Source organism: Zingiber officinale, chromosome 1A (genome assembly GCF_018446385.1).
Source record: "Zingiber officinale cultivar Zhangliang chromosome 1A, Zo_v1.1, whole genome shotgun sequence".
In the NCBI taxonomy this organism is placed as follows: Eukaryota; Viridiplantae; Streptophyta; class Magnoliopsida; order Zingiberales; family Zingiberaceae; genus Zingiber; species Zingiber officinale.
The window spans coordinates 8,386,434-8,451,125 of NC_055987.1; the positions used below are offsets into that span (position 1 = coordinate 8,386,434).

Here is a 64,692-nt window from a genome sequence, read left to right on the forward strand (position 1 = left end):
TGAAGGTTATTAGATGTGGTATATAAAGGGGGGGTCATCTCCGATGACGAGGTACACTTTGGAACATATTTTTACTATGCACACGCTTTGCTACACATCTCTATTCAATTTTCCGCTTAGACATTATACTGACTTGAACATGAGAGGGTCTTCTTTAGGGACCCCTTCCCTAATTTTTGACACTAACGTTTGTTTGTTCTCTCGACTGCGCATAGGAAGGATTTTCGCTCTCGTTTGAAGCCCTTGCTCTAATCTCAAGTCTTCATTCAGTCAACCTCATAGCCACCTGCCCAGTATACCATCTCTCCAGCTTTCAAACTCTATATATATATATATATATATATATATATAGTTAAAAAACTACACATGTCAATTTTTTTCATCTAGATTGTTTTCACCATGTAATGTTTTGCACGAAGTGATAATAATAATAATAATAATATGGCACATAAGCAATTTCAAATTTAAATATATTTAATGTTGGTGCAACATTCCTCAGGTCAAGGTTGACCTGGTTGACCAAGCTTGAGTCTTGGTTTGAATTTCGATGTTTGACAATGCAAGGTTGATTGAAGAAGAGTCAAGTAGGTCAAGGATGACCGGATACTTGACTGGGAAGTCCTAACTGGGATGTTAGGCAGGAGGAAAATCCTGGTGAGTGAAGCCAGGTGAAAGACCTAGTGAGTGAAGCTAGGCAATTGGGAAGTCCTAGTGAGTGAAGCTAGGCAGGAGAAAAATCCTGGTGAGTGAAGCCAGGTGAAAGACCTAGTGAGTGAAGCTAGGCAATTGGGAAAATCCTGGTGAGTGAAGCCAGGCAAGAGAAATCCAGATGGGTCAAGGTTGACCAAACATCTGGTGAGAGTCTAAGTAGGTCAAAGGGATTGACCGGATACTTGGCACGAGGAAGAAAAGTCCAAGTAGGTCTTAAGGAGTGACCGGATACTTGGCAAGAAGAGAAAAGTCCAAGTGGGTCAAAGGGATTGACCAGACACTTGGTGAGAGAGTCCTAGCTGGTCAAGGGTGACCGGATGCTAGGTCTTATGTACCAACAAGTCATGGTTGACTAGATGTTGGTTTAAGGGGCTTTGGGCTTGGTTTTGGGCAAAAACCAAGATCTGGATTGATCAGCCGATTGATCCAGCAGGTTTGGATTGATCCGTGGATTGATCCAGCAGGTTTGGATTGATCCGTGGATCGATCCAGCAGATCTGGATCGATCAGTGGATCGATCCGGAAGATCTGGATCGATCGGCCGATCGATCCGATAAGTCCCCGCGAACAGAACCCCTCTGGATCGATCGGTGGATCGATCCAGAGGTCCCAATCGATCAGTGGATCGATTGGGACGCTGCTGCTTCACGCGATAAGCGCTGGATCGATCCGTGGATCGATCCAGAAGTTTTTCCAGAGCACAGAGGCGCTCTGGATCGATCCAAAGCCTCCCCGATCGATTGGGAGCATTCCAATCGATCGGGATTCGACCGTTAGCGTCGATTTAAGCCGCAGGCGTTCATTTCCTTCTGCAGTACTTCACCGATTCATTCTAGATTCATCACAGCTCCTCCCCAGCACTCTCTAAGCTCCTCACCGCTAGTTCTTGAAGGTTCTTGGAGGTTCATCCAAGTCAAGAGGCGAGTTGCAACGAGAAGAAGAAGAAGCTAGGGTTTTTACTGCATCTCTTGTAAGTTTTTGCTTATTCTTTACTACCCATTCTTCTACTTGTATTGAGGGTCTTGTAGGACTTCTCCGCCTTCGGTAGTTACCGAAAAGGAGTGTTTATTAGTGGAGGTGTGTGTGTGCGTGGATCCTTGGACTAGTCACCTCTTGTGAGGTGGATACCAAGTAAAATCCTATTGTTAGCATTGTTATAGTTTGTTTCTTTGTATTCCGCTGCGTATCACTTTGAAGAAACAAGCAACGAAACTCGACGAGCACACGCGAAGCTATTCACCCCCCCTCTAGCTACTTTTCGGTCCTAACATTTAATTGTTACCGGCTTAATTTGTCTTCCATTTTGTCATAATTTTCTGGCACCATTAATCTCAATATCTTCTCAATATGTAATATTAATCTACACCTAAAAGACTCCAGTGTTATTTATACTTAATCTTAATTTTAATCATATTGCAGATCTTCATTTTTCTGCAACCATATTTCATAGACAATTTCTTTTTCCCTCTAGGTCATTATCTTAATATGTTGCACCTAAAATATATATAATCTATCAAATATTTAATTCCAAATTTAGCTGCATTGTTGCTAACTTTGCACAAAAAATTATAGTGTAGTTTTCATTGATGAATCACACACACAATCCATTGTCACCAGATTGTAAGGCAAAGTTAATATTATTTTATTTCTTTCTGAAATGGATATTAAATACTAGATATTTTTACTAATGTGTGGTTCTGTCCCTTAGCAATAAATGATAAATAATTTATATTGTTTTTGTGGATGTGTATATTTATATTCTACCACTGTGGCAATTCATTGTGACGTGATAGAAAGACAAAATTTAATATGATTTTATTATAACTCAAACATATTTTAGAGTTTTTTTTTTCCGAAGCATCTGTACATATCTTTTCCCTTAACTATTTGTATTAATAATTATAATCATTCATGATTTATCTTTTCTGTATTGACCTAGGGATAGATTGACGAAGATACTAAGGATCAAGCAAATCACCTTTTATTATATAGATTAATTACACATGAAGATTCAGGGTTTAGTGAGGTGGTAAGAAATATGGTGCATTTCTCAAATAATCAGGATTTAATTCACATACAAAACACACTTATAGTGATTGAACTACTAATGAAATTGAGACGCCCCGCATCAAGAGCCACTGTACTTCCTAGATTTATATCACGGACGGAATGTAAAGTCGGATCGGTCTACCCTAGATTAATGGGATTATAAGGTCAGGATACCTTTATATATATATATATATATATATATATATATATATATATATATATATATACACGTCAAATCTTCTCATTGACACATGATGAAAGTGACGGATTCAGGAATTAGAGGTGGACTGAGCTTAGCTTAGGGTATAGAAGGGATGGGCTTTAGCGAGATAAGTAAAAAAATTATATATGTGATTATACTTTTTTTAATTGTACTATTAAAAAAATATAATTAAGTATCTGATAAACAGGATTGAGCTAGAGCACAATTAACCCTACTGGTCCCTGTGTTGAATGATTTTGCATCTAGAGTTGATACCTTGATCGAAGCTCCAATTTGCATTTTCAACAAAAGCTAGAGAAAATTGAGGAAGCAATGCAATTAATACAGAAGAAAAAAAAAATCAAAACTTCTGAAAAATACAAGAAGAAAAAACTTTCAGATGGTAATTGGTACCAAGAGCTGCAAGTGCAAATGTTAATTAGCTCACACAAATAACTTTGCAAACACACAAAATCACAAGTACACTGATTGTTACATACCACTCAATGCAATTGTAGCAAAACATAATTACACTTACTTCAGAACTCAACTTGTGTGGCTAAATGATGTGTATATTTATGCAACATCCATCAGTAGAGCAAGAGAAGAAGAGAGAGGGTACAGCCTTAAGTCAGACTCTCTACCTAAGTGAGGCTGTACTCTCTCTCTTCTCCCATTGCTCTTGATGTTTGATCTGTAGATCTATCTTGATCACCAGCTTGAGACAACCCTCAAGCACAACCCTTTTTATAGGGCTGATCAGCTATATTTATTTGTTTTGATGGATGGCTCTCCTCTTTCTGCAGACGTCATGCATGACCAATAATGGTGCAAGTTGACATGTGACTTTAAAGCTCCTTCCAGTATTGGCCATTTAGCAGGCCTACTGTGTGCTCCTTTGATTGTTCAATTCAGATATAATAGCTAGATAGGGAAACTTATAAGGCTGTCAGTGATAATGAAGGCTAGCTCCAACTGTAGCCAGCTAGCTAGCTGAATCCATGAGGCTGTGTCGGCCAATCTAACCTCACGATTCCTTCTGGTGTTCCAACCTTGACGTTTTATGCATGCAGGGAAATAAATTGTAGATCAGTGTGTGCCGCACAGAACGAGAAGAATCGCCAAAAGAAGAAATCGAAGAACAATTGAGAGAAGAGAGAAATGATAATGAATTATCGGCGATGTACCTATTCTACAAATCATAAGAACTATACATTAGAATTAGATTTAGAGTTATAATGATCCTATTTATACCGCCTAAGTCATATATATGGTATTTTGGACTAAAAATACCAAGTGAATCTAAAATATTGCAACTCACGATGCCTGTAGCATGGGGTACGGCCAAGTTGTGCCGTTTGGCATGCCCGTGTCATGGCGTGCCCTTTCTCTCAGACTCGGACACTGCTAGATTGTGTATGGTGCCCGTGCCCATATTGGCTGGCACCATCAAATATTTTGATAAGATCATGTCAAAATACCATCAAATATTTTGATAGCATCACCTATCATAATATAACTAGAATTCTGATAACATCATCCAATATTTTGATTATAATATTCTCTATTCTAATAACTCTGTATGATGCATCGTTATCTATTAGAATATGACCATAATTCACTAACCTGTAGGTGTCGAACCAATTCTTGTTATACGTCATATGATAAAAACATGCTGAATCCAAAATCCAAGAATTTGACAATTGCTCTGAACTAGATGAAACAGAAAGCATATTACCATCGTCGCTCTTTGAAATTTCTTCTTCTACTATATTTGCAGACTTCGATGAACTATCTTTAGTCTCTAACATTGACTTTCTTTTTCTCAGAACAAAAGTGACCCTTTACTCCGCACTTGTAACACATGATCTCCTTCGTCTCTCTCGATTTAGATCGGGCCTTATTATGGTTGCCCGAGACCCCTATCGAGCCTTGCTCCTAGCATGTTACTAGCTAGTTGCCTCTCACAATGAGCCATTCACCTTGAGATGTTTTATCACTAGCTTTCTTCCGAGCACTTGTGACTTCCTCTATAGTTTGAGGGTTTTCTTTTGCCACATCAGTCATAAACAAATTCTCGTATGTAGGAGATAATGATAGATAATTCAATAGCAGTAACGCCTTGTCTTCATTTTCGAACTTCACATCAACTTATTTCAGATCATCTACAATCTAATTGAAAACGTTGATATACTGACTCAGATTATACTCTCTGACATTTTAAATCTGAACAATTTATATTTAAGATAGAGTTTGTTCATCAACGATTTGAACATGTAATGATTTTCTAATTTCTGCCAAATTGTCACTCGTGATTCATCGTCCATAACATGATACATCACGTCATCCGTTAGACAAAGTCTGATCGTTGTCATCGCTTTCGCTTGTAGCTCCTCACAATCTAATCTTTCCATCGCTTTTGGTTTCTTTTTGCCTAGGGCCTTCACCTTGCTTGTTCGCCTAACATATCTTTAACCCTCCTCTATCACAACCTGAAATTTTCAGTTCCGTCGAACTTTTCACCATATCAAGTTTCGCATAAGGGAATAGAGATACTAGACATGATGCCTTGACTTTGATACCATATATTGAGATGGTGCCACAATAAATGAGAACAATCGTCAAAGAAGAAACAAAAGAGGAAGAAGAATTGAGAGAGGAGAGAAGACGACAACAAATTATTATGGTTCGACGATGTGTCTACTCCACAAATGGCTAAGAACTTTTTATTAGAATTCAATTTAGAGTTATAATAATCCTATTTACACAACTCAAGCCATATATGATATTTTAGACCAAAAATACCAAGTAAACCTAAAATCCTGTAACTCTCGATGCCTCCAGCATGGGGCACAGTTAAGCCATGCTTTGGGCACGTCCGTGTCACGGGCATGCCCTTATTCTCAGTCTCGGATACGGCTAAGACATGTGCAGTTGCATGTACATGCTCATACCCATAGCGGTTGACACAGCTGGGCCACACCCCGTGAGTCAAATACGTGCCTCTTGGCACGGCCATTTAGCAAGGCCTACCGTGTGCTCCCTTGATTGTTCAATTCATATATAATAGATAGGGAAACCTACAGGGGCTGTCAGCGATAATGAAGGCTCCAACTGTAGCTAACTAGCTGAATCCATGAGTCTGTGTCGGCAAATCTAACCTCACGACTCCTTTTAGGGTTCCAACACTGTAGATCAGTAAATATATTTAAGTCAATGAATCATCTATGCGTGCAACTGTACCCGCAGAGAGGATGAGAAACGGTAATTTTACATGAGTGCAGTCTCTGTAAATCGCCATATCTACGCGTGCCGAAATGAACGCCGCTAGATTTGAATGAATCCGATCGCAGTATACGACAAAAATATGAAAGATTGACGAGGCTGCACTACAGCGGCTGTCGTCCAACATGTGTTCATGCGTCCCCACACCACGTGGATCATTACATATGAACACGTGATCATTGTGGGAAAAGCCAAAAGGAGAAAGATTTGGTGACTTATTTTTAATGATGCACATGATCTGTATGCCACACATAGAGCACTGTTAAAGATGAAACAGCATGTGGCAGAAGAGTGGGTAGTTCCATCCACTAGATATTGTAGATTGATCCTCAATCAATGAAGGATGATTATTGTTTGTGAATATAATGTGTGCTTGCATTTATAAAAATATTAGCAAAAGAATTAGCAAACATATTAAACAATTACCACCATTCCCTTTCTAGTATACAGAGTAGATAATCATATACATCCATCACTGCTAACCCTTTTCTTATTGCACCAATAACCCTTGCAACTATCACTCCAGTGCAGACTCTGTTCATCAAGTCTTACCCGATAGATATAGAGAAAAAATAAAATAAAATTAAACAAAATCTACAAAACTATGGCCTAAGCCCTATAGGTGGCAATCTCCAGTTAAGAGATTCCCACCGAAAAAATTGCTAAAAGAACTGAAAATAGTTTAACGTCGAGGGGAGCGAATTTGTCGCAACTCCAAAGGACTGGTAATTTCTAACAATTCATTCTCCAGTCCTTTTGCCATTCCTTAAGGAGACTATCTCAAAGCCTCGATCTCTATTATGCTGATTTATTCAATAGCCGCCTCGTTCAACTTTTCTTTCTCAATCTCAGCTTTTCTCAGCTCAGCGTGTTGAGCAATGCTTGTTACCAGAGCTTGATAGTGGGAGTCGAGTGTCAGCATCAGGTTTTGGAACCTACCGGTATCAGAAGCTTGCATGGCTGCGCATAGTAGTTGCGTTAGTTACATCTCTAACATGGTGTAGATAGACAAGATGAAAAAAAAAGTATATTGATACCTTGAACAGTTTCCACGAAGAAAATGAAAGGATCAACTTCATCAATTGGTGATTGCGTGTCATCGTTATCGCTGTAATCATCATCAGTCTCATCATCCTCATCAGTTGATTGAAATCCTTTTGCCTGATTCTATCATATAGGACGATAAGGTATGATCTTGTGCACAATTGTAGGAAACTAGTGATGCAAAATTTCATTTTATTTTATTCCTATCCGATTAAATTTTGTTGTCTTCCACTTTTATTATTCTTAGCAAACCAATTTAATTTTGCATGTCTTGAAAAGACCCACAATAAGCAATGATACAAAGCTTTCTATTTTAGAGTTTCTCTTCTCTCATGAGATCTAGGCACACTGATATATCCTGGTGCTCAAGGATATGCTTGTAATTTATGTAGCAAGATGGAGCAATTTAGCGCATAAAGAAATGCATGTAGTGATATAATCTTACATAGAAGGTGAATTGAGGGGAAAAATTCTTGTCCTAATATGCTGTACACTATATCTTTAAAATCAGCAATAAGCTGTGCTAGCCCCAGCTATTCAGAGCTAACTACATGGAAACTTCGAGGTGATGTCACTAATAGTATCACTTCAAGTTCATCTCACTAATAATATCCAAATTTCTTAAATCATTCTCAATAACATTAGAGATTCTTCTGTCTCCCCATTATACCTTCAGATCTACTCGATTAAACTTGTCAATTTTGGAATCTACCAATAGTCTTTGGGCATAACTATTACCGCATTCTATTTGCTCTATTAATCTTCTTTGAAAGCTACATTATATTATTCATGGATAGTAGCATTTTTTATTTGATCTTAGTAATCCCAAACAATCTCTTAGCATTCATATAAAAGAATCATAAAAAATAAGGGCATCAAAGCACTAAGGTTCATATCTTCAAAGTCCACCCAAATTATAGATTTTATGGCTAGATTGTACATATGAATATGCAATAACCTAAAATCTATGCTTAAGAAAGACAATTTGGTCAACAAGCATATAAGCATGCAACCTCAAATGTTTTTGGTCATGAACATTCTACATGTACGAGAAAAACAAAAAAAAAAAGATTGCAAGTGATGTTAGGATCAGAATTGAGGATTTAGTATCAGATTCATACAAAAAAAATGATACAAGGGAGTGGGAAAATGTCAGTATGGATGATAGGTTGGTAAGAATCTGAGTGAAGAAAAACAAGACCCCTTAATTTTAACTATCTAATGCTACAAATTATTTTACAATCGAAGGATATAGCATAAGCATTTAACAATTTAATTCCATCTAGAAATCATGCTATCGATGGCATTTTTTTTCCCCAACTGTGTGCTTTTGTGAGTGTTTGATATCATTAACAATCTGTACAACTCGAGATCTGTTTCTTGCACATGGAGGTACTTGGTACATGATCAAACTAAGAACAATCAAATATTTATGCTTTTTTCTTTCCACAAAAAAAGAGATTTCACTGCTCCTAGTTTCATATGTAATATTGCCCTGGAGAAATATATTAAAATCAAGTCTTTAAAAGAACGAAAAAAACATATATAGAGAGACGTTACTTCGATATCTGATGTCTTGGAACCTATCCCATTTAAATTCTTGTATACTAAGACGATAAATCAATCAAGACTGCATTTTTACCTTTTGGAAAATAAGTCCCAATGGACACTAATGTCTAGCAAACTTGGAAATTATTACAGACTAAGTTGCTTTATCTTGATAAGATCATCATAGGAAACTTGATTTTAAAAACTTATGAGATTTAATTATAAACCAGACTAGATTTATGCCATCTCCAATTTAGCATATCAAAATAATGAGTCATTTAGTGAGCATGATAAGGGAATATGTACCATAAAGATATTACATTAACCTACTAACCTCCGCAACCAATTTCTTGAATTTTTCTTCACTGCAATACTCAGTGTCATCTCCCATTTCAGACTCTTCTTCCTCATCATCATCGTCAGCATCAAAGCCATCTATATTGTCATAGGTGTCATCTTCTTTCTCAGCTTCTGCCCAGTTAAAGAAGTTACTATGAAACTGAATACAATGGCAATGCAGAATAATCTTTTTGCATGACTAGAACTTATCAAACATATCATAAAGGGCAGTTTAGTACATGAAGCTCCTGCTAGTATTTGTCCCGGGAAGGGTCAGACCACATTAGATCTATTGTACGCAACCTTACCTTCATTTTGCAAGAGGATGTTTCCGCGACTCAAACCCATGACTTCAACATCATATGACAATAACTTTACCGTTGCACTCAGACTCTCCTTCACTTGTCAAGTATATCATAAGGGGAAAAAAGAACTTTTGACAGTATAAATAGAAGAAACAAGTCAATGAAAATGTCAGCTAAAAAATTTCAAATGTCATGAATTTACAACAGCAAATAAGGGTAAAGAACTAAGACTAGTAAGAATTGCAAAAAAAATGTTTATTAATTACAGTGTGTAAAAATTACTTTTACGCAGCACAGAAGAGCACAAAAAAAGAAAATCAAATGACTAGGGTAAATAGACTGTTTTATCTGCCGAAGAAGAAAAACGTACTATTACCTGCAAGTTGATCTTTGTAAGAAATTAGAAGCTCAACTATTGCCCTAAAGACACGTTCTAAAGCTTCAGCAGGCAACTGGTTGGCAGGAAGGCCAAGAAGCGAAGTTAATCCCAAGCAGCAAATCTTTTTATTATGCATCCTACATTTGTGATAGTGTTCAGCATCATACAGAACCAATGGAAAGTGACAACAAACAGAAAAAAGATAAACTTTACCCTTTAAAGTTTGCACGAACGCCACTCTTTTTAACTTCTTGCAGCATCTGAAACCAGACACTGAAAATATCTGAAGCAACCCCAAGTTTATGCAGTATCCCAAGCGTCAAAGAAGAGTTGTAGTAGAGAGCATCAGCAATCTGCAAACAAAGCAGCTATTAAACTGACAGAATATTAAAGATCCAATTACAAAAATTTTCCACCATAAATGCTAAAGAAAAAAGAAGTCCTAGAAATAAATGCTCTTCTGAGATACCAGAGAATCAAACCAGGCTAGCTACACAAATTTGAGGTGCACATATGGTTAAAAGACTGAATCTTAACACATTTGAGGTGCACATATGTTATGATCATATTGCTAAAAAATCATAGTAGACTGAATCTTACTTGTTCCTCAAAAGAAAGTCTGATAGAATGAAACCACTAGCAACAGAGCATCAGGAGCACACAAGAAATACAAGCATAACCTTGGATAATTCAGAGAGTGTTTTTTTTTAATCAAAGCTTCTCCAACAAACAAATTCACTCAGTCGTAGATGAAGATATTATGATGATTGTCATAAAATAAAAAATAAAAAAGCAGAATATGAACACCTATAATGTTAGACCATTGAGACATACACGTTTCGGCCCAAGTTAATGCAGAGAGGAATAAGCCTATATTCAATTGTAATAAAAGAATATCACAGCTACATATCTTTAATTCGATTCAGATCATAAGTTATGGAATAAAATATTGAGAGAGGTCTGTTCACTTAACAGAGTCATACATGTGAACTGGATGTTCCACTGTCAATATAGAGTTCCATTAGTTTATTCCAATTGCATAAATTACATTTTAAAGTCTACCTTGGATGAAAGTAACAAAAAACAGATACTGGCTTTAAAATGTTGTGAAGAAAAAAATACTTACAATTTGTATCATGAGACACTTAAAATGTGGCTTTTGTGCTCGGCTCAAACGATCAATGGTAATCTTCAGGTAAGGTTCAACCCAATGGTCCACTTGGCCTTTACAATTTTGGAATACCACTTCGATGAGCTTAGGAGCAGGTTCAATATCACTGTCATCCATTATTCTATCTGACATGATCTGTAAAATAGATAACCAAAAAAAATGTAATCAAAGCAATCGTATGATTAAAAGGTCTGCATTTATTATTTGAAGTTTCAATTAACCAAAAATAGATTCCCAAAAATGTTAGTGAAAGGGTCCCACAAATAGCTGAATGAAACGCATACATTTGAAAGTACTTTCCATAGGCTTTGCTGGTAATCTGGATCTTTACATGAAAGGAAATGTTGGTTACCCCTTGATATATAGTTGTCCAGAGGAACAAGCATACCTGAGAGGAGAAAACCACATAAGTAGACAGATGTGAATACAAAGAAGAAACAAAGATTGAGAAATTTATGAAAAAATTATCAGAATCTGAGATACCATTTAAAGAAGGTTCACATTCATTAAAAATATGGTTCACGTTCATCTAATTAGTTCAATTGAATAAAGCCTTACCCACCATGTCCTTCCTTGTCATGTTATTTTTCAATCTAATTCTGTTGTGCATTTTTCTTCATTGAAATGTGAAATATAAAGTGGTTTGTCGTGTGTTCTTATGATTGTAAAAGTGTTTTGATTTGATTAATATACTTTGTTAGTAATAATAAGGGCAATAAATTTGATCCTGTCTCACACAAACACAAATACGTACATGTTTCCTTCTTTCCATGTTATTTTAATATTATTTTAAAACCACTACCTAGGCGCCATTGAGGCGCTATGCAATGTATTGACTGCCTTTTGAAACTAAAAAAAATATAAACTTAGTTAGTCTCATTGACTAGCCCTGAGGTGACCGGCCCGGCCCGATGAAATTTTTCCACCGGTCACCAAGGTAAATCGGGAAGCGCTTGCGGTGGGCAGTTCAAAAGCCCAACATCCTTTGATTGCGCGCCTCATTTAGAGGAAAAATTCCTGCAAATATGTCATAGCTGGGGATAGAACTACGGGTGTCTTTTGAAACTAAGTAACATATGGAGGTGACAAAAAACCTAGACAGATCGATCATCAACATTTTTCCTTCAATGAAAATGATACTGAAATCTCCATTAGAGCAAGATAAAAGAAGCAAGAGGCACGGTTTAAAATCTCGACTCGTGCCAAGGTTTCGGTCCCAGATTGGAACGATATAGTTTGGATACAGTATCGTGCTGTGCCAATATGATTTCAATATTTTTTAAATATAAAATATATTAATTAAAAATAAAAAATTTAATCAAAATATTTAAAAATAAAAAGCATAAAAAATAAAACTATATATATATATATACAAGATTGATATGCTGCGCGCCTGCCCAGTGCGCGACTTGCCTTCCTGAACCTCCTGATCGGTCTCTGGACCGATCAGGAAACCTCCTGATCGGTCCAGAGACCGATCAGGGAACCGATCATTTTCTGATCGGTCTACAAACCGATCAGGAGGTTCCCTGATCGGTCCAGAGACCGATCAGGAGGTTCCCTGATCGGACTGGTGACCGATCAGGAAGGCAAGTCGCGCACAGTCGCGCACTTTGTAGGCGTGCAGCATATCAATCCTCTATATATATATATATATATATTAAATTAATGAGATAATTTTATTAGATTTTAATTAACCCTATCTAAATTATCCCAATTATAACTAGGAGTGATTAAATTTATTAGCCTAAGTTATTCATTAAACTCTAAACCTGCTCATGTTCTTCCATTTTCCGCGACACTCTCAGGATCATGCAATGCCTCCGGAGGCGATGCTAGGCTCACACGATGCTTCCGATGCATCACAGGGCTTGCACTACACTTCCGGACGCGTCGTCAGTCTCACACTATACATCCAGACACGTAGTCGGTCTCGCGCGACATGTCCGTGTTAGGACCAAAAGGGATTTAGATATTTCCACAATGGTATGATATAATCCACTTTGGGCATAAGCCATTATGGTTTTATTTTTGGGCTCTACCCAAAAGACCTCATACTGGAGATATCTTTCCCTTATAAACCTATGATATTTCTCATATATTTTTAATATGGGGCTTTGTTTGTAATCTTGCAACCCAACAATCCCCTCCTCAAACGAAGGACCACGGGCTTCCCACGTCCGATCCTCGATCCACCAGGTCTTCTTACCCCTCAGTCCACCGACCTACTAAGACTTCCTTACCTACCCACAACTAGGACTTGTCTGGTCCTCTTGATCCGGATACGGGAGCCCCCATTTCATTTTTTTCGAGGTTAATATTCTACTCACATGGCTCAATTAGACCATAACTCTTGCGCACAGTCAACGGTTAGACCTTCTGACAGTCCGGGCTCTAATACCAATTGTTAAGACCAAAACAGATTTAGATATTTCCACAATGGTATGATATTGTCCACTTTGGGTCTAAGGCCTTATGGTTTTGTTTTTGGGCTCTACCCAAAAGGCCTCATATCAATGGAGATATCATTCCCTTATAAACTCATGGTCTTTCCCATGTATTTTCAATGTGGGACTTTGTTTGCAACCTTACAACCCAACAGTCCAGACGCGTCGTCAATCTCGCGCGACGCATCCGGGAAGCGTCGTCGAGCTCGCAACGCTTCCGGATGCATCGCTGGGCTCGCATGGCGTGTCCGGACTCATCGCTGGGTTGTTCGGACTCGTCGTCAAACTTGCACAACATGCCCAGACTCGTCGCCGAACTCGAGCGACCTGTCCGAACTCGTCGTGCTCCTATTCCGACGTGTTCCTTAACGAGTGATGTGCCTGGAGGCTTCGCCGAGCTCGAGCAAAGTGTCACCGAGCTTGCGCGATGCATCAGGAATCATCACCGGGCTCACACGGCGTGTCCGGATGCATTGTCAGGTTCGCGCGACGCTTTAGGATGCATCACCGGGCTCCCGCGACGCGCACGCAGGACCTAGGGGTGTGTCGGCACCAAAGGAGTGCTTGTGATGGTGTCGATCCGTAGAATGTGCTGCATTGTTTGGTCCGTAGAATGAAAAGTTTCGCCCGTATTCTAATGAGAATCGATCAATAGAATGCGCTGCATTGTTTGGTCTGGATTTCAATAACCAGACATAAGCAATACAATGTGAACAGAAATGACAAGTGAAGTTAATTGATGGGAAAAGGGCCAAAGTTGGATAAACTCCTACCTCAAAAAATCCATGAGCTTACCCTCAAATGAGAAACAAAAAAAAAAATTGTACTTGAATCTGCTCTAATTGCAAGCTGAGAGGGGATTAAATAGTATTATTCTACCAGAAAAGAAAACAGTTTAACTACATACGATTCCAAAATAGTAAGTAGCGGATAAACAACCTATGACAAACTAAACTAATATATTCATATTATCATATAACTAGTAGCACTAGAAACATGTAACTGATTTGTGGCTATCATTCTAAGCATAAATTATAGTAACTAAAAATAATGGGATACAAGATTGGATACCCAGGAAGAAGCAGATTACCTCATTTTTAAACTAAATGTGAATGAAATAATAATCACAAACAAGAATAATTTCACTATCCATCTCTTTGGGAAAGTGAAGGACCAAATCTAGGTTATTGAAGCTCAATGAGATGGATCAAGTTAAGCTATTTCAAGTGGAATATAACATATACCACCAACCATTCTGCTTTTGACCATTCTTCTTGTAATCTTTTAAGTGAAAATTATGATCAAAACACAGAGAAATCACTTCTTGAAAATGAAGTATAAGAAGAAAATTGGATTAGAGTTGGCCAAAACAAGCATACAAATCTTTCTAGAAGTTAAAGTCTTAAGACAACATATAGCTTGGTACCATGAATGACATGGTGTGCTTCCTTCCACAAAAAAACCAAAAACGAGAACTAAAAGAATGCAAAAGCTGAGAATAAGAAAAAGTCGCATGTATTGACTTACTCTCAAAGAAATCTATAGCCCAATCTCCAAGTGCTTCTACAATTAAAGGCCAAAGAGACCACATGTCCAATGAGATTGTTGGGGAGAAAATTGTTATATATGAAACAATTTCCAAAACTTCTTCAAAAACATCTGTGAAACATGCAAAACCATCAGGATAAAAAAGTATTGATTCATAGGATCCAGCAATCTTGATCAGAATGTATTAAACAGGCAGCGTGAAATTGCAAACCTCAAGACATTGAATAGAATCACAATATTGATAGCATGGTTTACACTTGCAGAATTGTTATATTGATGTGTCAAACAGGCGACCAAATTGACACCTCAAGACATTGAATAGAGCCACAATATTGATACCATGGTTTACACTTGCAGAATTTTTATATTGTAACATATAACATACAATTATTAAAAATGGTAAAGCATGTACCAACAAACATAAAATCATGCATAAATAGAAGATTGAGAATCAAATACAAATAGATGAATTTTGTACACAAAAAAAGATCCTACTAAGAAAAGAAATAGAATCTTGATATCAGCAGAAATTTTAGCAACGAGGATAAAATTTAGAAGAAAAACTGATATTTAATGCACTGAGTTATTGCATTCCATCAAGCTATTATAATTTTGATAGAGAAGAGATAGCATAAACCTAATTACAATTAGTAGGTAATAAGTTAAGGAGTCATCCACTTCGGCCTGCCAAAAGGAGCATTGAAAATAATAAAAGACATCAACAAATATGTAATGTAATCTATGAAAACTGAGGCATCTAGGAATTTTTGGAAAGACATCACCAAGTGTGTCAGTTAAATAACCATTATCAGCTCTATAAATTGTAACAGTTCAGACATGAAATTCAGTGTGCATTGTAATTGCAAAGTTTGGAGTATATTCACAGCAGTGTCCTACTGATGCTAAACAAAACTGAGTCAGCAGATAATCTACATGTAGAACATGATTACCCCTATAAATGCTTTCTGAAGCCACGTGCTCCAATGTAGGTGATCCCAACCCAAAGTGCAAAACAATATTGAAGTGTTACAGGAAATGTCAAAATACATGCTCTTTTTGTTCCAACAAACAAGAGAACCTCAATTCAAACAAGACAACCTCCACAAGAGACCCTCCGACTAGTGAGATTTGCGACCAGTGGATATTCACAGAAGAGCAATATCTCCTGGCATATGGTGCATTAAGTGTGATAGGTCGCTTCATGTCAAAAATGCCCTAGCTAGATGAGGTGGAGTAGAAGTCCTGCGCATGCACTGCTATACGAGGCTAACCATACCAACCATTCATAAAGGGAGCACCAAGGCCATACCATCAGAACCTAAAATTAGCCAGGTAAAATGATGGCCAAAGGTAACATTTCTACCACCTGTGCCTAAGCTACCTACTTGTAGAAGTGCATCATCAAACCATGATACAGGTTTTGCAAGTCATAATGTATTTGGCGCATTAGCATATCCCAACAGGCTCCACCTTTCTGACAAGGGAACCAGAATATTAGCCTAGATTGTCTCATTTGATAACTGAGGCTGACAGAGTTGAACCACCTTCAAACCACGAACATTAACAATGTGCAATAATGTTTCTACAAAAATGCAAATACATAAAATTCACCAAGATCCCTATAATGACAACCATACAATTAGATACCTTGACCATCTGTAGTCAGCATCCTCCGCATTATAGGCAGTAAAATTGGCTCAATTTGAACAAAGAGATGAGGAAGACTGCTAACAGATTCAAGGATGGCACCTATGGCACGCAGACAACCAACAGCAGCTAAAGCACCTGTGTCATCAGCTTCATCATCTTCTTCAGATGTATTCAAGCACTTCCAAAATGCAGCAGCCTATTCAAAGAATTGAGTTTTTATCAGAGGGAATGCTGATATACTAAAAGCAACTGAATTAAAATACAATACCAGATTCTGGCACAAGCCAAACGCATACGGAGCCATTTCTTCACCAAACTTGCCAACAATGGTCTCGAGAGTGAAGGCAATATCTTCATTCTCAACCTCATTCATAAGTTTAAAAAACTCTACATGTAATGTTCTCAAAATCTCAGGAAAAAGTAAAAAAGAGTTAAATCAAAAACTACTTTGACACAAACCATCAAGCAATTGAGGAAGAATTGGCCGGATCTCGTCTAGATCTATATCAAGAACATAATTGTAAGTTAATTGCTGTGAAAATTAAAAAAATAATTACTAGTTTCAGGTCTAAAGAAATGTTAGCATAAACATGCCCTTGCAAGCTTCAATGAAAGAGCGCAAAGCAAAAACTGAATTGACCCGCACAGGAAGCTCTGGATCCCTCATTCCAGAAACAACAGAGTGGAAGGCTCTTCGGAAATTGTTTTGATCTGAAAAAATGATATTTGCATACTGCCCAGCAACCCATGCTGCCTGGTATTCCATCAAATAGATTCATAAATTATAACATAAACTTGTAAACAAAAAGGTTCTCATACTAAAGAAGCATAAAGTCAACTAACTAGAATTGGAAAGTCACAGTACAAAGTTGGTTTCCCAAAAAAAAGGAATATATATATATATATAGGGGATGGTACTTATATGATTCAGGTAATATGTTTGGGTTCTCAGAATGACTTCTTTAAAGAAGTAACAAGCATAAAATTGAGATTTATCCAAGAAATGAGTATCTTCGAAGCAGAAATACTGCAGAAGTTAAACTTATCTGAAAAAATTAAGTCAGACGACAAACTAATAGTCAATTGCATGTAGTGGGATGCAATAGCACCTAATTCATTATGTTGTTCCACGTTCATAATGCATAGATCTGTATGAATGAAAATGCAAGTGGCATACATGACAATATTGGAATAAAGTAGTCGCCATGAGGATCAACTGAGAACTGGCATTTTTTGGCAGAATGGAAACCACAGAAAAAAGATGTTTCAGAGTTCAGAAGCACAAGGAACGAAGGACAAAAAAAACAAAAACAGGAATTGTCCATGTAATTACACACTGCTCAGTTAGTTGCATGCAGTGATTTTTGCAGGTTAAAAGAGGAAGGCCATTGGCCTACCTTGAAGATTGGTAATAAAAAAGACAAAAATAGTAGTGTATACAACCTGCTAATTCCAACAAATCTAAGGCTTATCTATATGAAAAGGATCAAGTAATAATCCTATAAGATTGATGTTGGACAAAGGATCAGGCTTAAGTTTGCTGCAAATAATTCATCCAAACCAAAAAAAACTCAAACAGATCTAGCAACTACAGTCATAGAAAATATATGCACAAGCAATCATTAAATTAGAATACAAACAATAATCAACAAACCCCTCAATACATTTCATCAATAAGAGTAACTCGATTTTGAGTCCAAGGAGAAAAGCCCATAAGGATTTGATAAATACAGAATGAATGCCAAGCACAGAAATAACTAGACAGTAATAAATACAACCTTTGCTCGAAGATGACCAATGGGACTTGCAAATTCAGGAAGAACATGTTGGACTAACATACACTCTAGCTCTGACTTGTAAGGTTCTGTTTGTTTAAGTTTATCACACAATGATCCAATGGCCAGAAGAGCACCATCTTTCTGGCGATATGGTTTATGTTCAATAGGTGACTCATCATATCTGTTACAAAGTGATAGGCAAATAGATCAATATTTTTCGTTTATAAGGTTCATGAAGTGAATGAAAGAAGCCTAATAGACCAAATAATTAAAAAGACCTTTTAAAAATCTCCACAATGAAGTGAATAAACTTTTGTAGGTTCCCTTTGCCACGCTTTCTCACTAATTCACTCACAAAGTCTATGGCTGCTGTTCGAGGACTGTACAGATCTTCCAAAATATCTGGATAACACATATGAAGAATAGAAATACTATTCAGAGATTGTAGTTCATATAATCAAAACCCAGTGCAAAAAAGGAACCTGAGCTCACCATAGCCCTTTCTAACATACTCATGTGGATCTTCTGCCCATAGATTTTGATCATTGTCATTGAAACACATTAGAGGGAAGATAATCTCAAAAAGAACAATATCAAGTTGTGGCTGCAGTAATTGATACATGCTGTTCTTCGATATACTGCAGAGGATCAATGTCATTGAGATAATTCATGATATCAATTAAATTAGAAAAAATCCAAATTTAATTTGGGGTAACAAAGAAAATGATCAGTATAAGAAGGCCTAAGTTATGAGATAGAAATGTTCAAACACAGTCTACAAGACTGGGTTAACAAATAGCTACCTACAGTAGTGTGACACACATATCAACACTAGGAAGAAATGAAATTTCCATAATTCTGAGAAACTTCCATGCCTTTGAAGATAAAAAGATTGATAACTAGGTGTTTTAGATAAAATACGCAGCAACTAATATGTAGATAGCATGCCATGGAAAAAAAATCAAATAAGTTGACCAAACAACAACCAGTTTCAGTAAAGTGATACACACCTGCTGGTGACAAATTGAACTATAAGGTTAATAACCCTATCAGGTAGATAACCGCCTGTACGAACAACATTGAGCAATTGTAGGTCACATTGTAAAATTTTGCCAGCACAGCTATCATGAAACATTTGAGCAAAAGCTTTGTTCTCTGGCTTCTGAAGCTTCAGATCCCCAAACCTTTTATCAATTCTTCACAAATCAATATGAGCATAAGATGAACAATGTTCAACATTACATTCAATAACCATGCATCTGACCTTGTGTACAAACGATTTAAGATGTGAATTGTCCACTTCTTCACTTTCCACCATCCCCAAGCTTTCCTGAGTTCAGGATCAGTTGGTTGACCTTCCAAAGGAACAGGTCTCTCTAATAAATTCAAGAAGAGAGCCATCCATGCACTGAACACATTGGGCGCAAGTAACAATCGTGGGATCTCTAACTGAAATGGCATATTAAGTTGAAGAAGAAAAGAGTAAGGAAATAGTGAGAAATAATTCAGTCAAAATAATGAATTTTTTTTGTCAAACCTACGTATATGGATGACCAGAAAATTTTGCATACAAGCTTGATAAATTCTGCTACTTCAATTGAGGGATTAGTTATCTGAAGAAGTTTGTTGAATATGTCCAACAGAAGAGGAAATGTCTCCTTAACAATGAGATGGAATGGTGTTCGATCTTCATCAGATTTGTACCTGTATTTTTTTTAAAGAAAAAACAAAAATAGTCAGTCAACCATATACACTTCAAACGAGTACACAATTATATGCAACAAATTATCATTCTTTCACAGAAAAAATTGCACTTAATTATCTAAATTATCTCGAACCAGGTACATTAAAACCAATGATTAAGGTTGATAAATTTGTAGAAACAGATAGTAGAAAAAAACATATAAATATTATATCAAACAAATTAATGTGTCAACTAACTGCAACAGTGGCACTCAAACTCATAATTAAGGATGATGAAATTGTAAAAATAAATAACAAAAATACATAAATAAAAAACTGAATAAACAAAGAGAAATGTGATAATATTACTTTAAATGCACTATTTGTTTGTTAGAATATACTTACTCATATTTTCTGGAGAGAACTCTTAATACATATAAAGCTGCAAATACTTGCTGGTCTTGCAATTGGAGATTGCACTTCACCCAATGAAGAAGACCTGGCCACTGCTCTGGGTAATCATCTTGGACAATGGTTTTTATGCATTCTCCAAGTTGAGCTCTATGAAGCAAACATACATGTAAAAATATATCAAACAAATGTGAATCATGCACCCCAAGTGTAGCAGAAAACTGAAAAACATAAAGTTTGGTGCCAAGTAGCATCAACTCATTCTAAGATGTGTACATAATTTGGCAGCACAATGGAACCTTATGGCCACACACGGATACTCAGTACCCAAATGGCATTTTAAATCAGAAGTAGCTTATATTAAGATTTGACTTTTCCAACTTAAGATGAACTTGCAATAAAATTGTTGGAACAAAAAGAGAGATGTCAATAGCTCCAGTGTAGTTCAAACCACCAACAAAGTACGTCAGCTTGGAATCTAGAATTATGTCAAGATTATAGGATTTTGCCCTATGATCAGATTTCATTCTCAAGAGTTGTACTCGACCAGAGTTTAAAAAATTATTCCATGGCAATTCGTAGAGGTGAAATTTTCCATTGCACCTGCTAACTGGCACATCACAACACACAAAATCCTTATACATTTCCTCAATCCTATATGGCTCCCACAATTGATTATTTTGCGAATAACAAGGTGAGTGATGAAGGTGAGTGACAAATCCCTTGTGAACAATGAAGGCGAACAGAAGATTCCTCGCAAACAATGAAGGTGAGCAGAAAATCCCTCACAAGTGGCGAAAGTGAGCAGAAAATCTTGTGCAAGAAACGATCAACGATTCTCTTGAAAGCAGAAAATCCCTTGCAAGCAATAAAGGCGAGCAATGAAGATGAGATGCAATGAGGTACCGTCTCAATAGTATGACAAAGACGAGAAGTTTTCTTATGAAGGCAGGCGACTCCCAAATCCTTCCTAAATGTGATTTGTCTCATTTCGCATCAGCAAACATGAGTTCTCATTCCTATAGGAGTGATTAAAGCTACAATTTCAAAGGTAAATGGCTTTCCACTCTTCTCCTTTCCTCTGTCTAATCTTCTTCCTCTCTTCTTCTCCTCCTTGATGCCGCTAGCACCATGTCTCTACATGCTTCAATATAGCACAAAAAATGTCTCGTTTCAGTTTGGGACTGACACGCTAACCAAGAAAGAAATTTCAATCTTTGAGCTCAACATTCTTTCTTAGGATAGAATCCAAATTGGACAACCTTGGTTAGAAAAATATTGATTAAATCTCAGCATAATCGAACAACAAAGATAACACAAACCATATTATTACACAATTTTAAAAATAAAATAAATAAAATGAAACAACACACCGTACTACATTAGAAAGAGAAATATTCAGTAAGAGCAAGCACAAAAGAGATGAAATAGGAATGTGACAAGAATGTTGAGAGAGAGAGAAATCTTTTTCCTAACATAAAATTGGCTCAAGTACTAGATTTTATGAATGCAATAACTAGCTGCATTCTGTACAAAATAAAGGAGAACATGCATACAAACCCATTTTCATGATTGTGCCACAAGTGGATACACTGATGGTATCCATCAGATGTTTGGAGAAAGTAAAAAAGTTCTTAGAATGGCTGATATATTCAGTAAATGCATTTGATCTGTACCTCAATAATGGTGGAACTTGAACAACAAAACCAAGGATATTATCACGGACCATTTGCTTGTCGTTCTCGGATATTTTCTGGGCCTCATCTGGAAACCTCAACTTAATTAGAATTTAGTAGACAGTTGGGTTCTAGATGTTTAAAACCTTGAATACTTTGGTCTTACCAGGTTCATGAGGCGACCAGTTTTTGGCCACAAAATTTTTAAAATGGATGCTAGCCACTTGCCGTACAGCCATATCACAACTACCATCTATTATGATCTGAAGTAACCTAATCAAATGCTGTGGCATATACTGCAACTGTTGAAAAGAATTTTTGAAATGGTTATGCCAAACAAAACAGGAAATAAAAAAGCAAAAATACAATCATGTGATGTTATGTGTACTATACTGTGTTCATTTTCCAAGTTCGTCCAAGACTTTAAGGATAGATATCTTAGCATCACCTAGTGTCATGCGTGCAAGGGAGGAGAAAAAAAGGAAAATACAAAAGCCATGCTAAGTCATTTAGATTCTGTTTTTGCCAGTTGCCACATGATATACTTAGCATCCTTCAAATTAACTTGGAACTGAAGAATGGAAGAGAAAACAATTGCGAGTGCATTTTACTTTTGGTAACAAGATATATATTGAGGAAAAGGACAGTCAAATGCCAGGCCATTAGAATAACGTAGTACAGTGGTAGAGAAGCAAACAAACATTTAATGGTCTATGTACATCATTTCATGTTTGAGATGCCCTGTCATCAGCAATTTTCCATCAAGAGATTAATGATTTTAATAGCACCTATCAGAGAGATTCATTGATGTAGCACAAGAATACTCTGATAGCAAGTTATGCACCATCAAAATCGAACCACAATTCACACAAATGAACTGGAAAAATCAGGCATGGCAAGAGATAAGTATCATCAAACGCACAGAAATAAATGAACTCATGGAGATGGAACATGAGGAGGATTCATGTCCTTCTAAAGATTTTAACCAAACAAAATTGAAAATAAACTAAAGAAATGAAGAAGAGAAATAACTTTGTACCCAATGACTCGAGCAAACTAGGAAAAAAATGAAATTAGAAATTATAAACAAACCTACTAAGAAATTTCATGCAATCCTAACTAAGCCAATTACCAACTTAGGAATTTAGTTTAAATAATTATTTTCCAAAAGAGGATAACCTTAGAAAAAAATTCTAGAAATCTTAAAATTTCTACAAATCAATTTCGTTGTTTGCACATGATTCAAATTTTTATAAGAAAAGAGCATACAATGACAATTCAACAAATTTTATCGTGCTTTGATTTATTTTCCTTGATAAAGAGATAAGAATAAAGTTTCCTTCAATTACAAAGAGTCAAATGAACCTATACTTTTTTTTTGATAACCCGGGAGTCCAGTTCTTACAACTCAACTAATCATGGAGGCGACAGGCCCGGCCCCATGGAAGTTTCTCAGCGATCCAAGATAAATCATGGAAGTGATGCAGCAAGTCGTCGGCAGTGGACCCCGTGGTCTTTGCCACCTCTATAAGACCCCAACACTGAATCGGTACTTCGCATGTAAAGGTAAACTCATCGTCTTTTTCCACCCATGAGTACTTCCTCCTACGACCGCCCAACCCAAGTTTTTCCACTAAATTCAGCGCCAACATAGCACTCCCTTTAGCTCCGCTATGCCTTGACTGCTATGCCATGCCCGTGGGGGCAACGCCATGGCTTGTGGGGATCAAATGAGATATAATCATCATAGATGATTTTGTGAGGCAAGAAGACTAACGAGAATATAATTCCAATCCACATTATGAGCATCGAACATTGTAGGTGTTGGGTCAAGTTTGTATCACAACTCTCAAGGAGATGCTAAAAGGACATCCTTCGATCATGAGTGATCGAAATAATTTATATGAACACCATAACCAATGGGCAAGTTGGGTCTTTGTCATAAAGATAATGACTCCAAGGCATCCTTCAACTATATGGGACCCAAAAAAACTCTCCTTGATTGGAATAATGTGCACTATATGCGTTGAGTCAAGCCTCATAGATAATAGCGAGGAGTCCTCCAACCATTTAAACTCAAAAGATCAAGATCATAATAGAAGATCTTTGAACCACAAAGGATCAGAAAATAATGATGCAATAGGCACAGCGTTGACAAGTGAGCTATACTTGTTCGCACAAGATAAGGGAGAAAAATTAATAAACCTGTCACATTTATAAGCGCACTAGTTCTCTTGGTTATTTTTTCCTCATTAGGATGTATTGTGTTGATTGTGCTCGTATAGGAAATCGGATATGGTCTGATTGTGGTTGTCCAACAGCCAGCAAGGGCGGAGCCAAGTTATAGCTTACCCGGGCTGTAGCCCGGAGGCCGACGGTGACGAATCTCGAATTTACAGTGGAAAACAAATGAAAAACACGATAGAAAGAGGAATTAGCCCGGGACGACGACGTCGGAATCGGTGGCCATTGCTCACAACCTGGAATCAGCCCGGGTAGATCACCCGGGCTGACTCCGCCATCGGGCAACAGGGAAACCAGAGAGCCATTCTAGTTCATGAATCGATACAAAGTGGAAATTTTAAACTTTAGCATGTTGTTCCTTATCAAAATGACAATAATCATCCAAAGATTAGCAACATGACAAAGTTTTGCCCGAGGAAAAAACAAAACCAAGTGGAATCATGCAAGCTTTCAGAAACAACGGCTAAATTCTCTTTTTTATCCTACGCTTATAAAATGGTACAGTTGCACAGAATTGCGTACCAATTTCGATTAGAACAACAGAAAAGAAACCCATATGAACCAAATATACGAGATAATAATAGTGCACTGATCACATAGTAGTTCAACTGGTCGCGGACAAGAGTAGCAAGACTGCCAAGACACAGTCAAAAACCAATATCCTCAAAAAAAATACAATCTTTGAAAAGAAAATCAGGAGTGCGTTTCACCTGGTTGAGGCTCTGCTCGGCGTCTTTCCGCTCCTCCGGGTTGTGGCTGAGCGCGGAACGGAGCACAACAGAGAGTCCAGCGAGATCCATGGAGGCGGAATCCTTATCCGTCACTGAGGAAATGAACCTCCGTGGGCTCTAGCCAGCGACGACGGTGGCAGCTCCCTGATAGTTTTGCTTGGACGACGGAGACACGACGACTACTCTACTATGGCAACGGGAGCCTGTCTCCGCAGCGAAGGTGAACAGGTATTTAACTCTAGGGTTAGGTTAAGTTAGGCTTTAAAATCAGTTGTCCGAACCGGGCCGGCAAGGGGCGGCGCTCTAGCTCGATCTCGGATCCTCTCCAATGAGTCTTTTTTACAAGGGTGAGCCCGATTCCGTGATCGACGGTAGATTACTCTTCGAATCGTAAATTATAAGGCGACGACCAATAATAGCTTTATCTATTAGAGGCGAAATGGAGGGGATCCAGAGTACCTAAGTATCTACTCCTCGTCTTAGATTCTTTACTCGAGCCGTAAATACTCCTGCAAAAGGAAAAATCCGCAGCTGGACCTAGTTGTTCCGAGTACGAATTATCAGGAAAATATCTCGCATGCTCGAAATATGGGAACAGGGTGTTTTTTGGCCTTTAATGACAAGAAATATTTATTAACAAAAATAATTGAGTCACTTGATTTATTTATTTACTAGTAGCTGTAAACATATCGAATAAAGATCCCGACTTTTATAATTTAAAAAAAAAAAAAAAACTGAATAAAAATGAACAAAATACAAGCTAGCATTCTAATGGCAAACTGAAGTTAAGTTTCCCAAAAGATAGATAAATTAAAAAGAAAGGACCTTCATGGAAGAAACATATTATATAATTGAACAAGGTAACAGCAATAAGCCCGCCTAGTGCCCAAAAGTTCCATTGCAGATAAGGACCGTCCATGAATACAATGAAAATAGAATGATGAGTAACATGTCTTAAATGAGTGTCAAGCGCTGTTTACTTGACATGATGAGTCACTGCAGTGCAAATGTTTTGTTAAGGCCTCTCTGACGGTCTTCCCTCGGGGATCCACATGTTGTGAGCTTGATTCTCTGTAACCAGCATCATGGTGGTTTAGAAGAGCGACATCAGCATTTAACTTATCACCCATGTCGATAATGATGTTATGAAGAAGACAGCAGACGATTATAATACTTGGTAATTTGTGTTTATCTGGTCTCCACATAACTTTATGTAATATCCTCCAGCCACCCTTCAATTGCAACAATGCTCTTGCTGCAAGAAGCCTAGCTGCTTTTTGTTTGGCATTGAAGTCGAGGATCGGTGCAGGTAAGTTTTTGCCTTCGTACGGAGTCATAAGCCAAGGAAGTAGGGGGTATGTTGCCTCTCCTACTATGAACTCATGGATTTCTGACTTCTCTCGAGTCATTTTAACAGGTCCATTTAGCCGCTTCCCGCTCTCACAGAGTTTGAAAAATACTGAACACCTTAATAGGCGGGCAATGTTCATGCTCCCGGGGAAACCGGTCACGACGTCAAGGAATCTCAATTCATGGTCCACGATTCCTTGCAAGAACATGCTGTAATTGCTCTCCTGGTCGCACCAATCATCTGATGATTCCACTGCAGGGAGTGTCATTATAACGTGGGTTGCATCAATGGCTCCACAACAATTGGGCAATCCGAAGGCAGTCTCCAATTGGGTTTTGACTTCCTCCATCCTATCGGCATCAGGCCACCTGAGATGATGCCTTGCTCGCTCCTCCATGGACTCGATAAATCTCCATGTCACCTGAGAAACAGTAGACTGGCCAACACCAAAGGCAGCCCCAACAGACACCTGGGATTCTCCAGATGCTAATCTTCTCATGGCAATGGCAACTTGCTTCTCGACACTCAGAAGCCTGCCTTCGATGTTTATAAGACCTGAAGGAGGCCTTGAAACCAGGTCTTCTCTCACTATTGAGCAGATATACTCGAAGGTTTTCTTTGACACCCGAAAAAAATATTTGAAAGCTTCGTCTTCATCAGAAGGAATGGCATGACCTACATGTTACAGGTCAAGGATTAGAAACAGTAAAAGAGCAATCAAGATTATTCTATATTGACCATGTTACAAAGCTTAAATGCTACCACAGTGATGTGCTGTATGTTTAAAATAAATGAAGTTTCACAGCCACGCTTGACCATGATTCTTCTTCACTTTCTCCACCCACCTTTCCTGCTATCAATGCTTCCCATTGTTTTAGTCATCTTTTCTTCCATTATCTTGCAATTAAAAACCCAAGCAGACAAGCATATGTGAATTGTCTTACAAAGAATGGATATTGGAGAGAACGTTTTACATAGATTAAGATAGTAAGGCTCGGTAGTATAGATCAGTTCTGGTATTACAATCCAAGTACGAAATTCTCAGTGTTCCAAGGTATTAAAGCCAACTCTAATATCTAAAAGAGTGGCCACTGGGCCACAGAGCAAAGAAGATGAATGACACAGAAATTAGTGGGAACAAGATAAGCTCATCAACCTCACGGACTGAACATCCATATCCACAACCCTCGAGAAGGTTAAGCCTAGCATTTGCATTGAAATTAGATATCTTGGAAGATAAACTGCAATCAAATGAAATATGGATCAGATCTAGGAAATTTTGTGAGTCAAGATCCTAAAAATCACCTTTGTGAACTGTTGAAGTGGGATACTCCATGTCCATTAGTTCCAAGTGCAGTGATCCAATATATGATATAAAATAAATTTCTTTCTTAACAAGTCAATCAATTTTAGCACAGTGTCATGAAGCCAGTTAGGGATCTTATATGTGTCAAACCAAAAAAAACTCATACTTCTAAGTCATGAAGAGCATAAGAGAAATGTGACGAAGCTGAGATACTCCATGTCCTTTAGTTCCATGTGGACAAGTGCAGTGGTATAAGTATATGATCACAAGAAAACATAACTCTCCAAATATGTTGGATAGCAGCAGCCACAAGAAATTGCAAGAGAAAAGCAAAAACAAGGTCAGAAACACTTTGTATGATTGTACCATAAGGTCTTATGTATATCTGCATGAAGTTTCCCTTAACTCTTTTTGTTTACATTGCTAGTTCAATTCATCTATATAGCTGATGAGCAAGATCAGCAAAATGCAATAAAAACAAATCGGAACAACAACAAATGGTTAATTTGGTATGAGAGTGGTGGCATTGGGCCCACACCTGCAAGAAACTTGCTGCTCTTAGAGCCCCAAAAAGAGTGTTACCGTCGATCCTAGCAAAGGCACACTACCATTATCACCAGTGTTGTCAAAATCGAGAGTTTAGATAAAATCGTTAGAGCAGTCATAAAATCGGATTGTAAAATTGAATCGTAAAATCGTAAGATTTTACATCATACTTTAAATCAATTTTAAAAGAAACCTGATATATTATTTTTAATTGATCATTAAATATTTTAATCCAACTTATAACATAAATCTACATATAGAACATTTTAATTCATATAATCATAAACTACTCATAATTTTAAACTTTTAAACAACCAAAAACTTACCATGAAAATACAACATAAATATAAATTCAAGTCTAAAGCTTAAGTCTAAAGATAAATAAAACACAAGATAACAAATAAATATAAATCATTCATAGACAAATGCAAATCTAAAATCGTCCCAAAACGATATCATTTTGTCCAAAATAGTTCCCTTTTATTAATGACACAAAATCGATAAAATTATCTCAAAAATCATGTTTTTACAAGTTTAAATGTGATTTTACGATTTTGCTCCGATTTTACTTTAATACACAATTTTATCACGATTTCACTCGATTTTCATAAGTAAACTCGCAATTTTGTCCGAGTTTACAAGTTCACTCATGATTTTGATAACACTGGTTATCACCCCCAAGGAATCCACCATCACACTTGATCCTCATAAGAGTCAACAAACACTCTAGGAACTAAGAGAATCAAACTCTAGAGCCAATAATAAATGATTTAATACTCATCCTTTGTTTTTTTTTTTTTTTTGAGAACTGTAGTCACTTGCTTCATGGTATACCTTATGTTTTGGAGGCTAAATGATAAAAGTTGTCCAATTACAGTTGAATTAAGACCTTGAATCTTGGATGTACGAAACAACAGCAAGTTGTACCAGTCCCAACCGATTACTTGAGGTCAGCTTGGACATTATGAATGACAGTTGGGCTCATAATTATTCATGTTGTATGCATTCCAAAAATTTAAGTATAAATGAAACACTTCCTTAGATAAGTATAGTTGAATACTCATAATATTTAATACGCCAGCCAAGTAAGGAAGGTAAATGACAAAATTTGAAATTTATTTACAGTTAAAAGATGTGGGAATGAAAAAAAGATATAACCTGCTGTTTGATTGGATCAATATTGTAAATGTTTCACATGTGTTCCTAAAGGATAAAATCTCACAGTTCGTATTGATTCAAACCATCTAATGCTTAATTAGCTTGACTAGTTGCCAAAATTCTCCAACTAATTTTACCTGAAAGCTCAAGATGACAGCAAATATCTTAGCCAAAGAATAGCTTAGGTAGCCGATTTTTTTCCTTGTTTGCGTAGGAGAGCCCAGTAAATAATGCATGATAAGAATATAAAGGTATGCGCTTAGTTTCCTAACAACTCAAGCTTTTAATATAAGGGATCAATCATTGAACTTAATATGCGCCAGAGAGATCCTGTGTTCATATTCTGGCCAAGTCAATACTAATTCCTTAGTTAATTGAGTTAAGCCACAGTTGGGCTTTGGCCAGTCCGGTCCAGTCAGTCCCCTACATGCAATGAGGATTGTTAAGAATATAAATATAAAATTCAGTGCATTTATCAACAAAATGAGTTTTTGAGATGAATAATAGGCCTTTAACAGTAAAACTTTAGTACCACCCAAGTAGTCAAGTCCATTCCCTATATTCTTCAAATGCTGATGTGGTATAAGATGAAATTGTAGCTTAAAAACTGGCTCTATCTTATGCATATCATCTACTCTCGCTCTCTCTCATTCACTTTTTTTTGCATTTTGCGTTTTGCCTCTAATTATCTGATCGCATGACACATTTTAGTCTAGATACTTCTGTGTGCAGGGCGTGCAGCAGGCACACAGTGAAAGTGTTAGCTAATCAGTCTTCAGGCCATTGAGATTATATTACTTTCCCAAGATAAATCCAATAGTCTTTGAGAGACATGAATCGAATGGGGCAGGCCTAAATACTTGGTAGCAAGGATCACAGTCAGTGGCCAAAGAAAGACCCCATTATGATGCCCAACAGGATCCCTATCAAAGTCTATTAAAAAGCTTGTGTTGAAGTCTACCATTAGTGTGGCATCAGCATATTGCACGATCTGGATGCTCTCAGGATCTCATTTATTTGTCATGCTATTGAAGCTATGAATCATATTTCTCTTTCCGCACCTAGGACTGTTTGATTTGCAGAGCTAAAGCACTAGGCGAAAATTTCTTCAATATTTTTCTAACACCTATCACAGTGTGCACAAAATCAATCACCAGCTCCCCAAAACGAAAATCCGTTTCCTTCCCCTGAAATGATCAAGAGTCACAAAACATGAGAACGCATGTCATCCAAGCAGACGCGTCTTTCATTTGATGCAATTATGTCAACCAATGTCAATCCATCAGCTAAAAGATACCGATCATCACACTAAGCAACCAAAGAAGCAAAGCTTCAAACCCTATCCAGCCCGTATCCACGAGCAACTATCTCAACCTAACCAGAGTCTGCGCAGAGAAATCTCTAGGATTACAGATCAAGAAATGAAAACAAAAAAAGACGAGACAAGACGAGGTTTTCAGAGTACCAGTGGCGCTGCCGTTCTTATGCCAGAAGGTGTACCACCACTCGGTGTCGCCGGCCTTCAGCTCCAAGTGCGGATTGGGCTTCTCAGAGAGCTTGGACCGATCTCTGGGCTTGCGTTTGAGCTTCTTCCCTTTCTTCAGAGGAGCCATCGAGTCTCTCCGGGAGGAGAGGCGCAAGCCCCAGCACAGTCCACCCCTCTTCTCGGTCAACGGAGCGCTAGTACGAGGCTGCTAATATCTAGAGCATTGTGGGCCGCCCAACACAGCGTAAATGAGGCCCATCAAACAAATACCCATATATACTAGCTACAATTATATACACTATAATATATTTTTAATAATTAAAAAAATATATAATTATTAACTTTTTATTAAAAAATGTTAATAAATTAAAATTATTTATTTTTCTAAAGTGAAGAGCGAAATAATATAGATCTTCTAGTTCGTAATCTCTGATCATTTCCTATTCTCTTCTATAATTTGTACATCGAATAGTGCAGACCAGATCCTCTGATCCACTTTTTGTGAACCAGGGGATGGTCCACAACCCAATTGCGGCGAGATCGTGACAGTAATTCGATCGTAATTAGTTGTGATCTCCCTAGATTCACCTTTTCATTTAGATTGTAGTTTAGGTTGGGCAGACGGCCAGAGGCCGACCTTAGTAGCCTGACCACTTGCCCACCGCGGTGATCTCCGGACGGCCTCCGTTGCCTGTCCCAACATAAACTATAACCTGGGTGGGAGTGAACTCAGGGGATCATAACCAATTACAACCGGATCGAATTGTGGTTGCAATCCGGCTGCAATTGGATTGGGGACCATCCCCTTGTCCATAAAAAGTGGACCAGAGGATCATCTTCCCAAATTGTGGTTGGAATCTGGCTAAAATTGACTATGATTTCCCCTAAGTTCATCTTTCCATCCAAATTATAGTTTATGTCAAGGCAGGCGATCGAAGGCCGTTAACGGTGGGCGGGTCGCCCCCTTGCTTAGTGGCATACAGTCCGCCTATCGCCAGCTGCCTTCGGCCACCAGTCTCAATCCAAACTATAACTTAGATGGTAGGGGCAGAGCCATCCTTGGGCTAGGGTGGGCTCCAGCCCACCCACTTAAAAAAAAATTAAATTTTTTTTAGCCTCATGCCACAACCAAAATTGAACCTAGTTTTTTTTTACTGTGCTGCTCTTCACCTCACGATGCCACCGTCGCCACAACGACGACACATCTTTCAACTTGCACCGTGACAGTCTATGCCAGCGCCGAGGTCACTTTCTTGTCCCACCTCGTACGCGTTCGATCATAATATTGATGCCTTCCTTCTCCCTAATCATGTGCAATATCTACAAACCGTGTGACCATCGTTGCTATCCTCAACCCCACTATCACTGTCTTCCTCTTTGACCACCACAGTGTTGCGTTCACTACTCTCCTTGTCAAGAGTTTCGTCGCCGCTGCTCTCCCTATCGCAACCCTGGCGACGAGCTGCTGCCAAATAATAGGAAATTGAATTTATTTTGATTAATTAATGATTTAGTTAATTAAGGTTATTTTAATTAGATGAGTAAATATTAATCAGTTTAATTAATTTTATAAGTAATACGGAGTATAATCAGTTAGATAAAATGATTGAATGATATATATAGATTATGATCCTGTCCGAACCAAGAGTCAGTGGACGCTGGGCATGTGGCGCTCTCTGCTGGATCCTCGAGTGCTCCGGCGAACCTGCAACAAAACCGAGCCGGGAGGGGTGCCCCGGCGACGGTCCTCCGACGCTCAAGTCAGGTAAGTGGTGGAGAAAGTGGCTGCCAAATTTGTATTATGCGTACCTTTGGCGAAGTAATAGCCTCTTTATATAGGACGGAGAAGGAACTGATGCACGCCCACCGAGGTGCGTACGTGTCAGCAACCCATACCACGGTATGCACTTGTCAGAGAGCTTACCTGACGCCATGCTGCCACAGTCCGAGCATGTTCTTTGATGGGACGACAGGACCACCCGTTGTCAGACTAGAAGTATGGCATAGCCATACGACTTGACGGCTGTTAGAAGATGTCCCCGTCTTTTACCCACCGTCTGACTGGGGTGCCCGACCCGCCGGGCGGGCGATGAACGTCGTCCGGACGGCCTTGATTCTTTGCGCCGTCCGGGCGGCACCTCCTTCCGCTCGGTCATTACGCACTGCTTTATTTGAGCGTCGGACCCCTGGTCCCTACCAGGGTGCCTTTTACTATCAGATTTCCCTTTCTTCTGAGTCCGGTCGGCTTGCCCTTTTCCGGCGAACCACTAGATCCTTTGACCTACCCTCAGCGTTGACTCCTTATGGGATTCCGGATTTTTACTACCGGATCACTTGCCTTCCTATCGAGTCTAGTCGAAGGAGGCAATGTCCGACTGACTGGACCGCCGATCTGTCGAACAATGATCATTGCCTTAGGCCGCTCGGCCATGCATAAGGATGCTCCTCCGAGCGGCGATATCTGTCCGTTCGGCGATACTTTGTCCGTGCCTTGTATTTTCTTGGAATCGATGTCCGTTGTTCTCCCACACTACCCATCACGTGCTCTGCGCACGGTAAGAGGAGCTCATTAAATGCGGCTAGTAACCGGCTGACACGTGGCGACCGTGCATTTGTCAGAGTATGGCGGTTGCGTCACTTCCGATGGGACAGCCGCCGTTTGAAACGGACGATCCGATGACAACCTCGATATCGACGACCTGGATCGGACGGTGGAGATCGTTTCCGGGCGGCGATATAAGATCCTTGACTTCGTTTCCGCCGCATTTCGTCTTCTTCGTTTCCAGACTCCTGTCATTCCCCCTCTCGCCGGCGACCTTGTTCTCAGACTTTCCGACGATCACACGGCTTCTTCCGGTCATCTTCCTCGCTTGTAAGAGCCTTTTTCTCGCTTCAGACGCATTCTTCTTTCTGTTAATCATCCTTTTCAGCCGGTTTTCTTCCATTGCTTGAACCATCCTCTTCTACCCCGCATTCTGGCCTTTCGATCATGACCAGTACCTCGCAGTCAACCGGCGGTGCTCCGGGTCTTTGGTACTCGAACATGGAAAGTCGGTTCGACGAGGAAGACGCCATGCGCCTCACTCGAGCATATGACCTACCGACCGACCACGAAATAGTGTTAGCCACGCCTTCCGATCGGCCTAACGATCCTCCGCCCGGCACTGCTGTCTTCTTCCGGGATCAATTCCTGGCCGGACTACGTTTTCCTCCTCACAAGTTTTTCTTAGAAGTTTGCAACTATTTCCGCATTCCGCTCGGCCAAGTAGTTCCTAATTCTATTAGGTTGCTGAGTGGAGTGGTAGTTTTGTTCAAACTGAACGGCATTCCCTTAACCCCAAAAATCTTCCACTACTTCTACTATCCCAAGCAAGCCGAGTGGGGCACCTTTGTTTTCCAATCTAGGATAGGCTTCGTCCTTTTCGATAATATGTCGAGCTCCAACAAACACTGGAAGGAGTATTTTTTTCTATATACGCTTTCCCGAGCGGCCCACTTTCCGCACCAAGTGGCAGACGGCTATGCCTGCGCAACCGGAGCTCGGCAAGTTTAGAGGTGACGCAGACTATCTCCATGCAGCCGAACAGCTAGTCGGTCAGCGCTATCACATTGACAAGATGTTTCTCCCAGGAGTCATGCATATATTCGGCTTGTCTTCTACACCAGCCGATCTGCCTTGTAGCATGAGTAAGCTTCCCTATCTTCCCCTTTATTTTGTTCTAACTGATTTATTCTCTGCTTCTGCAGCTGAGGTCATGTGGCGGGCCAGAGCCACCGAGAAGGTCAAACTGAAGGCCGCTCGGATTGAGGCGGTGACGAGCCAGGAGGCCGCCGAACGGGGCCTTGCTCCGGCTGATCCGGCCGGCGAAGAGGGTGAGGGGACGCCAACGGTCCCAGAAGCCCCGGACGCCCTTGCCCCTCCCGATGAGGCCACGGGCAATATAGAACCTGCGAGTGAAGCTGAAGTGGAGGGCCGTTCGGCCGATGATGTGCCGCTGCGCACTCGGAAACGCCGGCGACCGGAATCCGCACCTGCCTCTACACTTGATGAGCCACAACCTGAGCGGGGTGCAGATGCGCCGGTGCTGTCCGGAACAGTTTCCTTCGAGAGTACCCCGACCCCTCAGGATTCCCCGAGGGCCAGCTTGGAAGTGCCGCCGTCCAGCCCTTCGAGGACTCGACGACGTCTCAGGCGTTTAGGCGAGCTACCCACCTCTTCTGCTGGCGAGCCATCTCAGAGCGGGCCGAGCGGCCAGAATTTACTTAAAACCGTTCTGCGCCTCCCTTCAGAGGCGTACATGGCTGCCGCCGATCGGCCGGTGTTTCCTGAGCAGATGATCACCCTGACGGGCCCTCTCGCACAAGCTTGGATAGATGCTCGGAGTCGGATAGCTAAGTTGACTCCCGGGCAGCTCGGCGACAACAACCTTCAATCAGCCACCGGGGTATAGCCCTTCCCCCTCTTCTCTCTCTTATTTGAAGTTTTTACCCTGTTCGTGTTTGCTAGCAGAACTGGGTGGAGCAGATCGCCATTAGCGATCGGTTGGCCGAGCTGGAGGAGGAACTGAAGAAACAAAAAACAGCGGGGGACGCCAGGCAGTCGACGGCCGCTCTGGAGAAGGCCAAGAAATCGCTAGAAGCCGAACGGAAACGAGCCTCTGATCTGGCGAGCAAGGTTGTTCGGCTTGAAACAATGATTAAGCAGCGAGACAAGGAGATCCAGACGGCGACCACTCGGAAGCAACAGGCCATCAACGATATGGACCACATGAAGGTGGAGATCCGGGGGCTGGAGCAACGCATCAAGGACCTGGATGCTCTGCTGGCCACCGAAAAAGAGAGCCGCTCGGCTGATCTCCAAAGATTCGATGGAGACTTGAAGGCTCTCCAAGCTGCTAGCGACGCTGCCCATGCCGCGCTCAAGGAGTATCAAGAGGGGGAGTCGGCCCGCTCGGACGAAGTGAGGAAGGCGTTCCTCCGCTTGGAAGACTTCGGAGAGAAGTTTACCGACAAGATATCCCTCACGTTCGAGGAGGCCATCAAGGCGGCGGTGGGCTATCTGAAGATCAAAGGTCACCTGTCTGCCGAGCTGACTATCCCCCCCGAGGATCTGGCGAGCGTGATGGACGCCATCCCCGACGCTCTTTTTGATTTCGATGTGTGAGGAGCGTTTCTGTAAACTTTTTTGAATTCCCGCCGTTCGGCCCCGCTTATTTATGTAATGACTTTTTTGGCTTGCATATTAGATAATCTTCTGCTCCTTTCTATTTTAGCAAGAAATTTTTCCCTCGTCCCAACTTTAAGTGTCTCTCGATATTTATCGTCGGAGCTCGACGGCGCGGATATTTATAGCCGGTCGGCGCGGCTCTCGATTTTTAACGACGGGGCTCGTCGGTTTTCCGCTCGATTTTTATAGCCGGTCGGTGCGGCTCTACGGTTTAACGTCTGGGCTAGACGGCGCGGATATTTATAGCCGGTCGGCGCGACTCTCGATTTTTAACGACGGGGCTCGTCGGTTTTTATAGCCGGTCGGCGCGGCTCTACGGTTTAACGTCTGGGCTAGACGGCGCGGATATTTATAGCCGGTCGGCGCGGCTCTCGATTTTTAACGACGGTGCTCGTCGGTTTTCCGCTCGGTTTTTATAGACGCCGGCTCGTCTCTCGATATTTATCGTCGGAGCTCGACGGCGCGGATATTTATAGCCGGTCGGCGCGGCTCTCGATTTTTAACGACGGGGCTCGTCGGTTTTCCGCTCGGTTTTTATAGACGTCGGCTCGTCTCTCGATATTTATCGTCGGAGCTCGACGGCGCGGCTCTCGATTTTTAACGACGGGGCTCGTCGGTTTTCCGCTCGGTTTTTATAGCCGGTCGGCGCGACTCTACGGTTTAACGTCTGGGCTAGACGGCGCAGATATTTATAACCGGTCGGCGCGGCTCTCGATTTTTAACGACGGTGCTCGTCGGTTTTCCGCTCGGTTTTTATAGCCGGTCGGTGCGGCTCTACGGTTTATCGTCTGGGCTAGACGACTCTGGCTAATTTTGACGCTTCCGTTCGGCGAAGCTTTTGCCCTCGTTTTTATCACTTTTGGTTCCTGTCACCCAGCTCGGATAGTATCTTGGTCGGCGCGGCTCTCGATTTTTAACGACGGGGCTCGTCGGTTCGTCCGCTCAGATTATTTATAGACGCCGGCTCGTCTCTCGATATTTATCGTCGGAGCTCGACGGCGCGGATATTTATAGCCGGTCGGCGCGGCTCTCGATTTTTAACGACGGTGCTCGTCGGTTTTCCGCTCGGTTTTTATAGACGCCGGCTCGTCTCTCGATATTTATCGTCGGAGCTCGACGGCGCGGATATTTATAGCCGGTCGGCGCGGCTCTCGATTTTTAACGACGGGGCTCGTCGGTTTTCCGCTCGGTTTTTATAGACGTCGGCTCGTCTCTCGATATTTATCGTCGGAGCTCGACGGCGCGGATATTTATAGCCGGTCGGCGCGGCTCTACGGTTTAACGTCTGGGCTAGACGGCCTTTTTAAGGCTGTCTCCTTACCAGGTCGAGCGACCTTGGCCTTCCTTTCAAGTCTAGCTTGGATAATTACCCCCTGGCCGAACGGCTCAGGGTCCACTTCGTCAAGTATCTTGGCTCGGATAATATACCCCCTTCCGAATGGTACGGGGCTTCCGTTTTTAGAGCGCTTGGCGCCAATTTGATCCGTATACCTCCGGCCGAGCGGCTCGGGGCCTTCGTTGTCGAGCGCTTGGCTCGGAAAACCATATACCCGGCCGACCGGCTCAGGCCTTCACATCGAGCGCTTGGCTCGTAAATAATCCTCCCCGAGGTAGTCTCGGCTAAAATGTACCTGGCCGAGCGGCTCAGGCCTTCGCTCCAGGCAATAACGAATGCTGCTTATATTCTATACGCAGCCCGGCCAAACGGCCTGGGGTCTTCGGGTTCGAGCTCCCGGCTCGGATATAAACCTCCCGGCCGATCTGCCCGGGGGCCTTCGGGTTACGATGATAATGCCTTATATTCGCTCTTTTGACTTTTCATCTCTGCATTTCAAGTATTTAGTCGAAAAATGAAATACACAGGGTGATTTACAGTGATACACCTTTCACCCCGCCCGGTAAGGCTGGAGGTGGTTCGCACTCCACGGCCTATCTAGCTGCCGTCCGTCCTCGTCCTCCAAATAATACGCGTCCGAGCGGAGCTTTTCGATGATTTTGAAAGGGCCTGCCCATGGAGCCTCAAGCTTGCCGACATCTCCGACCGGCTTGACTTTCTTCCAGACAAGATCGCCGACTTGGAACGATCTGGGAATTACGCGCCGGTTGTAGTTTTGCTTCATCCGCTGACGGTATGCCATCAGCCGAACGGACGCCTTTGCCCTCTCCTATTCTACCAAGTCCAGCTCCATGTTTCTTCGTTCGGCGTTGTCATCATCATAGCTCTGGATTCGGGCTGACTCAACGCCGACTTCGACCGGTATGACAGCCTCACCGCCATATACCAAATGGAACGGTGTGACTCCTGTCCCTTCTTTTGGCGTCGTTCGGATGGCCCACAAGACGCTCGGCACTTCATCCGGCCAACTCCCTCCCAAATGGTCGAGCCGAGCGCGCAGAATACGAAGAATTTCCCGGTTTGCGACTTCAGCTTGACCGTTGCTCTGAGGATAGGCCACGGACGTGAAATGTTGCTCAATGCCGTAGCTTTTGCACCAATCCTCTAACATCTTCCCTGTGAACTGCCGCCCGTTGTCGGACACTAGTCGGCGAGGGATGCCGAACCGACAAATGATGTGTTGCCAGATGAATTTTTTAACCATTTGTTCAGTGATCTTTGCCAGCGGCTCGGCCTCCACCCACTTGGAGAAATAGTCCACCGCCACTAGTAAAAATTTCCTCTGCCCGGTCGCCATCGGATATGGACCCACAATATCCATTCCCCATTGATCGAACGGACATGAGATGGTTGATGCCTTCATCTCCTCTGCCGGTCGGTGGGAGAAGTTGTGATACTTCTGGCATGAAAGGCATGTAGATACTGTCCGAGCGGCATCTGTTTGTAAAGTTGGCCAAAAGTATCCGGCCAAGAGGATCTTCTTGGCCAATGAGCGCCCGCCCGGATGACCCCCGCATGACCCTTGATGTACTTCCTGGAGGATGTAAGCTGAGTCCTCCGAGCTTACACATTTCAGCAAAGGGCGCGAGAAAGCTTTCTTGTAAAGCTGATCTCCGATGAGTGTAAACCGACCGGCTCTTCTTCTGAGGAGCCGGGCTGCATATTCATCGGATGGTGTGGTGCCCGAACGGAGGAATTCTATAATAGGTGTCCTCCAATCACTTGGAAACGCGAGGCCTTGCATCCGGTCGACATGCGCCACCAGCAGCGTTTTTTCAATTGGTTGCTGAATGGCGACCGGCGTTATTGAGCTCGCGAGTTTGGCTAACTCATCGGCCGCCTGGTTCTCCGTTCGTGGGATCTTCTGAATAAGCACCTCTCGGAAAGTAGCTTTGAGTTTTTCAAAGGCCTCAGCGTAGAGTTTGAGCCGAACACAGTTGATTTCAAAGGTGCCGGAAAGTTGCTGAGCGGCCAACTGTGAATCAGAATAGAGTGTCACCCGACCTGCTCCCACATGCCGTGCTGCCTGCAATCCGGCTATGAGGGCCTCATACTCTGCTTCATTGTTAGTAGCTTTGTAATCTAGCCGGACGGATAGGTGCATCTTTTCTTCCTGAGGTGAGAGTAGTAATATTCCGATCCCACTTCCGAGCCGAGTGGAGGATCCATCCACATATATTCTCCATATAGCTTCCGGCTCTGGCCTTTGCACTTCGGTCACAAAATCAGCCAAGGATTGGGCTTTAATCGCCGAGCGGGGCTGATATTGGATGTCAAATTCATTTAATTCTGTCGTCCACTTGATGAGCCGTCCGGACGCTTCTGGATTCAACAGCACTCTTCCGAGTGGACTGTTCGTCCGGACAATAATGGTGTGAGCCAAGAAATACGGTCGAAGGCGCCGAGCGGCTAGAACCAAAGCAAAGGCCAACTTCTCGAGCCCAGTGTAACGAGATTCAGCCTCTTTTAAAATGTGGCTTAGAAAATACACCGGCTGTTCTTCGCCGTTCGCCCTCACAAGTGCTGAGCCTACAGCATGCTCAGTTGACGACAGATACATATAAAGTGACTCACCCCCGACCGGCTTGGCTAACACTGGCAGAGAATTAAGATATGTCTTCAACTCTTCAAATGCTCGGTCACATTCTTCATCCCACTGGAACTTAGTGGCCTTGCGCAGGATCTTGAAGAATGGCAGGCTCCGGTCGGCGGTTCTGGAGATGAATCTGGATAAAGCAGTTATCCGACCGGTCAACCTTTGCACTTCTCTTGTATTTCTTGGGGGCGGCATGTCTTGCAGTGCTTTAACCTTGCTGGGATTTGCTTCGATTCCCCGCTCGGTCACTATGTACCCCAAGAAACGCCCTCCTTTGGCTCCGAACAGGCACTTTTGGGGATTTAGCTTGACTCCATATTTGCGCAGCGTTCGGAAGGTTTCTTCCATATCCTTGAAAAGATCGGCCGCTCGGACGGATTTGATAAGAATGTCGTCCACATAAACTTCCAGATTCCGCCCGATCTGCTCCTTGAACACCTTGTTCATCAAGCGTTGATAGGTGGCCCCGGCATTCTTCAATCCGAACGGCATCACATTATAACAATATGTACTACGAAGCTTACCTTTTCTTGATCTTCCCGGGCGAGCGGCACTTGATGATATCCTTGGTAGGCGTCAAGCATGCAAATTAATTCGCAGCCGGCCGTAGAGTCCACCGGTGATCTATCCGGGCGAGGATAAAACCTTGGGGCATGCCTTGTTTAAATCTCGAAAGTCGATGCACCCTCCACTTGCCGCCCGCTTGGAGACCAAAACTACGTCGGGAACCGCACCTCGCGTATGTGGCGGTCTTGAAGTTTTTCCACCTCCTTGGGATAATGGCATTCGCTTCGCTCAAGTCCCTTTTTCTCCTTCATCGGCCGAGTCCGGTCGGACATGCAATTCATGCTACGCTAGTCCAGGTAACTCATGTGTCGACCAGACGAAGACATCATGATTTCGTTGGAGGCATTGGATCAGCTTCTCCTTCTCCCCGATCGGAGGCGATAAAAGTCGTGGCCTCCGATCGGGTCGGATGGATCTGGACTTCCTCCTTTTCATCATAAATTAAAGCAGGAGGTTTCTCGGTTATGGCGTGTACCTCAATTCGGGGCGCCTTCCGAGCGGAACAAGCTTCTGCTCGGATCATCTCTATATAGCACCGCCGAGCTGCTAGCTGATCTCCCCGCACTTCTCCTACTTTGTCCTCCACGGACAACCGCTCGGAATTCGCCGAGCGCCGGTCGTCCCAAAATGACGTTGTAGGATGAGGGAGAGTCGACCACCACGAAGTTTATTGTCCTGGTCCTCCTGAGCGGCTCTTCTCCCAGCGAGGTGGCCAGCCGGATTTGTCCGACCGGCTGAACTTCGTTGCCCGTAAACCCGTAGAGCGGGGTCGTCATGGGCAGCAGCTCGGCTCGATCAATTTGCAGCTGATCGAACGCCTTCTTGAATATGATGTTGACCGAGCTCCCTGTGTCAACAAATATGCGGTGAATGGTGTAATTTGCTATTACCGCTTTAATGAGCAGCGCGTCGTCGTGGGGCACTTCTACTCCCTCTAAGTCCCCGGGTCCGAAAGTGATTTCCGGTCCACTTGCCCGCTCTTGGCTACAGCCGACCGCGTGGATCTGCAGCTGCCGGACGCCCGCCTTTCTGGCTCGGTTGGAGTCTCCTCCGGTCGGCCCACCAGCAATAACGTTGATCTCGCCCCGGGAAGTATTGCTCCTATTTTCCTCCTCCCGAGCGGACGGTCGTGACCGTTCTCTGGACGCCCGGCGATTCTCCTGCCTCGGAGATCGGTGCCGATCGGGTGTCTGCTGATGTCGCCCCTCGGTGCGGGTCCGGTCAGCTTCATGAGTCCTACGTCTCCTGTCGATGGGAGGCGACCGTCGTTCGGCTTTCCTGGGAACAGGATTGGACACAAAGGGAAGGCTTCGGCAATCCCTCGTGTTGTGCGTATCCGTCTGGTGGAAGGTGCAGAACATAGGGGTCCACCTCTTCTTTGGCTTGGGCCGAGCGGCAACCACTTCTTGTACGTGCGATCTGGCGTGAGGGGATCGAATTGCTTCGGCCCTCGGTCCTCTGGGTGGCTGCTGAGCGGTGTGCTGTTTCCGCTCGGCATGAACAGGTGCGCGCTCGGCTGGAGTTTCCTTTTTCCGAGCGGCTTGCGCTTCTTCCACATTTATATATTCGTTGGCCCGATGTAGCATGTGATCATAATCTCGGGGCGGCTTTCGGATGAGCGACCGGAAGAAGTCCCCATCCACAAGGCCTTGCGTGAAGGCATTCATCATCGTCTCCGATGTGGCCGTGGGGATATCCATCGCCACTTGGTTGAATCGCTGAATATAACCTCGAAGCGATTCTCTCGGCTCTTGCTTGATGGCGAATAAGCTGACACTTGTCTTTTGATAACGCCGACTACTGGCGAAGTGGTGGAGGAAGGCCGTTCGGAATTCCTTGAAGCTCGTGATGGATCCGTCCGGCAACCTCCGAAACCACCGTTGAGCCGATCCCGAGAGGGTGGTAAGGAAGACTCTACACTTTACTCCATCTGTGTACTGATGGAGCGTGGCTGTATTATCGAATTTACCCAGATGATCATCCGGGTCCGTTGTTCCATTGTATTCGCCGATCGTCGGAGGCACGTAGTGCTTGGGCAGAGGGTCTCGTAGGATAGCCTCCGAAAATTGGCGATTGATCCGCTCGGGGGAGGAGTCCGCTCGGGGAGCTTTCCCCTTCCTGTCATCCCGCCTTGGCATTTCATCTGAGGAAGATCCTCTATCTCTTCGGGCTGGTATGGCTTCAGGGGTGCGAAATAAGGCCCGATGGAATGCGACGGTGGCTGGAGGTGCTTCCGCTCGGCCACCAGACGCAGATGTTGCTTGTTGCTCCGCCCGCTCGGCGGATGCTTTTTGTTTTTGCTCCATGAGTTTGGCGGCCCTCATCTCTACCAGAGCATCGAGTTCTTCTGTTGAAAGCGTCACCGTGTGTTGTCGTCCAGCCTCGTCCATTGCCTCCGATCGGATGCAGGAGCGTTTCCCACAGACGGCGCCAATTTGATCCTGTCCGAACCAAGAGTCAGTGGACGCTGGGCATGTGGCGCTCTCTGCTGGATCCTCGAGTGCTCCGGCGAACCTGCAACAAAACCGAGCCGGGAGGGGTGCCCCGGCGACGGTCCTCCGACGCTCAAGTCAGGTAAGTGGTGGAGAAAGTGGCTGCCAAATTTGTATTATGCGTACCTTTGGCGAAGTAATAGCCTCTTTATATAGGACGGAGAAGGAACTGATGCACGCCCATCGAGGTGCGTACGTGTCAGCAACCCATACCACGGTATGCACTTGTCAGAGAGCTTACCTGACGCCATGCTGCCACAGTCCGAGCATGTTTTTTGATGGGACGGCAGGACCACCCGTTGTCAGACTAGAAGTATGGCATAGCCATACGACTTGACGGCTGTCAGAAGATGTCCCCGTCTTTTACCCACCGTCTGACTGGGGTGCCCGGCCCGCCGGGCGGGCGATGAACGTCGTCCGGACGGCCTTGATTCTTTGCGCCGTCCGGGCGGCACCTCCTTCCGCTCGGTCATTACGCACTGCTTTATTTGAGCGTCGGACCCCTGGTCCCTACCAGAGTGCCTTTTACTATCAGATTTCCCTTTCTTCTGAGTCCGGTCGGCTCGCCCTTTTCCGGCGAGCCACTGGACCCTTTGACCTCCCCTCAACGTTGACTCCTTATGGGGTTCCGGATTTTTACCGCCGGATCAGATTAGATTATTGAATTTGTTACTCTTATTTATATATTTGATTACTTTTAATTATTATTGTTTCGATATTCCATCCCATTGTCGTAACCATCATCACTGGAATACTAACGCCGGCCACGGGCCACCCATAGCTTCCCTGACACCGTGCCACTACCAGCCGCCTGCCGCTTAATGGTAATTGAATTTAATTTGATTAGTTAATTAGTTAGTTAATTAAGGTCAATTTAATTAGATTATTACTTCGATATTAGCCACATATGACTTCCTATGTATCTAATTTGCCATTAAAGGGTATTTCCTTAACATTGGATCATAGTAATTTCTATATTTATTCACTTTAATACAGGAAACACAGGGAATAAAGAAAAGGAAAACTATTGACTCATATTTTAAAGCAAACTAGCAGATATTGACAAGTCAAGTGAATTCTCCATCCAATATTGATATATCAAATTCAAGTGATCAACAATCTAATAAATCTCTTATAATTGATGTTGATGTCAGTTCTCTTGAACGTGATCCAATATTACATACTCCGATATGGAAATATCCTGTTAATCAAAGGGATGAAATTAGACAAGCTTACATTAAGATGGGGCCATATCAACCTATTAAGAATGAGTATGCACTGACCAAATTCAAAAGTTAAAATCGACAATTCCAAAATCATTGGTTTAAAAAATTTACTTGGTTAGAGTATTCTCCTTCAAAAGATGTTGCATTTTACTTCCATGCTTCTTATTTGATCATAAGCATCCTTGTAATCTTACATTTACGACGGACAAATACAAATATTGGAAGCAAGTTAATGATGGTGATAGATGTGCATTTTTTATGCATATAGGATGCAATACTTCACCACATAGTAATGTTGTGGAATATCTTAATAATTTGATGAATATACCTTGTCATACTGATAAAGTGAAGAATGCACAATATTCATAAGAAAAGCAGAAGAACAAATTGTGGCTTACAACAATTATTGAAAGTATTTGATGGCTCACTTTACAAGCATGTGCATTTAGAGGGCATGATGAATCTCCATCTTTTAATAATCGCAGAAATTTATTGAGATGATAAAATTTATGGGAAAAATGAATGAGAATATTAGAGATATTGTCATAGAGAAAGCTCAAAAAAATATAAAGTATACTTCACCAAATATTCAGAAAGATATTTTGAATATTCTTGCTAATCAAGTGAGAACTAAAATTTGTAAAGAAATAGAGGATGCAAAATTTTGGATTTTAGTTTATGAAGCAAGAGATACATCTAACAAAGAGCAAATGACTATTATATTAAAATTTATGGATATTGATGGTTTTTTACGAGAGCGATTCTTTGCCATTGTATATGTGCCTAATACAACTGCTGCAACACTTAAGAAAGAAATATCTGATGCTCTTGGTTGTTATGACTTACATATCCATAACATGCGGGGACAAGGATACGATGGTGCTAGCAATATGCATGACTCTTGGAATGAGTTACAAGCTCTTTTCTTGAAAGATTGTTCATGTGCATATTATGTATATTGCAATGTTATCAAAATCGCGAGTGAACTAGTAAACTCATACAAAATCGCGAGTTTACTTATAAAAATCGAGTGAAATCATGATAAAATCATGCATTAAAGTAAAATTGGAGCAAAATCATAAAATTGCATTTAAACTTGTAAAAATATGATTTTTAAGATAATTTTATCGATTGTGTATCGTTAATAAAAGGGAACTATTTTGGACAAAATGATATCGTTTTGGGACGATTTTAGATTTGCATTTGTCGAATGATTTATATTAATTTGTTATCTTGTGTTTTATTTATCTTTAGACTTAAGCTTTAGACTTGAATTTATGTTTATGTTGTATTTTCATGATAAAATTTGGTTGTTTAAAAGTTTAAAATTATGAGTAGTTTATGATTATATGAATTAAAATGTTCTATACGTAGATTTATGTTATAATTTTGATTAAAATATTTAATGATCAATTAAAAAGAATATCAGGTTTCTTTTAAAAATGATTTAAAGTATGATGTAAAATCTTACGATTTTACGATCCGATTTTATGACTGCTCTAACGATTTTACTTAAACTCTCAATTTTGACAATACTGGTATATTGTTTTGCTCATTTACTTTAACTAATATTAACTACAACTGCTGAAAAAGAGGTATTCATTTGGTTAATCTTTTCAAAATTGAATTCCATTTGTAATATGTTTAACGCATCTCCTAAACGTCATGTTGAGTTACTTTCTGCTCAAAGAGTTAAAGTTGCGCATATGGTAGCTATTGGTGAACGTGCTGGTAGAGGATATAATCAAATTGAAAATTTAGTGCGGTCTGGAAAGACTTGTTGGAGTTCTAATTTTAACTCAATTTGTAACATGATAGATATATATAGCTCTGTGATTACCGTGTTAGAAAATATGGTGTATGATGGGTCCTATAACTCCATTCGTGGTGAAGCTAGTGGTTTGTTGATAGCGATGAAGTCTTTTGATTTCATATTTATGTTACACTTGATGCAAAAGATAATGGGGTTAACAAATTTGCTTTGTCGAGCATTGCAAGAGAAATTTTTAGATATTTTTAATGCAATGGACTATGTTTCAACTACTAAAACATTGCTTTATACTTTGAGAGAAGAAAAATTTGTTATTCTATTTAGTTATGTGAAAGAAGTTTGTGCCAAGTATGACATTGAAATACCTGTCATGGAAGCTCATTATAAATTTGCTATAGGTCGTTCTTGTCAACAAAATGATTTAATCACAGTTGAGCACCACTATTGATTGGATGCATTTACTGTTGTAATAGATTTTCAAATTAAAGAGCTTAATAATAGATTCAAGGATGAGGCAGTCGAACTTCTTAAGCTTAGCTGTGCTTTGGAACCTAAAGAAAACTTTAAGCTTCTTAATGTTGATCACATCTTTCAACTTACTGAGAAATTATATTCTCTTGATTTTGATACACAAGATTTGCACCACTTGAGAATGAAATTGGATCACTATAAGATTGATATTGTTGGCCATGAAAGATTTCAGAATTTATCAATTATTTCTGAATTATATCGAAGATTAGTTGAAACAAATAAATCAGGATTGCACAATTTGATCCACAGGTAATTTTTTCTCATTTGTTAGTTTATATATTATAACTACATCATTCATTTATATATTAGATATAATATATTTATTTAATTGATAGGTTGATTCATTTTGTTTTATCTCTTCCCGTCTCTATAGCAATAACAGAATGAGTATTTTTAGCTATGAAACTTATTAAAATAGCTCTTCGTAATAAGATGGAAAAAGAATTTTTAATAGATTCTATTGTCATCTGTATTTAACGGGAGTTGGTTGAAAATATTGATAACGATATAATTAATAAGTTTGATTCTAAGAAGAATAGAAAAGTACAACCTCAATAATGTTTTTACCCTATGTTTTTTAATGTATTGAATATTAAATATTTTTATGCCATATTTTTTAAAAATTATTATTTACATATTTTTTTCTATTTTATTTGTATTTTTGAATTAATTAATGTTTTATATCAAGTGTTTGTCCATATACCTTTGAATCCTAACTATGTCGGTGGGAAGATGAATTCAGAGAAGATCACAGTCAATTTTGACCGAATTTTAACTATGATCTAACTTACAAATTACAAAGGGATAGGAGAGACCCAGAGATTACATACTAGAGAAAATTATTATTATTATTTTTTTGTCACATGAATTCCATACCTATCAATTATTAATTTGTATTAATGTTTGGAATGTTGGGTTGGTACTGTTCATTTAAAATACTTTTAAATTTATTTCGACGGTGAACAAATTTTTTAATAAAATTAAATTCATCGATAGGATATTTGTTAATTTACATAATAATAATAATAATAATAATAATAATAATAATAATAATAATCACCGCCGATTCGACTTTTGTTTAAAAAGGACAAAAAAAATCTATCGTGGCTGGGGAGTGCCGTCTGTTATTATATGGCGAATTATAGGTGAGCAAATTCACGGCATTCAGGAGTCCTTTTCATCTAATAAATGAGCTTTGGTATACACTTCACAGCTGGTCTCAAATATATTGGCAACTATCCCATTGAAAGAAGCAGTATCACATAAAAGAAATTATTTTTTTTAAAAAAAAACTAGCAAATAAATATTATTTATGAATCGTCATAGTCGTCGTCATTTTCTCTAGTACCGGAAACGTTCGATTGAAATAATATATATATTTTCATCCATATTTGTCAACTCGAATGAATTGTGAATTAATTAGCATTTGTTTGCATTCACATTTTTAGTCGCAGTAATATCTCTTGTTTAATCTATAGTAATTTTAAGTCAAATCTGCTATAATAATTTTTTATTATATTTTATATTACTTAAATAATTATACATAATTTAATTATGTGTTTTTAAAACATTATATATATATATATATATATATATATCACATATCTTTTATATATCTACCCTATCGTCTATTTTATATTAAAAAATATTTTATTATTTCGATACATTCTATCAAAAACATGAAAAGAAAAGAAGATATCTGGTGATCGTTTCGGTCTAAATTTATTTTTTCATTAATAATTAAGGTAAATTGAAAAATATTCATGACAAACAGTCTAAAACTTATTTCCTGTGGTTGTACTTGGACATTTTATTTGAAAGAAAAATTCATATAAATATATCGTAGTTGAAAACCTTTTACTACATTGAGCAATAAGAGACCAATATAAATACAATGGAAGGTGCAACTAAAAGATTTCAGTTTCTGGACTTGATGCTAGATGTATTTTTTGATTTATTTTAGTGGTCGATGAAAAATTTTTATGAAGTTGGATCGATCATCCTTAGATATAATCAATGAGACTAATTAAAATTATCAATAAAAAACTAATTTAAATAAAGTGAACAAAACATTCAAACAAAGAAAGTTTGTCATTGCGATCAAATCGAATATCGATCAGGGATGTCGGGTGAAGTGAAATGTAACCAACTGCTGATACACTTCTATTCCCATTTTTGTTTTTTTTTAAAATTTTCCATTCACAGAATAATTAAGCAAAAAACTTTCTTATTCTGATAAAGCATTGCAACTATTTTTATCATGTATAATTTGTCCGCATAGGAAATAATTAATTGTTTAAACAAAACAGATTTACTTAAAATGCGAAAAGTACCTTTCTAAAGATAAAAAAGGTCCAAATTAAGAATTTGTTTGGCTGCCATTCCCATTAATTAATTCCGCCTGAGACAAATTGAAGATTTGTGTCTGTATTTTTAGTTAATCTTGGGTGATTAAAAAACACTCATAGTGGATGAATCTATTATCAACATTCTTATATCAATAAGATGTTTTTCCTAATTCGTCTTTAGATTATAGTTCGCCATTATATAAAGAAGATAAATTATAAGATTAATTTATAATCGATATTCAAATGGCTCGGATGGAATTGGAAAGAGAACAGAGAATCTTTTGATGTTTAAAAGGTTAAGTCAAGACGTTTGAAAAATAGAGGAAAAGGGAAATATATTAATTGGCAATTATTTAATCATGTGGAATTATTAAACTAGAAAACAAATTACGAAAGTGGAGAAAAAGAAAGCCCAAAATCATGACAAACCCAAGCCGATCGAGAGAGAGGGAGAGCGATCTCAAGAATGGGGATAAAGGAGGCGTCGGAGTCGCCGATTCGTATTTGGAATTGAAGGAAAAGGGAGAGAGGGAGAGAGAACGAGAGGTAGGAGACGGAATCTGCCTTTGGCCTGTTCTTTGCATCCACAATCCTCCACGCCGTTCGATAGATTTTTGCTAAAGGGAAGAGGCCTTTCTTCGCCATCGCCCCATTTCTTCCTTCCTCCCTCCCTCTTCTATTTGGTATCTTCTTTTTCATCATCTCAAAGAAGTGAGATTTTACTTGTAAAGATTAATTTTCTTCTTCTTCTTCTTCTTTTTTCTCGGGTTTCGGTGATATTTCCTTGAAGATTTTGTTTGCAATTACTTCTTCAAGGTTGCCTTTCGCTCCACCCTTCTTCCCGAGTACTCATCTTCGACCGATTACTCATCACTGAGAGGAGAGAGAGAGAGAGAAATTTAGTGCAGAAGGAATCAGATTGCCCGCATCGAAGAGCCAAAAAAGGGCGTGTTTTTAATCTGGGAATCAACGGATCCGCCAACGCTATTCGTTTGGTTCAACTGCCTCGCCGCTATGGAGTGCATATTGGAAGTGATCAGGACCCTCCCGATGGGGTCCTGCCTGTCGTCTGACGGATGGAGCAGCGGCCGCAACCCGTCGTCCCCGGCGTCGCCTGCTTCCGGGGCCAGGCGGCAAGGCGGAGGCATAAGGAGGCGACGGCCGTCGCCGGAGGAGGAGGAGCTGGACGGAATCTGGGAACGGATGTGTCGTAATGGCGCCACCAGCGCCGCGTCGTTGTTCACCCAGCAGGGCAAGAAGGGGACCAATCAGGACGCCATGATCGTCTGGGAGGTGATTGATTTTGTCGCTCGCCATCATTGGAATTGAGAATTTTGTATCTTGTCGAATGCCTTGACAACTATTTTTGTCGCATCAAAATACGACAGAATACCACTCTTAATCCCATGCTAAGATCCTAGTGTAAGATCTGTCATGCTGAGGTTCTATGTTGAGGACATTAATCGATATGCTAAAGATACAGACTACCGACACTGATTGACCCAATCCTTCCTGATCTTGTCTATGGAAGATTTTTTTTTGTTTGCTTAGTAAATTATCTTTTATAACCATAACAACTTTATCTTTGACATGCAGAATTTTGGTGATAGGAGTGATACAATCTTTTGTGGAGTTTTTGATGGTCATGGTCCAAATGGCCACATGGTGGCAAGGAAAGTAAGAGACATCCTTCCTTTGAATCTATGCGCCAATTTGCAGCTAAATGCAGGAAATCATGATTTGAAAGAAAACAATATTAATATCATGAATTCTGAGGCAATTCCGTCGACAATTCCTCAAGAAGATCCCAGACCTCCTAATGGCTGTGATGAAAAAGACAGGCATTCAAAATTCTTTAAAGCACTGAAAGTTTCATTCCTAAAGACTTTTCGAATAGTGGACAAGGAACTGAGACTGCATCCGGAAATTGATTGCTTTCTCAGTGGGACAACAGCAGTCACTCTGGTCAAGCAGGTTGATAACTCCCCACATTTTATCTTCATCTGATAAAGCTGCTATCTATCAGTTAGTGATCTTGTGTCTTCTGTAGGGTGAAGATCTTGTCATTGGAAATGTTGGAGACTCAAGAGCAGTTTTGGGTACTAGAGATGAAAACAACTGTTTGATTGCAGTCCAATTGACTACAGATCTCAAACCAAGCCTTCCCAGTAAGTTTTTTAGTCTTTTTTTTAATATTTTTGAATCTCCCTTAGTTTTAGATCCTATGCTTATTCATACATCCTGTCATGTCTGTCCTTGTGATTCATTTTTGACATCCTTTCATTCTTAACTTACTTTCAATGTATAAGTAATTGATATTCCTATGTTGCTAAAATTCCTTGGCATATCTATACTCAAATGGACCATTCTCATTTAAGAATGAATCTATGTTCTCAAAAACACCATTTAAACTTCAGCACGTTTTTATGAGACAACATCATCATTGCATCTCTTACTAAAGCTTCAGTGGAGTTTGATTGGATAACCATTAGATTATTAAGCAAGACATAAGATGGGGCCTTCTTTGCATGTGATGGTAGCTATGAATGTTTTAATTCATCTCTTATAGTCAATCCACTTTCAAATTCTAGATGATATATAACTCAAAGACCTTGATCCATAAGAGTTGCACCGCAACCTGGCGTGAAATTATGGAGTCATTACAATTAAAAATGAACTTCTTGATTAAGTTTTCTCATTGTGTCTCATTTTGAGAACATTATTTGTTTCACAAATTTCATTTCCCTTATATAAGCAACTAGCTTATGCAATAGATATCAACAAAGGTTGCCAAGTAGTTTTGCTTAACGAAGCAACCACTCAAGTTTAATTTCTTCTAATATCATTCTTTTCTTTTAAGGGGAAGCTGAAAGAATTAGGCGTCACAGGGGCCGTGTCTTTGCCTTGAAGAATGAACCAGAAGTGGCTCGGGTATGGTTGCCCAATATGAACTCCCCAGGCTTGGCTATGGCACGGGCTTTTGGAGATTTTTGTTTGAAGGATTTCGGTTTAATTTCTGTTCCTGAAGTTTCATACAGACGTGTTACAGCAAAAGACGAGTTTATCGTCTTGGCAACTGATGGGGTGAGATTTCTGATCTTGAATTGTTTCTTATTAACATCAATGTGCTAAATGAAATATCCTTTAAGATCTCCCCAAAATTTTGTCAGGTTTGGGATGTTTTATCAAACAAAGATGTGGTAAGCATCGTCGCCTCCGCTCCAACAAGGTCCTCTTCTGCTTGTTCTCTTGTTGAATCAGCCGCTCGCGCCTGGAAGTTGAAATATCCAACGTCCAAGACTGACGACTGTGCTGTGGTTTGCCTCTTCCTTAATTTAGACAAACCAAACTCCACTGTCTACCGTAAAGATGATCAACTCAATAGCATCGAGGTTGTCAGTTTTTATCAGAGCAACGGCAAGCATGCCTAAGGTTTCATTCATACCGGCAATCTATCCGATCTTGGTGTGCTCTAGAACGTGAGTATAAGCTGCCACAAGAAGAACGTCCACCAATTCTCTTCCTGATTGAAACTTCCAGTGTTGGTGAGAAGAACAGCCCGACTATATTAGAATGTCAAGGTGTTGTCTCTTTGTGTGCCATCGTCATTTGAATTCTCATGTTTTTTTTTTGCCATTTGTCTTACCACGTGAGAAACTACTTTGTCTATATTTTTGTCCATCTACAATTTAAGGACCTAAATTCATGATCATTGACGTAGCTAATAAATTACAAACCATAATAATAATTTGTTCGAGGGAATAAAAATCATCAAACATTATTCAATGGACAAGAACGACCGAGACCATTAATACGACGACGACGAAGACTTGTTCGATTATTCTTGGTCGTTCAAAACGCTTTCATTCTCTCCGCCACCGGCGTCCTGATCACCTGCAATACCTGCACCACCTCCGCCATCGTCGGCCTACTCGATGGGATATGCGATGCGCACACCAGTCCTAGCTTGAGGGCCGGCACCACCTCCTCCTCCGGGAACTCGCCCATGCTCGGGTCCACCCACTCCGCCGCCGAGCTTCCTTGTTCCAGCGCCACTCTCACTTGGTCCACTAGCACCGCCATCTCCTGCTCCCAGTACTCCACTGGCCGCCTCCCCGTCACCACCTCCAGCATCACCACGCCGAAGCTGTACACGTCGCATTTCTCGTTAACCCTCACGCTCTGGCTCGCCAGCTCCGGAGCCATGTAGTCGCCGCTGCCCTGCAACCTCGCCAGGTTCACGTACTTCTCGGGCTTGGTCACTAGCTTCGCGAGACCGAAGTCCGACAAGACGGGGCTGCGGCCGACGTCGAGGAGGATGTTGGTGGACTTGAGGTTGTAGTGCACGAGCGGCGGCCGGAAAGCGTGGTGCAGGTGGGCGAGGCCTTCGGCGGTGCCCATTACGATGTTGAAGCGGTCGTGCCATGACAACGCCGGCGAGGACGCCGGCCGAGGATCGTGAAGCATGGAGTGTAAGCTTCCATAGGGGATGTAGTCGGTGATTAGTAATTGCAACTGTGGCGTCCAGTAGTATCCACGGAGCGGCATCAGCTTTGGGTGTCGCGCCTTGGCCAGCGCCCGGATTTCTCGGTCGAAGTCGTCGTGGTAATGGACTAGGTCCTCGGCTATCAGTTTCTTGACGGCTACGGCGCGGCCGCCTCCGTCTCGGCCAATGGGGGCTCGGTACAGGGTGCCGAACACTCCACTTCCTACTTCGGTGGCCTTGGCAAGCAGAGCGTCGGCGCTTCCGACGAAGTCGTCGCATCTACGATAGGTCCTCGCGCCGAACAATACAATCTTCCCCACGGCCGGCGTTGCCCCCGCCGAGACGATCGAGCTCGAGACTTTGCTATCCAGCGCGGCCTCCGTCCGTACGATCCGCCTCCGCGCAGACACGCTAAACAGAGTGACGACCACGACCCCCACCGCAATTACGAGGGCGGCGGAGATGGCCACCAGCGACGACACGCTAAGAAACTTCCGGTGCCGAATCGCAGCCGAAGACGGATCAGCGTCGGCGCCGACGGTGACCATGCCGCTGTTGCGCGGGTAGGAGTCCGGGTCGAGGACGAGCGGCTTGGGGACGTTCATGATGCAGGGCTCGTTCACGAGTGGAGTACAGAGGCCGAGGTTGCCCTGTAATGCGCTCGGGCCCAGGGAGGGAAAGATTCCGCCCTCCGGCAGCCGCCCAGTGAGCCGGTTGTGGGAGATGTTGACTGCCAGAAGGCTGTCGAGGCCGCCGAGCTGCTGCGGGATCTCGCCGCTCAAGTTGTTGAACTCCAGGTTGAGGAATTCGAGCTTCTTGAGGCGCGACATGGACGCCGGGATCGACCCGCTCAAGCTGTTGTGTGACGTTCCCCTGCAAACAATTCAAAAGCGAATTAAATCAACAACACCACCTCAAATTTAAATCGAGGAATTGAATGAATTATATCAATTACAAGAAGTAAAGAGACGAGCAGTTGCCGATCTCGTCCGGTATCGAGCCGGTGAGGGAATTGTAGTCGAGCTGCAGCACAGAGAGGCTACCGGAATTGCACAGGTCCCGTGGTATTGTACCGTACAACCGGCAGTTCCGGAGATCCAACACAGCAAGGTAGTGAAAACGACTAAACTCGGACGGCATCGGTGCCTGGAACTCGTTCGACGAAAAGTTCAAGTACCTCAGACTCGACAACGTCGCCATCTCCGGCGGGATCGCACCCGCCAGCCGATTGGATGACAAGTCCAACGAGCGCAGGGTTTCCGACATCCTCGTCGACGGCGGCGGCACCGCGCCAGAAAGGTAGTTCGATGCCAAGTCGAGCACTTCGAGGCCCAAATTGAACACGCCGTGAGGAATGCTGCCGCTGAGCTTGTTCCCCTTCAACCGGAGCTTGCTCAGCTTCGAGCATTCCTCCACCGCGTCTGAAATCTGCCCGGTGAGCAAGTTGTTGTCTAGGCTAAGATAGTTCAAACCCTTCAAACCTCCGAGGGACTCCGGTAAGGGGCCGGTAAGCTGGTTATTGGACAGATCCAAATGCTGGAGAGCGGAGAGGTTTCCGATCCACGCCGGAAAATCTCCGGATAGTTTGTTGTCCGACAAGGCTAGGAAGGTGAGAGACGTCATAGATTGGAAGGTATCCGGTAGGTTTCCGTCGAGGGAGTTGAAGCTAATGTCCAATGTCTCCAAGTGCGAGCAGAGCCCGAGGCCGACCGGTACCGTACCCTCGAACTGATTGTGAGTTAGCCGGAGGATCTTGAGGTTGCGCTGGTCGGAGATTCCATCGGGGATGGCCCCTGAAAAGGAGTTTCGCGATAGGTCGAGCGTTCGCAGACGAGTGGCTTGCTGGAGGCCGCTAAGCTGGCCGGAGAGCCCGTTGCCAGAGAGGTTAAGGTGGAGGAGGAAGGGGCACTGCGACAGCGGAGGGAACACGCCCTCGAGGCGATTGTCGGCGAGGGAGAGGAATCGGAGGGAGGCAGGGAAGGAGGGAAGAGGTCCGGAGAGGGAGTTGGATGAGAGGTCGACGGAGAGGACGGAAGAGAGAAGGGAGAGGTCATCCGGGAGGCGGCCGGAAAAGGCGTTGCGGCTGAGGTCGAGCGAGCGGAGCGAGGGGAGGAGGGAGAGGCCGGAGGGGATGAGGCCGGAGAGGTTGTTTCCCGCGAGGGAGAGAGAGGAGAGTGAGGGAAGTCGGTCGAGACCGCGGGGAAGGGAGCCGGAGAGGGAGAGGTCGGGCAGGGAGAGACCCACCACGCGTGAAGTGGCGGCGTCGCAGGTCACGTAACGCCAGTGGCAGGGGGAAGCGTCGGCCTCATTCCACGAAGCGAGCGCGCCGGCGGGGTCGTCCAGGGCAAACTTGAAGACGATGAGCCCGAGTACCTCGTCGTCGAGCGGCGCCAGGGCAGAGCCCCTGGCGGAGGACGATAAGAGCAGTAGAACTGGAATTAAAAAAGCTCGTCGGAGGAGAAGGACGGAATCATCTGGAAGCCTCATTAATCCTGACTCCGCCGCCTCCGCTCCTCCTCCTCCTCCTCCTCCTCCTCCTGCAACAGCACTCATTCTGTTGCCGTCTCTCTGCTTCGGCTATTAATGACTCTCCATAATTTCAGGAGCTCTGGTGGTACGTGGTCTGCTAGATTTTAGCTGGAAACTCGTCGAGGAAGAAGACGCAGAAGAAAAAGCAGAGAATGGAGAGTCACGGAGAACAAACTTTTGCCCTAATACTCCATGAACGTGACACTGGCACAGAGAGACAAACTTAAATTACTTATCTCTCAATTTATTTATTTAAAAAAAAATATTTTTACGTTAAAATTTTGAACTCCAACTGTGTATTACTTTTTTTTTTTAGCGATACGGTACAATACACATGGAAATGGTCACACGCAGCCTCGTGATTTCTCAATCGAATCCAGAGCAATTATTCTAATGAACTAATAGGACAAACTAATGCAGGCAGATGGGCAACAAAAATACAGATCCGAATCGCTGGACTGGATTAAAAACAATCGAAAAAAGAGAGGACAAAAACACAAACTATATTATCATTCAAAATAAACATTTTTTTCCCTTGTGAAAATATCTTATTCCCGAAAGAAATCCCCAAAAATTTATGTCTATGGCTCTTAAAAATATTTCCCTCTTTAACATAATTACATGAGAACAGCAATCACGAGAAATATGATTGTGGTGTCCTATTATTATTAGTGCATTGCCCAATTATTTAATCAAGAGAACATAAAGAACAAGATGGGTCACGGGTCCTCCGGTTTCTTCCAGCACGAAGAAATCACGGATCGCTTCTCCTAAGTCAAAAAGGGTGAACAAATGGGGGACCCGTTATTTCTATTTGGCATAATATTCTTTTTTATTTAATTTTTAAAATATCTTTTTACGTTTTATTCTAAAATTATTCTAAAATCAACTGGATCGGTTGTGTGGTTTACTTTGGCTGACTCGTCAGGCTTGTTCGAGCTTTGAAAGCCAAGCCAAATGGAGCCCGATACGAACGCGAGTCGCACCAAATATGAGATTGGATTGGCTTAATTGCTTACCCTCGCTCTCCTCTCCCGTTCGAAGCCGGCGAGCGGCGATGGCGTCTTCCTGCGGCGTCGACACTGCAGCCTGGAGCCGCCGCATCCTCCTCTTCTCTTCCCGATCCCAAAAGACGCGCTGGGGTAGATGCTCCTTGGGGTTCCCCTGCCGGCTATTCTCCTTGTCCTCTGGTGCCGTTCCGTCGAACGCTTTGCCGGCGATTTCTTGTGGAGGAGCGCGCTCTTCTAGGGATCCTTATTTGGAGACTCCTACGCTCCGTGATCTTTGCCGCGGCAAAGTGCCGGAACACATCTTGCAGAGGTAGGTCGTCTGACTTCTCTTGTTCGTCTTGGTTGGAGTTCGGTTGAGGTTATTTACATGGAAGGCTAGTTCTCTCCGTTGTTTATTAGGTTTTACGTACTCCAGTCTGGATAGTGCGTATAACAGCTGATCGCTCAACTTACCATTCGATGATTGAATGCCAGGTTTAATTCTCCTCATTTAACGCCGCAATTTGTTATTGGGTCATCTCATTGTGATCAGTCCTGGTAACTCCTCTCAGAGAAGAATGGAACGAACCAGTAGATAAAAAAAGCTAACAGTTTGTTTTTTTTTAAATAATTAATTTGAATTATGAATTCCACAGTTTTGAGATTCATTTTGAGAAAAAGGATGCATCACATTAGTGGAAATTATGGCCAGTGTGGGATTTCACTCGGGAGGAACGGTTGTTCATCATTATATACGCTTACAACCTCCTAATAATTGTTTCGTCATTTATATGTTTTTCTTTAAATGATTTAGTTGCTGTCAATGTTAGTAATTCTACAACTACAAAGACGTTAACTATTTCTGAGCCTTTACAAAAATTTAACTACCTTCAAGGTTGATAATCCCAAAAAAGAGTTTCTTTTGGATAACCCTCTCTCCATTAATATAAAGGATATAATTGATGAAGGCCTATTAATTGATCAAACTGATGATTTCTACTTCCTGTCTCGTTTGTACCACTTTAACTATCTTTTCCTTCTATTTTTGAAGTTGCTGTTATTCCTCTTATGCCCCTCTTGATATCCTATATTTTATTGGTATCCTCACTTTTTAAAGCATTATTATTTTTACGCAAAAACAGTTGACATGATCTTTAGTTTTGAAATATTAACTAGACATCATAACTTATAGTCATTCAATATTCTCAGTAGATTGATTCAATATCCTTATCTTTGGTCGTCTTATATTCTAATTTCTAGAGTAATTGGTTCCTTGGATTTCATTGCTCAGTAGTACATTCTTTCTTATGGAACAGGGCAGAAGAGATTGGTTACACTCAACCTACTAATGTTCAATGTCTATCCTTACCTCTTTTGCTGTCTGGAAGGGATTGTGTTCTCCACGCTCAGGTGATTACAAGTTAATTATTGCTTTCATATAATGATCTAAGTTAAGTGTGATAATTATTGGCAGAGTAACATACAAATATTATTTATGCTTTTTTAAGGCTTTGGTAGAATGGACTTGCAGTTTGGAGGACATTTGCAAGCAACTAATGGCTGCAAACAGTCTTTCTTAATTATTAGTTTTTTAAATTTTCTTTGCCTCTTCTAGCTTTCTCTTTGCATGCACAATTGGCAAATTCAGCAGGACCCATTTACATGACACAATTAGTCTCACAAGTTTTTTAGGTTCTGATCCAAGTTTAATTATGTACAAGTCATAAACAACTCATCATGCATCACAAGAAAATAGGTTGTCTCATTATGCATCTTGCCCTGTGTTTATGGCCCATTTAACTATTCTGTGATATTAATCTATGAAAACTCTAGGTTATATACAAAGTTGGATAGATTTTTTCCCTAAGACCATGAAACTCTTAGTTTTTGCTTATACACAATTATTTTAGTTATTTTTTCTTTTGAAAGTTCAAATGTTTATTTTTTTTGAATTTGTTCTTAAATTTTCCAATAAAATCTAAATGGATGAATTGTGTCATGTAACATAACTTGACTTGAGTGAACGCTTTAGATAAATCTGATTACATGGACTATCTATGCCTTGCCAGCCCAAAAACCACCCAGTCACCCCTTTTTCCAGACAATCAAACATCCCTTAAGTTATAGAGTCTGTGAAGGCATCAATTTTTGATGCATTTAACACAAGGGGCTAAACAGTGTTATTTCAGAAACTGGTAAAGGATATTCCTAGCATTTACATTTGAAAGTGAGATGAATTGTACCCCACTCTTTTAGGGTGGTAATGCAAGAATCATTCAGGATTGAACATTTCAGTTTAAGGTGTTTGATAACCTTGGAGACAATATTCTAGAGTTTGTTTGGAACCATTGCACATTCTGAGACCATATTCTTACTGAACTTTTCCCTTTCTCTCCCCTCAAAACCTACAAAAGAAAAAGAAAAATTCGCAGATGACTTCATGAATCATGATTGCAAGGGCTTGTTAGTTCCTAAGATTAAGTGGAAAGTGATAATAATTACTGAAAAGTGGCTGCCTTCTCAGCTGAGAACACATTTGCGCCTGGGGTTCATATGGGTTAACTTGAAGGAACAGGTTTTTGTACACATCTTAGATCAGCTTATTTGTACATATCTTTATAGGTCATTGAGTTCTAGTTTGTACAAGATGAGGTTTGACTGTATGATACATCATGTATATCCTTTGAGTATTCTGATGTTCAGTTGCTTGAATTATTTATAATTGATATAGTTTTCGCCGTGTAATTCTTCTCACATGTTTCTTAAATTTCTATGTTCCTATTATCTTTTAAAATGATTGTTCAGACTGACATGATGCATTTTGTCCTCTAGACAGGTTCTGGAAAAACATTGGCCTATCTTTTAGCAGTATTTTCAGCCATAGATTTCACTAGGTCCTCTGTTCAAGCACTTATAGTTGTGCCTTCTAGAGAACTTGGAATTCAAGTAAGTGTTGTCGGTTAAAAAATGACAACACCAAAATAATCAAATTTCTGATTCCGTTGTTTCGTATTTAATGCAAAGGTTACAAAAGTGGTTAGAGTGCTCACTGCAAAGCCGGTTGGATTTGAGATGATACATACATGTACAGTCATGGCTTTGTTGGATGGTGGTATGTTGACAAGACATAAGAGCTGGTTAAAGGTACCATCCCAGTTCTTTTTTATTAAACATTGGTATCATTGTGACAGTAATTCTTTTGATATAACTAAGGGTATATGACGTTGACTAAATGGAATTCAAAGCACTACTCTATAGAAAATGGGGCTAAATCTGAGTTGATAGATCTGTTGTCCTCCATTTTCTTTGATTAAAGAATGTTTCGTGTGGGAGATTCCTTCTTTAAAAGAAGAGGAAGTCTAACTTAAACCCTTTAAAAGTGATCTGACCAAAATAGATAAAATCAGTTAAGAAAATGGATTGAATGCCTTGAAGTTTATAAACAGATTCAAGTCTATAAACACTAAGCCATGCACAGAGAATAGTTTGGTTGTAGTTTACATTTTATCCTTTTTCACCACATTCAATTTATCTCATCAAAGAAGCATCTTTGTTATATGCGTAAAAATGAGTGCTTCATCTCTTGTATGTATTTTTCATATTATAGTTTCTCTTTTGTTACATGTAATGGTAAAATTCATCTGCTATTCATATCTTATCTTTTGCAGGCTGAACCTCCTCAAATAGTGGTGGCCACTGTAGGGAGTTTGTGTCAAATGATTGAGAAGAACATTCTTAAACTTGAAGCAATGAGAATTTTGGTTATTGACGAGGTTTTTCAAATATCTTCTTATTCTTTCTTGCAAATAATTAATTGATCCAAATAGAACTCATCTTTCTGTTGTTGGGTGTTAGTGGCTTGGAAACTCAAACAAAATAGAACTAAAAGGTGAAGAAAAAAAGTTAGACCAACATAAATAGAAATCAAATGAATAGGACTTCAAAGGTAAGATAAAATAACTAGATCTGAAAAACGTATTTGGAAACTAGTTTGTTTGCATCATCCAGCAATCAGTTGATTGAGCATGCTTATTAGTAAGACAATCTTTTACAATGACAGAGATAAGTATAAAAAATCAATAAGAGAGAGCATTGGAGTAGAAGCAAATTCCTCTTTGAAATTGATAGAATTTGTAAGGTGTCGAATCTCCAATCTCGTCTTCAGTAATCCAAACACCATTTATTCATCTTTGTTCAATCAATGCCTTTCGCCACTTAGCTCCAGCTCATTTAGATGCATTTGAGCATGTTCACTTATTTAAATGTTTATATCAACAAATACAAATTATTATTCCAGCATGATCTATGAATGAACCAAGATTCTGAAAACTCATCTGCATCAAACCCCTAATATTGCTTGAGGATTTGTTGAACTGCCTTGTTTCTTTCTGATATCTCCATGTGAGGTATGCTTTATATTGTTCCCACTCTATGTTTCTAATTGCATTTAACTAGCTACTTAAATCTTACCTACACAATACATTTGCAAAATTATCATCTATTGTTGCGCAGTTTGATTTTCATTAATTCCTTTGTGACATCGCTTTGATGCACAGTGTACCTTGGCAGGTTGATTTTATGTTCCATTCATCTAAACAAGTGTACCCTCTTAGAAAGCTCTTGGGATTGTATTCAACAATTGATACTCGACAGACTGTGCTTGCTAGTGCATCTATTCCTCAGCACAATCGGTTTCTTCATGATTGTGTACAGCAAAAGTGGACCAAGGTTCTCCATTTTCTCACTTCCTATTAATGTTAAACAGGTCTTATCCATTTTATAAAAGGCCTTACATTTCATCTACTATTTATAATTAATCTTCGTTATTTCAGAATGATGTGGTTCACGTCCACGTGAACCCTGTGGAGCCCATGCCATCACAACTTCATCACAAATTTGTGGTATGACATTTTGTTAAATTAACAAAAGTTCAAATGTGACTCCCTACTTTTCCAAAGATTTCTGTATTACCTTGTTGATGATGGACCACGAAAATTTTAAATACTCAGTCGGATCATATTAATATAATTCAAAAATGTTTCGATATGATTAAACGTTCTTCTTTGTTAGCCAAACTAATGTAGTTTTATTTCTTTATGTTCCAATCATTACTTTACTGCAGATTTGCAAAAAGAAAGAAAGACTATTTATTTTACAGTACTTGCTTAAGTGTGACTCACCAAAGTCGGGTATAATTTTTGTCAGCGAACAGGTTTGCGTTTCTGTTTGTATTTTTTTTTATCAACAGCTACTAGAAATTTTTTGATAAAAAAATCTTCTACCAAAAAGATTCTTTCATGTTAATTTTTGGTAAAAGGGTTGATGTACCTGCTATCTTCCATCCCTCTGTGTCTAGCATGTGGAAACATTCTCCATATATGTAGATTCTTGTCGCATCTTAGCAGTTTGTGCAGGAATTTAGGGTAAATTGTATGTACAGTTCACACAGTGGCATTTTATGTTCTCTCATTTTTTCTAAAGTCTCCACTTTATTCCATCAACTTGCTTATATTCTCATTTTCCCACACTGTCACCTGCATACTTTTAATGAGGTGTATATCAGTGTATGGACTTCCAGTCCTAGAGGTGCATATATTTACTCTATATAAGAAGAACTCCTGCAACTCCTGTAAAGCACTTGCAACTTAATATCGGACTTGATTTATAAAAATATTTAGTTACCACCATTTTAAATTCCCGGGCAGTTTAACCAGTGGGTTTCATTCTATACGGCAACAAAGTAATAGTGTCTTTGTATAAATACTCTGATCAATTAGTCTCAAATCAAGAAGTTTTCACGACTGTAAGGTTCATACTAATGTTGCTACTTGTAAGCAAACTCAGTTTCTCTATTAGAATTCCTTTGTTAAAATTATTTTCTAGGATCCATATTGTACAATCCCATTACCATATTCTAATTCCACAATTTGCACTGTATACTTCCTTTTATATTTGAACAGTCTGAGAAATCGAAAAGGCTAGGGCATCCACCTCCAACTACTCTCGTCCTGGATTTCCTACAAACTTCTTATGAAGGAGACTTGATGGTTTTTCTCTTAGATGATGACATGGACTTCAATGCTCGAGCGAGCTCCTTCTCGGTAAATATACTTGCACAGTAGATATTTCACGAAAGTACACGGTTGTGTGGCCTTTAAATTACAAATAAAACCTTTTGCAGGAAATTAGAGAAAAAGAGTATCTTTTGGTCTCAACAGATATATCTAGCAGAGGCTTCGACTTGCCGCAGACGACACATATCTACAATTTCGATCTACCAAGAAGTGCCATTGATTATCTCCACCGAGCTGGACGAACGGGGCGAGATCCCTTCTCTGAGAATGTATGCAGTGTCACTAGCCTTATCACACAGGAGGAGCGATTTGTGCTACAAAGGTTTGAGAACGAGTTGATGTTTAATTGTGAGGAGATGTTCTTGGAAGCTGTTACGACTTGAATATCTTCATAATTCTCAGTGAGTAGTTATTTGATTTAAAGTTGAAATTCCGGCGTGAGCACGGTAATGTACAAGGCGGCGTACCTCCACCATCGGTCGTTGCTGGTGGTGGTGATCAAGTGTCCCTTTGAGACAGTCTACTGATTAGCGCATGAGGTGTTGCCATTATGAGGTATGGAGTTCGAATCTCGGCTATGTCGAGGTAAATGTTTTCCTCATGTGTAAGTCATTATTTCAAAGACTAGTAGTCACTCATGATTTACTTTCTTCGTGTTGGTCCTGAGACGGGTTCGTGGGGATGTTATGAGCGAGCGTAGTCGCTTTTTGCCACCACGGTAGCGGTGATCAAGTCGATTGATCTGGAGTGGTTGCGCGGATCTTTTTAATTTGTTGTTATGATCTTAACGACAAATTAATTAAAATGTTGAGATAAAAAATAAAAATATTATTGGCGTAGAAGGGAATAAACGAATGGAGCTACATTCGGGGTATTGGTTTTGATGACAAAATGATTAAAATGTTGAGATAAAAAATAAAAAAATTATTGGCATAAAAAATTTTCAAATGGAGATGCGGGGTATCAATTCTTATATCTCTCACATGTTAAGCGAATGCTCTACTATCTAAGCTACATTCCCTAATGTTTAATGCTAACGAAGAATCTCTAGTATTGGAGATGTAGCCACTCGATAGCAATGAAAGGAGCCACGAAGAAGGAAGGACGCAACCGCAAAGGTGATCCCAAATAAAGGCCAAACACGATGGTCAAGCTTAGGAGAAAACAGGGGCCGAGGAAGGTGCCTGAGAAGAAGCAACAGACGATAGTGGTGGTGAAGCAGACGGTTGTTTCAAACATGGACGGTTGTTTTAAACCTGGTGTCGCTTCTAGGTAGCTTGGAGTTGCGCAGTGACGAATGGTGATGGAGGTGCTTCGTGGTGGTGATCAAGTCGATTGATCTGAGTGGCTACGTGGATCTTTCTAATTTGCTGTTAAGGTTTTAACGACAAACCAATTAAAATGTCGAGATA

General features: G+C 40.9%; 5 protein-coding genes across 11 annotated transcripts; 2 read left to right on the top strand and 3 right to left on the bottom strand.

The window, feature by feature from the left end:
- Positions 1-6,649: 6,649 nt before the first annotated feature.
- Positions 6,650-25,420, bottom strand: LOC122017145 (importin beta-like SAD2). 3 transcript variants are annotated; one of them, XM_042574688.1, is made up of 22 exons: positions 25,181-25,420; positions 22,393-22,528; positions 22,227-22,314; positions 20,545-20,700; positions 19,998-20,160; positions 19,721-19,905; positions 19,467-19,640; positions 18,949-19,094; positions 18,735-18,858; positions 18,457-18,637; positions 17,273-17,432; positions 17,138-17,179; positions 16,947-17,065; positions 16,676-16,874; positions 15,008-15,139; positions 11,318-11,421; positions 10,989-11,168; positions 10,076-10,215; positions 9,860-9,999; positions 9,174-9,310; positions 7,285-7,408; positions 6,650-7,207 (listed from the first exon to the last, which is right to left on the bottom strand). In XM_042574688.1, the coding sequence occupies exons 1-22, from the start codon at positions 25,268-25,270 to the stop codon at positions 7,056-7,058; spliced, it is 3,072 nt and encodes a 1,023-aa protein (XP_042430622.1). In that variant the 5' UTR covers positions 25,271-25,420; the 3' UTR covers positions 6,650-7,055. The 3 variants fall into 3 exon arrangements, with proteins under 3 accessions (XP_042430622.1, XP_042430616.1, XP_042430631.1); XM_042574682.1 differs by having other exon boundaries at positions 7,285-7,414; XM_042574697.1 differs by lacking the exons at positions 20,545-20,700; positions 22,227-22,314; positions 22,393-22,528; positions 25,181-25,420 and having other exon boundaries at positions 7,285-7,414; positions 19,994-20,135.
- Positions 25,421-26,011: 591 nt separating this feature from the next.
- Positions 26,012-31,230, bottom strand: LOC122017166 (protein ANTAGONIST OF LIKE HETEROCHROMATIN PROTEIN 1-like). The gene is made up of 2 exons (XM_042574707.1): positions 31,028-31,230; positions 26,012-27,227 (listed from the first exon to the last, which is right to left on the bottom strand). The coding sequence occupies exons 1-2, from the start codon at positions 31,173-31,175 to the stop codon at positions 26,167-26,169; spliced, it is 1,209 nt and encodes a 402-aa protein (XP_042430641.1). The 5' UTR covers positions 31,176-31,230; the 3' UTR covers positions 26,012-26,166.
- An 18,372-nt stretch (positions 31,231-49,602) lies between these two features.
- On the top strand, positions 49,603-52,802 carry LOC122017185 (probable protein phosphatase 2C 33). Of its 2 annotated transcripts, none has more exons than XM_042574737.1 (6): positions 49,603-49,913; positions 50,019-50,495; positions 50,799-51,176; positions 51,253-51,370; positions 52,063-52,286; positions 52,373-52,802. In XM_042574737.1, exons 2-6 carry the CDS (start codon positions 50,217-50,219, stop codon positions 52,631-52,633), a joined length of 1,260 nt encoding a protein of 419 aa, XP_042430671.1. In that variant the 5' UTR covers positions 49,603-49,913; positions 50,019-50,216; the 3' UTR covers positions 52,634-52,802. The 2 variants fall into 2 exon arrangements, with proteins under 2 accessions (XP_042430671.1, XP_042430663.1); XM_042574729.1 differs by having other exon boundaries at positions 49,603-49,885.
- An 88-nt stretch (positions 52,803-52,890) lies between these two features.
- LOC122017175 (probably inactive leucine-rich repeat receptor-like protein kinase At3g28040) lies at positions 52,891-56,421 on the bottom strand. The gene is made up of 2 exons (XM_042574718.1): positions 54,644-56,421; positions 52,891-54,561 (listed from the first exon to the last, which is right to left on the bottom strand). The coding sequence occupies exons 1-2, from the start codon at positions 56,239-56,241 to the stop codon at positions 53,055-53,057; spliced, it is 3,105 nt and encodes a 1,034-aa protein (XP_042430652.1). The 5' UTR covers positions 56,242-56,421; the 3' UTR covers positions 52,891-53,054.
- A 760-nt stretch (positions 56,422-57,181) lies between these two features.
- Positions 57,182-63,710, top strand: LOC122017198 (DEAD-box ATP-dependent RNA helicase 58, chloroplastic-like). Of its 4 annotated transcripts, XM_042574767.1 has the most exons (11): positions 57,183-57,537; positions 57,627-57,701; positions 58,523-58,616; positions 60,043-60,152; positions 60,231-60,350; positions 60,875-60,979; positions 61,776-61,934; positions 62,039-62,107; positions 62,329-62,418; positions 63,167-63,307; positions 63,388-63,710. In XM_042574767.1, exons 3-11 carry the CDS (start codon positions 58,562-58,564, stop codon positions 63,661-63,663), a joined length of 1,125 nt encoding a protein of 374 aa, XP_042430701.1. In that variant the 5' UTR covers positions 57,183-57,537; positions 57,627-57,701; positions 58,523-58,561; the 3' UTR covers positions 63,664-63,710. The 4 variants fall into 4 exon arrangements, with proteins under 4 accessions (XP_042430693.1, XP_042430701.1, XP_042430685.1 ...); XM_042574751.1 differs by lacking the exon at positions 57,627-57,701 and having other exon boundaries at positions 60,039-60,152; XM_042574774.1 differs by lacking the exon at positions 57,627-57,701.
- The last annotated feature ends 982 nt before the right edge of the window (positions 63,711-64,692 follow it).

What these genes read in the sequence shown, in the direction of transcription:
- LOC122017145 (XM_042574682.1), bottom strand. Translation starts at nt 25,270, where the DNA reads ATGGATCTCGCTGGACTCTCTGTTGTGCTCCGTTCCGCGCTCAGCCAC. An exon ending in CAAGTTCCACCATTATTGAG is followed by an intron (nt 20,701 to 22,226) that starts GTACAGATCAAA and finishes TTTGCTTCATAG; the next exon opens with AGCTCAACTTGGAGAATGCA. An exon ending in TTGGCTTGTGCCAGAATCTG is followed by an intron (nt 16,875 to 16,946) that starts GTATTGTATTTT and finishes TTCTTTGAATAG; the next exon opens with GCTGCTGCATTTTGGAAGTG.
- LOC122017166 (XM_042574707.1), bottom strand. Translation starts at nt 31,175, where the DNA reads ATGGCTCCTCTGAAGAAAGGGAAGAAGCTCAAACGCAAGCCCAGAGAT. An exon ending in TAAGAACGGCAGCGCCACTG is followed by an intron (nt 27,228 to 31,027) that starts GTACTCTGAAAA and finishes TGTAACATGTAG; the next exon opens with GTCATGCCATTCCTTCTGAT.
- LOC122017185 (XM_042574737.1), top strand. Translation starts at nt 50,217, where the DNA reads ATGGAGTGCATATTGGAAGTGATCAGGACCCTCCCGATGGGGTCCTGC. An exon ending in TCTCAAACCAAGCCTTCCCA is followed by an intron (nt 51,371 to 52,062) that starts GTAAGTTTTTTA and finishes TTTTCTTTTAAG; the next exon opens with GGGAAGCTGAAAGAATTAGG. An exon ending in TCGTCTTGGCAACTGATGGG is followed by an intron (nt 52,287 to 52,372) that starts GTGAGATTTCTG and finishes AAATTTTGTCAG; the next exon opens with GTTTGGGATGTTTTATCAAA.
- LOC122017175 (XM_042574718.1), bottom strand. Translation starts at nt 56,241, where the DNA reads ATGAGTGCTGTTGCAGGAGGAGGAGGAGGAGGAGGAGGAGGAGCGGAG. An exon ending in TGCTCGTCTCTTTACTTCTT is followed by an intron (nt 54,562 to 54,643) that starts GTAATTGATATA and finishes AATTGTTTGCAG; the next exon opens with GGGAACGTCACACAACAGCT.
- LOC122017198 (XM_042574751.1), top strand. Translation starts at nt 57,209, where the DNA reads ATGAGATTGGATTGGCTTAATTGCTTACCCTCGCTCTCCTCTCCCGTT. An exon ending in TACAGCAAAAGTGGACCAAG is followed by an intron (nt 61,935 to 62,038) that starts GTTCTCCATTTT and finishes TCGTTATTTCAG; the next exon opens with AATGATGTGGTTCACGTCCA. An exon ending in TAATTTTTGTCAGCGAACAG is followed by an intron (nt 62,419 to 63,166) that starts GTTTGCGTTTCT and finishes ATATTTGAACAG; the next exon opens with TCTGAGAAATCGAAAAGGCT.